The 69,818-nt window shown below is 39.1% G+C and overlaps 8 protein-coding genes, 1 non-coding gene and 1 pseudogene across 9 annotated transcripts; 7 read left to right on the top strand and 3 right to left on the bottom strand.

Annotated features, from left to right (window-relative positions):
• Window positions 1-13,035: 13,035 nt before the first annotated feature.
• On the bottom strand, window positions 13,036-14,184 carry LOC103971604 (3'-5' exonuclease). The gene has a single exon (XM_009385664.3). The coding sequence runs from the start codon at window positions 14,105-14,107 to the stop codon at window positions 13,484-13,486; it is 624 nt and encodes a 207-aa protein (XP_009383939.2). The 5' UTR covers window positions 14,108-14,184; the 3' UTR covers window positions 13,036-13,483.
• A 2,290-nt stretch (window positions 14,185-16,474) lies between these two features.
• On the top strand, window positions 16,475-19,859 carry LOC135597379 (GPN-loop GTPase QQT2-like). The gene is made up of 7 exons (XM_065090244.1): window positions 16,475-16,625; window positions 16,704-16,801; window positions 16,881-17,008; window positions 17,110-17,332; window positions 17,436-17,726; window positions 19,118-19,323; window positions 19,402-19,859. Exons 2-7 carry the CDS (start codon window positions 16,730-16,732, stop codon window positions 19,655-19,657), a joined length of 1,176 nt encoding a protein of 391 aa, XP_064946316.1. The 5' UTR covers window positions 16,475-16,625; window positions 16,704-16,729; the 3' UTR covers window positions 19,658-19,859.
• Window positions 19,860-22,323: 2,464 nt separating this feature from the next.
• LOC135596469 (putative protein TIC 214 N-terminal part) lies at window positions 22,324-23,277 on the bottom strand (annotated as a pseudogene).
• A 323-nt stretch (window positions 23,278-23,600) lies between these two features.
• TRNAN-AUU (transfer RNA asparagine (anticodon AUU)) lies at window positions 23,601-23,672 on the top strand. The gene has a single exon. It is a non-coding gene; the product is annotated as a tRNA-Asn (tRNA).
• An 825-nt stretch (window positions 23,673-24,497) lies between these two features.
• On the top strand, window positions 24,498-29,861 carry LOC135597378 (probable NADH dehydrogenase [ubiquinone] 1 alpha subcomplex subunit 5, mitochondrial). The gene is made up of 2 exons (XM_065090243.1): window positions 24,498-24,871; window positions 29,486-29,861. Exons 1-2 carry the CDS (start codon window positions 24,532-24,534, stop codon window positions 29,668-29,670), a joined length of 525 nt encoding a protein of 174 aa, XP_064946315.1. The 5' UTR covers window positions 24,498-24,531; the 3' UTR covers window positions 29,671-29,861.
• Window positions 29,862-31,110: 1,249 nt separating this feature from the next.
• On the top strand, window positions 31,111-33,571 carry LOC135597376 (probable glycerol-3-phosphate acyltransferase 3). Its single transcript, XM_065090241.1, has 2 exons — window positions 31,111-31,883; window positions 32,656-33,571. The coding sequence occupies exons 1-2, from the start codon at window positions 31,221-31,223 to the stop codon at window positions 33,517-33,519; spliced, it is 1,527 nt and encodes a 508-aa protein (XP_064946313.1). The 5' UTR covers window positions 31,111-31,220; the 3' UTR covers window positions 33,520-33,571.
• Window positions 33,572-40,949: 7,378 nt separating this feature from the next.
• On the bottom strand, window positions 40,950-42,164 carry LOC135597377 (transcription factor MYB78-like). The gene is made up of 3 exons (XM_065090242.1): window positions 41,909-42,164; window positions 41,669-41,798; window positions 40,950-41,596 (listed from the first exon to the last, which is right to left on the bottom strand). The coding sequence occupies exons 1-3, from the start codon at window positions 42,054-42,056 to the stop codon at window positions 41,086-41,088; spliced, it is 789 nt and encodes a 262-aa protein (XP_064946314.1). The 5' UTR covers window positions 42,057-42,164; the 3' UTR covers window positions 40,950-41,085.
• Window positions 42,165-48,855: 6,691 nt separating this feature from the next.
• LOC103971608 (galactinol synthase 1-like) lies at window positions 48,856-50,235 on the top strand. The gene is made up of 3 exons (XM_009385668.3): window positions 48,856-49,256; window positions 49,340-49,798; window positions 49,888-50,235. Exons 1-3 carry the CDS (start codon window positions 48,930-48,932, stop codon window positions 50,125-50,127), a joined length of 1,026 nt encoding a protein of 341 aa, XP_009383943.2. The 5' UTR covers window positions 48,856-48,929; the 3' UTR covers window positions 50,128-50,235.
• A 3,331-nt stretch (window positions 50,236-53,566) lies between these two features.
• LOC135597380 (GDSL esterase/lipase At1g09390-like) lies at window positions 53,567-55,099 on the top strand. The gene is made up of 5 exons (XM_065090245.1): window positions 53,567-53,856; window positions 53,933-54,121; window positions 54,193-54,353; window positions 54,419-54,689; window positions 54,777-55,099. The coding sequence occupies exons 1-5, from the start codon at window positions 53,604-53,606 to the stop codon at window positions 55,007-55,009; spliced, it is 1,107 nt and encodes a 368-aa protein (XP_064946317.1). The 5' UTR covers window positions 53,567-53,603; the 3' UTR covers window positions 55,010-55,099.
• A 293-nt stretch (window positions 55,100-55,392) lies between these two features.
• LOC103971611 (uncharacterized) lies at window positions 55,393-65,723 on the top strand. The gene is made up of 8 exons (XM_009385670.3): window positions 55,393-55,826; window positions 61,253-61,286; window positions 61,546-61,779; window positions 62,620-62,709; window positions 64,271-64,336; window positions 64,419-64,510; window positions 65,173-65,220; window positions 65,298-65,723. The coding sequence occupies exons 1-8, from the start codon at window positions 55,522-55,524 to the stop codon at window positions 65,413-65,415; spliced, it is 987 nt and encodes a 328-aa protein (XP_009383945.2). The 5' UTR covers window positions 55,393-55,521; the 3' UTR covers window positions 65,416-65,723.
• The last annotated feature ends 4,095 nt before the right edge of the window (window positions 65,724-69,818 follow it).

The following is a 69,818-nucleotide window of genomic DNA, read 5'->3' on the forward strand; positions in this document are numbered from 1 at the left end:
CTTAATCTGAATGACCTTGGCTAAAGATTTGTTTGAGCAAAAACACACAGAATATTCCTCTCATGATACCGAAAGCGAATGATCCTCTATCGACACTCAATAGCTCTCGTAAGGTTGGCTATCATTCTCAATAACCGGTTGTACTAGATTTGGAACTTCCAAACCTATTAGTCCGGTATTAAAAAGTGGAGTAATCATACAGGACATCCTTGGTATCTCAAGTCTAAGGATCAGATACATTATTGAGACTACAAAATCACAATAAGGCATCATCAACCATCTAGTATTCCGTGATCGGATCAATCAGTGAACTTATTCTCCAATGAGCATTTGCACTATATCCTTAATGTCCCCATACGAGCAACTATGAGACCATCTATCTCCATCATATGGATGGGTATACAATACACCGGCCTGTCCGGTTATCTAGATATCCCTCTCAGGAAACCTATGACCCAGATTATTTAGGATTTGTGTTTAATGGTGAATCAGTCTCATTATCGTGATCTCATCATTATATATATATATATATATATATATATATATATATATATATATATATATATATATATATATATATATATATATATATATATATATATAAAGGATGTAAGCATCACTGTATTAAGGATGTACGTGATTTCTTTCGCCGTGAGAATGATTCTCAGGTTGCGAAGCCAATTAGTGTAATTTGGATTAATGAGACGTTTGACATCTAATTTGGATTAGTGAGACGGTTGACATCAAATATGCCACGTAAGTGATTTAAATATGACATATTTCTGAAAATAAAGATGTAACAAAAATAAATAACATTCAGATTTTATAAATAAATAAATAAATAAATATAATGACTCCCACTATTTTCTCACGAATCACACAACTCCCTCCGATATGTGAATGGGGGAGACCCCCGACAAATCTCTAATGGGGATTGAGATCCAATTGATGTCTTAACGTAACCTCGAGTGACTCGATCAATTACACTAAGCCCGTAATGGTAGGCAACTCTTGCCAATCACAACTCCTTGTGATCATCCATGTTTGCATGCAAAGTGTTTCTAAGTGTGTTTGTCCTGCTTTGATATCATTTGTCACTGACTTAATTGGTTTTGTCGAAGTCATGTGACATATTTATGTGTCTGTTTACAAAGGGTTAACCTCCTCGAAACCTCTTATGATCCCTTAAGAACCTTAAAAGAATAGATAGGTTAGAAGAAATGTTCAGCTCGAGATCCTATAATCAATCATCCATGGCGCTGAGTTTCGGTCACCTTAGGATGGCCACAAACATTCCCTTATCCGCATACAAGCTCTTGTATGTGTTAGGATCGGAGCGGCACTAAGAGGGGGGGGTGAATTAGTGCAGCGGATTAAAACTTCGATTTTAACAAAATCTTTCGTACGTTAAGAATGAAACTTGAGAAATTTAACTTGAAGGCGTATTCTTAAAGTTGCGCAGCAAGAGTAATAAGGAACTAAAGCAGTAAGAAGATTTGTAGTAATGTAAATGACAATAATAAAAAGCAAACCAGAGATTACGCCGATTTTTAGAGTGGTTCGGTCAAATGACCTACTCCACTTGCGAGGCCCCTCTTCGATGAGGCTCCCACCTTCCACTAGCAAGTCTCTTGAAATGGAAGGGTAAACACCCCTCTTACAACCTTTTACAAGCAGCTCAACCTCTTACAAATTTTCAATAAGAAAGAAGGAGGAGAACTCTCTAGCAAATTGAAAACAAGACTTGCTAAGACTTTCTAAGACTTTTCTCTCAATCAAAATGCTTCTCAAAAGTTGTAACCTCAGCTGAGATTTGAGGGGTATTTATAGGCCTCAAGAGGATTCAAATTTTGGGCTCCAAAATTTGAATTCTCTTAGGGTTCCCGGTGCTGGCGGTTCCACCGCCCAGCCAGGCGGTGCCACCGCCCAGGGCTCGGGTGCTGGGCGGTGCCACCGCCCAGCCAGGAGGTGTCACCGCTTGGCTCTCGGGTGGTGGGCGGTGCCACCGCCCAGCTAGGCGGTGCCACCGCCTACAGTGTTTTCAGCCCGACTACAGTGTTTTCAGCCACTAGTTGGGCTTCAATCTTGGCTCTCTAGTTCGCTGGTTTAGCCTAAACCAACTCTGACTTTGGGCCCAGTTGGCCCCTAACCAGGATATAGGATTATCTCTTAATCCTAATCCTAATTACAAGTGGACTACATAACCAAAACACATCCTAAGCAAATTTTCAACCGCGAACGTCGAGTCTTGTTCTGGCGAGCTTTCCGACGAACTTTCTGCCGACGGGCTTCTAGCAAGCTCCCGAACTTGTGATGACTTTAATGAGTAGCCGAGCCTTCTCGGTGATCTCCGTGAACCTCCGACGATCTCTTCGGCGAACTTCCGAAAATTCCGACAGGTTCCCGATTTCTTCTCGGTTGGTTCTGGCAGCATCTCCGACGATTCTTCGGACTCTTAAACGTCCATCGAACTTGACTCCGGTATTCTCGCTTTGTGTTTTTTGGTTATCGTAGTTAATCCTGCACACACAAGCAAACACTCTACTCCGATCTAGACAATTATTATAACGCAAATTGACATTCTGTTGCCCGGCACGTCATTGGTTGGCGCTTCATCCGATTCTTCGGTGCATCGTCCTCTCTTGCAGCTTGTTGCCCAATCGGCGGTTGACCTCCGCAACCCCGATATCCTTGGCGCAATTTCGCTCTCCTTGGCCCGATGCCCGACGCCCGAAGCCTTCTGCCATCCAATATCCTGACGTGATCTCCTCCAACGCAACGTCAATTCCTCCTGCGTTAATTGTCTAATCCTGATCGAGTAGACCTGTATCACTCAAAATGTAGTCAAACATTTAAACACAATCAATTAGTTTCATCATCAAAATCCGAGATTCAACAATCTCCCCCTTTTTGATGATGACAACTAATTGATGACTAACGGAGTTAACCTTAACTCCCCGGAGTTTAACTAAACTCCCCCTATCAATATGCCATTGATAGAACACTTGGATTATCCCAAATCCAAGTAACATTCATCACATGTTATGAAAAACATTTAAACTATCATGCAAATATATAAAATATTTAATTCAATGCATGAAGTCATCAATATACTTCTCCCCCTATGTCATCAACAAAAAGGAGAAGTAGCTACTCTTATGTGTTTATTATATGGGTTCAAACCATTGCATGAAAAACATAATATTAAATTTTTATCATCATGCAATTTTGAAGATAGAAAATTTAGCAAGTAATGCATCATGCTTGGGACATTCAAGCTATCAAGTTTTAGATATACAAGTTTTACAGCATATAAGATAGCACTTTTGGTAATGTTCAAGATAGCAAGTTCTACATCATGCAAGCTAGCAATATTGAGATGTTCAAGAAAGCAACTCTTGCTTCTTGAAATATGCAAATTGTAAGCTAGCAAATTTTTGCTTCCTTTGCAATGTTTGAGCTAGCAATTTTGCTTCCGTTGCAAAGTGCAAGTTAGTATGTTTTGCATCTTGAGATAAACAAGATTGTATTTTTGGTATGCAAATTTATAGTATACAAGCTATCAACTTTTGCACATAAAAAGTTAGCAAAATTTTACATCTTTTGAGATGTGCAAGATGGACTATTTTGCCTCTTTTCAAATTGTGCAAGCTAGCAAATTTGCTATCTAGCAAGTTTTGCTCCCCCTTTGTCAGTGTCAAATAGAAGGGAATAACAATACAATCATGTAATTCATTTCTCTTTACTATAATATTCAAATCATGATAAGGGTAAATAATAAAGATGAAAAATGAATGTCAAAAGACATATAACATTTTTGACAAATTTCTTCTTTTGTAGATAGAAAACATGATAGGAAACAATCTTGATTCAAAAAGAAAACTCAAGTTATAAATTATCAAGATGTCAAGTAGCATGTCATGGTTTACAAAAACAAGTTTCTTGCTAGTTAATAGCAAAAAGAATCTCAATTCATGCATATAAAATCTTATGATTCACATAGAACATCTCCTCTTTTATAAAACGAGAGAATCATGATGAAGAATCTTGATTTACATAGAGTTTCAAAATATAATTATCAATATCATGAATACTAAAAGACCATGAAAATTTTGATAAATATCCTTTTAAATAGAAAACAAACTTGATTCATTCAATAGAAAATTGTGAGAAATCAAGATCATGATTTCAATAAAATCCATTAAATTCAAATCATTTTCATAATCTATGAGATTCATAAAAATAATACAAATAGATTCATCAAAATCAATAATATAGAAAAAAATAATTTTCAAGAAGAAAAATGTTCTTCTCTTTTAGTTGCTTCAATTCATGTAATTTATTTCATTCAAGCATGCCTCCCTTTTTTTTTATGTCAAATAAAAACATGTATCATGTTTAAAACCGAAAGTGCTAGATTTATTATGACAAGGATCAATAAGGCACTTTCATTATGGTAAAAAGAAAATCGATAATCTGTAAATTACAAGATTCATTATGCATAATTTTAAAAATCTTATGCATAGAACAAAATCATCAATCATGATATCAAGACATTTATCATTTAAAGCATTCATGATTCACATCATATGCAATACATCACATATATTATCATAATAAAAGGCATAAGTATTGCATGCATCATTCCAAATTATAAATATTTCAAATCATAATGGTATTAATTTGTCAAATTGCATCCTACCATGCATGATCATAACTTTTCATTTGTATGCATCAAAATAATCTCAAGAGTATTTCATGCATGATTTTATATCACCAAAAAAGGAATATCAAGAAGAAAATAATTGGTGATGCGATAAACATTTCATGAATTTAAGGAATTACATAAAAATTTTATCATGAAGGATTAGAACATGTGAATACTAGAAGACATGATTTCTTTTTGAAAAACCTACTCATTAATAATCAAAAGAAAATCTTAGGAGATCGATTAATGAAAAATCTTGATTCATAATAAATCTTCATTTGTAAATATCACGGAATCAAGATCATGATTTTAGATAAAACTCATTCAAATTCAAATCGTCTAAATCATCAAAATCTCAACATTTCTTTCAAGAGATTCAAAATGACATAAATAATTTTATTGGTCTCTTAGGTATAAATCAATAAGATAGAGAAAAAGAAAATTTTCAATAAAAAATCTTTCCTCCTTTTGTTTCAACTTATTGATTGATTCCATGCATGCATCTCCTTTTCTTTCAAATCCATGCATCATCGTTTTAAAACAAAAAAAATCAAAGATCATCAAGATAAAAAAGTGCAACACATAATTCAAAAAAAAATGATTTCAACTCATTACTTCAAGTCAAATCAATATCATGATTTTGATATAACTCATTTGTAATTCAAATCATCAAACCAAAATCATTTTCAAGGGATTCATATAAATCAACAAGATAGAGAAAAATAATTTTCAAGAACAATGCTTTTCTCTTTTTAGTTATTTAAATTCATGTCATTTATGCTAGATAAAAATGTGCATCAACATTTAGGATCGAAAAATGAATTTTGTCATAAAAACCATCAAGACCAAAAAATCATCATGTATAACTTTACAATCTCATGCATAAAATCATCAAATCATAGCATCAAAACTTTCAATAGTTTCATTACAACATCAAGTAAGGTTTTATTGAACATAATTTTGAATGATTCTTATAGATATTTAAAATTTCTTTAGTTTTACTTTATATGATTGACTTTATATTAGCATGCTTCAAATTTTTGTTCTTATGTCAAAACTATACATCATGTTTGAAAACCAAAGATAAGGTTCATAAAAAAAATCATAAAACCTTCCATTCAAAAGTCATGCATCGACATTGAAAATCAATATGGAAATCGTCAAAGTACAAATTCTTGCTTCTCAAGCACATGTATAAGATTAATCTTACTAGGTGTATAAGCATTATATTTATATCTAACATTTTATTGCATTAACATAACACAAGCAATTTTCAAGAAAATTAATCCTAAACTAAATTAAAAATAACTCAAGAAAGTATTATGTAATTTCGAAATGAATTAGTGGGATTTTGATTACCTCATTGTTGAAAGAGGGTGAGGCATAGTTTGCCACCTCGCCTTTCTTGATTTTCTCCTCGTCTTCGGAAGAGCTCAATTCATCCCAACTTTTGTTCTTCTTGCGTTCAAAGCAAGTAATTCCATTCTTTTTGCTTTTTAATTTTTGTTTCATTTGTAGTTTAAGTTCACCATCACTTGAGCTTATGCTCGAGTGGTATTCATGTGTTCTATGTCCCAAATCCTTCCTATCATTTGGAAGGTTGTTCTCGAGTTTCTTTTTTGCCACATTGTTCATTTCATAGGTCATTAGAGACCCAATAAGTTCTTCGAGAGGGAATGCTTTAAGGTCCTTGGCCTCTTGAATGGCCGTAACTTTTGGATCCCAACTTTTTGGAAGGGATCTTAAGATTTTAGTGACTAGTTCAAAATTAGAAAAACTTTTACCAAGAGCTTTGAGTCCATTGATGACATCCGTGAACCGGGTGTACATGTCTCCGATGGACTCACTTGGTTTCATCCGGAAAAGTTCATAAGAATGCACAAGGATGTTGATTTTGGACTCTTTCACTCGGCTAGTGCCTTCATGAGTGACCTCAAGAGTTCTCCAAATATCAAAAGCCGAATCACACATTGAAACACGATTAAATTCATTTTTGTCTAGTGCACAAAACAAGGCATTCATAGCCTTTGCATTTAAAGCAAAAACCTTCTTCTCCGATTCATTCCATTCGCTCATCGGAAGAGAAGATTTTTGAAATCCATTCTCGACAATAGACCAAAGCTCAAAGTCCATAGAAATGAGGAAGATTCTCATGCGAGTCTTCCAATATGTGTAATCCGACCCATTAAACAAAGGTGGTCGTGCAATAGAATGGCCCTCTTGCATGCCGGAATAAGCCATCTCTCTTGGGTATTAAACCAAATATGAGAGATAACCTTGCTCTGATACCACTTGTTAGGATCGGAGCGGCACTAAGAGGGGGGGGTGAATTAGTGCAGCGGATTAAAACTTCGATTTTAACAAAATCTTTCGTACGTTAAGAATGAAACTTGAGAAATTTAACTTGAAGGCGTATTCTTAAAGTTGCGCAGCAAGAGTAATAAGGAACTAAAGCAGTAAGAAGATTTGCAGTAATGTAAATGACAATAATAAAAAGCAAACCAGAGATTACGCCGATTTTTAGAGTGGTTCGGTCAAATGACCTACTCCACTTGCGAGGCCCCTCTTCGATGAGGCTCCCACCTTCCACTAGCAAGTCTCTTGAAATGGAAGGGTAAACACCCCTCTTACAACCTTTTACAAGCAGCTCAACCTCTTACAAATTTTCAATAAGAAAGAAGGAGGAGAACTCTCTAGCAAATTGAAAACAAGACTTGCTAAGACTTTCTAAGACTTTTCTCTCAATCAAAATGCTTCTCAAAAGTTGTAACCTCAGCTGAGATTTGAGGGGTATTTATAGGCCTCAAGAGGATTCAAATTTTGGGCTCCAAAATTTGAATTCTCTTAGGGTTCCCGGTGCTGGCGGTTCCACCGCCCAGCCAGGCGGTGCCACCGCCCAGGGCTCGGGTGCTGGGCGGTGCCACCGCCCAGCCAGGAGGTGTCACCGCTTGGCTCTCGGGTGGTGGGCGGTGCCACCGCCCAGCTAGGCGGTGCCACCGCCTACAGTGTTTTCAGCCCGACTACAGTGTTTTCAGCCCGACTACAGTGTTTTCAGCCACTAGTTGGGCTTCAATCTTGGCTCTCTAGTTCGCTGGTTTAGCCTAAACCAACTCTGACTTTGGGCCCAGTTGGCCCCTAACCAGGATATAGGATTATCTCTTAATCCTAATCCTAATTACAAGTGGACTACATAACCAAAACACATCCTAAGCAAATTTTCAACCGCGAACGTCGAGTCTTGTTCTGGCGAGCTTTCCGACGAACTTTCTGCCGACGGGCTTCTAGCAAGCTCCCGAACTTGTGATGACTTTAATGAGTAGCCGAGCCTTCTCGGTGATCTCCGTGAACCTCCGACGATCTCTTCGGCGAACTTCCGAAAATTCCGACAGGTTCCCGATTTCTTCTCGGTTGGTTCTGGCAGCATCTCCGACGATTCTTCGGACTCTTAAACGTCCATCGAACTTGACTCCGGTATTCTCGCTTTGTGTTTTTTGGTTATCGTAGTTAATCCTGCACACACAAGCAAACACTCTACTCCGATCTAGACAATTATTATAACGCAAATTGACATTCTGTTGCCCGGCACGTCATTGGTTGGCGCTTCATCCGATTCTTCGGTGCATCGTCCTCTCTTGCAGCTTGTTGCCCAATCGGCGGTTGACCTCCGCAACCCCGATATCCTTGGCGCAATTTCGCTCTCCTTGGCCCGATGCCCGACGCCCGAAGCCTTCTGCCATCCAATATCCTGACGTGATCTCCTCCGACGCAACGTCAATTCCTCCTGCGTTAATTGTCTAATCCTGATCGAGTAGACCTGTATCACTCAAAATGTAGTCAAACATTTAAACACAATCAATTAGTTTCATCATCAAAATCCGAGATTCAACAGTATGAGTACCGAATTTTTCGAGTTAGCAATTTCCCTCACTTATGTGAGCTTTACATAACTCTTTCGGTTGCTGAGCAACTCATTCCACCTTGCATGGTCTCATCCTTTACTAAGCGCATCGCTTGCCTTGAGCACCATCAAGTATGGTTGTCAACGTCAAGCCGTAGCTCGAACTCAGCTATCTCAACCTTTGTGCGCTACGCATTCTTTCAAGCTTGCTTGTTCTCGTGATGCTTCTTACGTGAAGGGTTGGTCATTCATCTGAATGTCAATCTCAGATGTCTGCTCCTCTGAGCGACTCCTTTTCCTAACATTTCCATGCTTGTTTTCCCCCAAACGGTCGCGCGTGCTGGCTGTCCTCAACGCAGCCCCGCTAGGTCCCCCACGTTTGCATGCCAAGTGTTTCTATGAGTGCTTGTCTCGCTCTGATACCATTTATCACGGACTTAGCTGGTTTTGGCTAAGTTGTGCTGCACCTTGCATGTCCGTCTGCAAAGGTCAGCCTCCCCGAAACCTCTCATGGTCCCTTAGGACCTACAAAAGAAAAAACGAGTTAGAGAAAGTGCCTCACTCGGGATCCACAAGCAAACATTTCAAAAAACACTTCATAGCCAATGCAAATTACAAACAGATTTTACAAGCTTTGAATGGTTGCATAACAAAGGGTCAAAATGGTCCACTACAGATCGAATATCTCTCACAAGTGTCCACATGACACAACCTTTATTTACAAACGGCTACCAAACCCAACTAAAATGGGACTGTTAAGCCTTCGATCGTCCCTCTACATGCTTTGCAAAGTATGAACAAACCAAAAGACACGAACATATATAAGCATTACATCAAACATCATGTTTAGAATTTTATCCGTGACAATACGTCGCGACCAGAAGTCCCCATAAGTGCTCACATGATATTATTGCGGAACAAGATAGCAAATTGATACTAGACACTATCCCAAAAGCTCATTTTAACCATATGCTAACTAGGTAACTCTGGGTGTTGTGTTGGTTAAGTACCATTCTACGAAACTAAATAAACCCTTAAAATGATTACCTAAATGATATATTTCTGGATAATTTTATTTCTACGTGATAATTACACACAACCTATAATTACAAGCTCGAAACGATTACAAAAGTCAACTAAAATGAAACTTCCAAGCCTACTACAAGTCTATCATAACGTCATACTAAATGTCTTGTTTATAGCTTTATCGATGACCATTTTGATAAAAGCCTAATAAAAGATTGATTTTGTTTTTGAGAGTATTATTTGCAATCCCTTTATTTTTTATCATTTACAATCTCAAATTAACAACTTTAAATATTTCTAAATTATCCTTTTACAAATAAATATATATCCTTAATTTATAATTTAATTCTAACAAATAAAATCTTTTCACTCCACGTTAAATGATAAAAAAGACACTAAAGATGAAAGAAGATGATACGAAATTTTTTTTCAACATATATTATAATAATATAATATTTTTAAGATTATGTACACTTTATAATAACCCAAAAACACCATCTTCTAAATCAATTATATTAACCTAAAAATATCATCTTTCAATATTATGTTTCTAAGTCTTTACAAATTACTCAATACGATACACGGGCAATGGGGAGAGCCGATCACAATAACGTACAAAGATAGAGCTAAGGTGAAAGAAAACAACAAAAAAAAAGGATAAAAAAAAGACAAAAGAGGTTGTAAATAATAAAATATTAGTTTATTAATTTTTTAAAGAATCATAATAAGTAAACAGTTTGTGAATAGTAAGTAGAGCTTTTAAATAGTAAGCTCTTTTTTATGGTAAACGCCCATCATTAATTCCAAAAGGTTAAACTACCAATACTAAACTTATACATTAACAAGAATGATTAGGCCTCACAATGAACCCAAACATATGGTGAAAACCAATCAATACTGTACAAATATTAATTCAACACCAAACAAAATATAATGAAAAACTTGTGCTGGGGGAAAGAGCTCAATTTATATCAACTCTAACATAATCATTGGTGGCAAAATTTTTGGAGGATGGACGAAGCTAATCCAAATATCAATGTCAAACGAACAGATGATTATTTTTCTATTTTATTATGACTAAACAAACGCCTCTATGTATGACCTATGGATCTACCAACAAAAAGAACCTTCAGGTCTGATAATGGTTTTACAATGGATGTTTAAAGAAAAAGACTATGGCTTGTCATGTGTCATTGTGGCCGCAAGATTTAATGTCAAACACAACCTGAGATCAAGAGAAGCCATGGAAACAAAAGGCAACTCAAAGAACACCTAGTTTCATCAATACGACACTAAGACACTCATCAATGCTACAATGCTGCCGAGAGTAAGATTTAATGTCAAACACAACCTGAGATCAAGAGAAGCCATGGAAAAAAAAGGCAACTCAAAGAACACCTAGTTTCATCAATACGACACTAAGACACTCATCAATGCTACAATGCTGCCGAGAGTAAGTAGTTCATAAGCTAATGACAGAAAACGCAGTAGCTTCTTCTTTCTTACAATTTCTAAGATCAGTTCACAATTCACAAGGACAAAAGACAGTGGCAGGTTACAAAAAGCTCGAAATCAGTTCTCATGAAAATTAAAAGGAGGTAATATATGCAACTTCACGTGGCTTTTTTCAGTAAGCATCCTCTTTGTATCAAGCTTCACCTTAGCATTGCTTTCTCAATGAAAGTCTTGTAGGTGCTACTCATCTTAACATCAATCAGGACAAAAAAGACAAAGCAGGCAATTTGAGAACATGGTACTTAGAAACTTATAAGATAAAATCCCTAAAAACTGATGATAATCACAAGAACAACGTTTTCTTCATTTTGCAGTATGTAGTAGACATTAAAAGCCTGTCAAGGAGGGAATTGCTTCATTCAGATGAGTAACGGACAGAAATATATATATAATTTGCAGTGACAAAATCATCAGAGTTATAATGCTGCCATGTAATCGACAGAGCTGACAGATATGCACTACCATGTTACAAATATTAAAGTAGATTAGTTAACTCTTCACATGCTCAGAACTGTTACTCCTAAACAGCAACTTCTTAAAACAAAAAAAAAATGCAATTAAGTAATTATCAAAAGAAACAGGGGTATGGAATGCATTATCACGTGGTTCTAGTCAGTTAGAGAGTCCTTTTGATTAAGACTCCTGCCTTTATACTGTAGAACCCTTTCGCAACCATCTGCGGGTCTCAAATCAATGTGAGAGTGAGTGGTCTGTGGTAAACCTGGTCCATCCAATAATTGCATCTTTGACAGGCAAAGGCTTACAAACAATGGCACGTCAAGAATTAACTGCTAAAATACCCCAGACATGACAGAATCATGATCATAAGGACAAATCTTATCTTCACTTTGTGGTATATTAGAGATAAGATGCCAGTCATGAGAACCACTTGAGTCAGACAGCTGACAAACAATCCAGAATGATCGCTTGCATTCGGATCTAAAAAAAGAGTAACATACATGACTCCTTGTACAATCTATGTCGAATCAAGCCAAAACAGCTTTGTTGCATCTCTTGTACAATGTTTGGCTACAAATTTTACTGAACTATTGCTGTTGGTTGACCTATCAAACAAAGTGACTTTGCACGATTGCAAGCAACCTATGCAAGTCTGGTTAGTTCGCCCAAAGAATGAATTAATCTGCAGCTATGTTGATAGATAATTGCCACTAGTTTATTGACTGATCCAAATGCTGATAACTGTAAGGCTTAAATCCCAGAAATCCCAAATGTAAGTAAGCGACATCTAAGGTTAATTGGATGACACCCCTACAATCAAAAGCTCCTATGGATCTTTTAAAAGTACAGAGATTATGGTTAATGCTAAGATCATCTAATCAAGACAATTTAGGAATTGTTCTTGCAAATGAGATCCTATTTTCACATCGCTTCCCAGTGGTTATAGGAAAGGTATCCTACTTAACTGTCAATGATTTGTTCGTCTGTCACTTATCCCAGACATCAAACAACAATAACCTACCTACGCCCATAAATATCCCATGTTAGATACAGCACAACATAACTTCCTGGTATATGTGAACTGCCATGGAAGAGTTATTTAAGACCAGTCAACCTACTCACAAGAAAAAGACTGTAGTACTTCAAATTATCTTTCTGTATCATCGAACAGGAAAGAGCCCAAACATAGTTTTAGCATCTAAATTCCTAAAGAATCAGGACTCCAGGAGGAGAATAGAATGGTTTTGTTACGAGCATGTTGCAATTAACTACCTAAACCCACTGTTCCAAATAAGGCATTTCTAAAGACAAAATAACATTTTATCAAGACAAATCTGCTTCTTAAAAGTTTCTAGAGAAGCTTCCATGACCTGTTCATAGCAATGAATTGCAATTAGTCTATGAGCACATCTGTTACCAACCAAGAAGATCCAGCAAACATTCAATAACTATATCATAAAAACAAATAAACAAACTGTACATACAGAGGATTCTTCCCAACCTATTGATGTTTAAAAGTTGAAATAAAACAGAAAGAAACCATAGACTAAAAGCTATAGAGGCATTAATTTAACTACAGACAACTATTCCTATAAATACTTTAAACCTTGCAAGCTGCAATCATTTACCTGATAACACTTATGTCTTAGTTGTTGTCTTCAGTAGACATATAGAGGTTTAGGCATAACATAAGCAAAAGAAAGATGCTAAAGCTAAAATATGATCATAGACCATTGCTTTAGAAAACCCCTTAAATACGATCCAAAGCCTTCGTAAGATGCACCTACAATCACACCTAATCTGAAACCCTAATATCGGCAGTTCAGTAGACCCCCAAAACGAAGCCAAGAAGAGATCCAATGTTACCATGGGGTCCATCAGAACTCCCCGGCAAAGAGGCGCCTCCCGATCTCGAACGAGAGGAAGGCGTCGGAGCAGGCGTACGAGATTTGCTCGTAGTTGAGGTACCTCCGGTCCCAGTGGCTCATCGTCACCCGTTTGGGCTTCCACACCTCCAAGCCCATCACCTCCGCCGCGAGCCGGGCGAGCCCCGCGTTCTTGAGCCCTCGTTGCCCCATCTTATCCGCGGCGAGGGTGCGGAGGTCGACGGCATTGGCGACCTGCAGGTTCTGCTCCTCGTCGAGGCGTTCGGCGTCGCCGTCGACGCCGACGCCGACGAAGGTGAAGCGGTGGTCGGCGAGGAAGTCAGCGAGGGAGTAGGGGACGTAGTCGGCGTGGAGGAGGAGGAACACGAGGCAGCGGCGGCCGACGCAGAGCTGGAGGACGGCGACGGGGTTCTGGGTGGGGGAGAAGGAGGGGCGCCACTCGGCGTCGAGGCCGACGACGAGGCGGTTTAGGCGGCGGCGGTGGATGCGGAGGATCTCGTCGATCCACTCCTCGACGTCGGACCCGGAAGCGGTGACGGTGGTGTAAATGTGATCGGAATCGTTGAAGGTGACGGTGAAGGTGTTGTCGTCATGCTGTTCGACGCTCAAAGACATCTCTGCCGCCCAAAACGACGAACTCCAAAGCCGAGACCCGAAAGGGGTTTGTTAGGGGAGGAAGAGGAAGAGCTTATGCGGTATTTATAGGGCGGTTTATCGATACCGTCCTTTTCGCATTTGTTCTCCGGTCGCGTGCGATAAGGGGAAGCGGAAGAGTATACGATATGGTCACCAGTGTTCCATGTATAACGATCATTACGTTACCATTCCGCGACATGAGTCACTCCCGTTTCTACCGTCTCGTTGTTGGATCAACGTTGTGTGTGGGTCCCACTATTTGCTTTCACAGACTGTCTTCATCGTCCAGTCTGGTAAGGAATGAGGTATGTCAGTTTCTTATTTTATTTGGGAATGTGGATGGCCCACATAATTATCATATTTTATGATGCTTAATTTGTGATCTTTTTTGTTCCCATCTTAACTCTTATACTTTTGTTAAAAAAATATTGAAGTGACATCATGGGAGGAGTTCAATTAATTAGTTTTACATTAAAAAAAAAAGTGTCTGATAATGATGATAATTATTATTATACTTAGATGAATAAACAAGTTAAGTTAACAAGTCATGCATTTAATAGGTCTCATGTTTGTTTATACACATATGATAAGTAGTTTACTATGATAGAAAGAAAAAAAAAGATGAAGAATATAGATAGCAAGTAAAAGGAGCAGTGTCCCAAAGCACTTTTTGGGAAAGGAAAAGGATCAAAAGACTCATCCAACCTTTTTCTATGTGACTACTGTAGCATTGCAACCTCACTAAGAAACTCCATTGCCTGACATTGCTTTTGCTTTTGCAAATTTCTTTATCAGAAACTATTGATAGAGAAATGTTTTAGAAATTTTTTTATTTGCTTCTGGTCAATAATTTAAGATGATATCAAAGAAAAAGAAACAATCAGTGTTGATTTGAAACAACCAAAATATTTCTTGACATAAATAAGGTTCTTTAAAGATCCACTTGTGTTCCTAAAGCTACTTTCTGATTCAGAGTGGCTGAAATAGGGACCTTCAATAAGGACAAAACATGTGCTAAAGGAGCTCCAAGGACTATGTGGAAATGCATATTGGCATGTCAGATGGGGCCCCTGACAAGAAACTTCACCTGCTAAACCATATATATATATATATATATATATATATATAGTATTTTTATCTTCAATAATTATTTTTATCTTCTATTATTTAGTGAAAAAAGTTCTTGCATCCAAGATTGATATCCTTGACAGAAACACCATCTTGCAGGAAGGAAATCTCTCTATTCTGTTGAAGAAAATCCTTTATTCTGTTGAGGAAAATCTTTCGTCGTATAAATAAGAGAGATATGTTAATGTATTTAAACTATTTCACTTCTTAAATAAAATTTCTTCAATAATTATTCTTATATTCTATTATTTTCATCACTATCTTTTATCTTTAGCGAAGGAGTCGTTCATCAATTTTAATTGATATTATAAGGTTGCAAATAACTTTTTATTTTTTTTCATTTTTTTCTAATAGTTTCTATGCAATAATATTAAAGTCAAAGATGAAAACAATTCTCAATTTTTTTATTTATAATATTATTTTTATAATTTTAGATTAATATATATTGTAAGTTATTTATTTTTAAAGAATTGAAATTAAATTTTAATTCTTGTCATTGTTGGACATTTCTTGACGTGATTCGATCCATATTATTCTGAATAGGTTTTAATTTTGTTGAACAGAACTATGAGAAAATATAAAGAAATAAAAATGAAAAAAAACAAAGCACGTTAATCTGAGATATAATAATATTTATGAAATAATAATTTTTTAAAATATATATATATATTTCTTTAGTTTAGGTTGATAATATAGATAAATATCGGAATGATAATTTTGTGTTTTATTAACTTAATTAATAAAATAATTTTTTTCATAATAAATTCTTTGATCATATTGAGTTATCTATATATTGGTCACATCAGATGTTTTTTTAAGATTATTCTTTGTAATTCAATTTTACTTTATTTTAGATATTTAAATATTTTTATTTTTTATTTCTAAATGAATGTAAATACAATCTCCTTCTCTCTTATCTTCTTAAGTTTTTTCTTTCTTTTATTCTTTTTAATTCATAGGATAATATTAAACAATGTCGACGATGATGATTAGGACGAGCAATAACGAGCGATGATGACAGCACTAAGGAGCACGAGATCTCGTGGGAACGGAAAAATATAAAAAAAAACAACACCGATAATATTGAGATTATAAATAAAATATTATTATTATTATTATTTTTGTATAGATTATCAATAGCGTTACTTCATTTAAATCACCCCTACTAATTTTGACCAAGGGTCAAATGGCAGTGACACAACCACGTATTTACAGTTTTACTCACCCCAAAGCCCTAAATCTATCCTCGAACCTCTTAGTTTGCGATTCGACTCCAGGTCTCCGTTTCCCTCAGCGGGCGACCGCCAGCGTCGTCGTCGTCGTCGTCGTTGTACGAAGCCCTTTACTTGGAAATAGCCTTAAAGCTCAAGTACTTTGATCACTGCTTACCGACTATTAGAACCGATTCATTTTATGTATTGAGTTGCTAAATGAAGGCGATTGACAGTCTCTTGGAGCACATCAGCGGTTGTCATGGACGTGGATTCCGACTCCAACTCGAGCTGGCAGATGCAGATGGATTCAGAAGACCCGACTGCAGATGAGGTTTGAAAAGATGGAGTCGCTTATGTTTTTCTGTTAAAGATCGGTTTTTGCTTCACTAGGAATTGTTCATCGAATTTAGTCGAATTCAAACGGCAAAGCGAAGGATGATCTTTCGGAGTCGATAGAGAACTTGAAGTTATCTGATTCATCGAGTGTTAGCTTCAAAAGCAAGCCTGTCGTCCTTATAGTCGTTGGAATGGCAGGCATGTCATTTTTCCTTTAGGAAGGAAGGACGGTTAGGTTTGATGATTCCCTCCCCCCCAAACAACAAATTGTCATTGCAAATTGGGCTCCCATTTTGCAGCGAGTGGAAAAACTTCATTTCTCCACAGATTGGTCTGCCACATGCAATCCTCGAGCATCCGTGGATATGTGCTGAACCTTGACCCGGCGGTGATGACCCTTCCTTTCGCTGCAAACATCGATATAAGAGACACTGTTCGCTACAAGGAAGTAATGAAGGATTACAACCTTGGCCCTAATGGTGGTATCTTGACGTCCCTGAATCTGTTTGCGACAAAGACTGACGAGGTTGAACTTTTTTCTGTTCTTTTATGTGATATATATATATATATATATATATACACACACACACACCTAGCAATGTAGTAGAAAGTGTCTTCGTGTTTTGTAGGTAATATCGGCCATCGAAAGATGGGCTGACCAGCTTGATTATGTTCTGGTGGACACCCCTGGTCAAATTGAAGTATTTACTTGGTCAGCTTCTGGAGCAATTATCACCGAGGCCTTTGCTTCCACATTTCCCACGATAATTGCTTATGTTGTGGACGCACCTCGCGCTGCAAATCCAGTAACTTTCATGAGCAATATGCTGTATGCTTGTAGCATACTTTACAAGACAAGGTTACCTTTAGTCCTAACATTTAACAAGGTTGATGTAGCCAGACATGAGTTTGCTCTGGAGGTACATTAATTTCAACTGTATTGCTTCTTCCTCGTCATGGATTGTTCTGTTTTATCATTTATAGCAAATGTGCTCGGTTGACATGAGCCATGAATTTTTTTGTTGGCATCCTCTGAAACATTAGAAAACAAATTTTGGAGTATGTGGTTTTGCTACTTGCCTGCTCTGCGCAAAATACAAACTTTCCTTTATGTCATAGAGTTAGTTGCTCTATATATCTCACACCTGCTCATTAAAAATTATATGTATGTTCTCAATGTTAATGATAAGTCTTCTTAGATTTCGATAGTCATGCCATTAAAGATTTCTGATGAATACTTTTATGGACTTGTTTTTTTTTTTTCTGTTTTGTCTCTTAGGAAAAGAATTTAAATTAAGCATATGTTTGACAATAAGTCGTTCACAAATTGCTTTGCAGCTGCTTTTCTTTTGCTGTTTGTTTTTATTAGAGAGTCATTTTGTGCGGTGGAACTACCATACTGACCTGGGTTCATTGGTAACACATAGAAGGCTGGAGAAAAATATACAGAAGATGGGAAAGAGTCAAATGAGTTCTAGTTATGAGATGTTATTGAGACATTCTTCTTTAATTCTTGTTTAGTTTCTGGTGACATGTTAACTGATTTCTGAAATGAGAGTATAATTAAATGCTAGATTATAAATGTTTACTGAGGCCATTTAGCAAAATAATGCTAGTTACTATAACCTGGAGGAATTCATTAAACAAATATGAGACTAACCCCAAATTTGGAGTATCCTGCTTTCGTGTGATTCATAGGGTTTCACAAGCAGTAGCCATAATTAAGAACTTCCACATAGATGGAGTTACTGTCACATATTGAATATGCAAAAAAGAGATGATGCCTACAAATTTCAAAGGATTAGACCATGACGGTGGTGGTCTGGAGTAAACCTCTAACTTAATGATGCCAGGAAATTGGGAACTATTGCATAATCATATCACACCTCTCTTCACCAATACTCCATTATGGACCAATAAGGTTAACATTTCTAGGGAAATCAATATCTCGAGCCATCAAATGGAATTGTTTTCTTTCCTTCTACATAAGCATAACAACTTCTATACTTTGGTCTGTCTAAAAAAAAAGAAACTTCTGTACTGTGTTCTGGATGTAAACCTGTAACTGGATGATGCCAGAGATTTGAAAATTATTGTGTAATCATATCACACCTTTCTACACTGAGATTCCATTATGAACCAATGAGGTTAAGATTTCTGTGGAAATCATTATTGAGTCATCAAGAGGAATTCAGTGTTTTTTCTTCTACATAAGCTTAGCAACTTCTAATACTGTGGTACTTGGTGTGTATTTTTGTGTTTTTTTTAATTCTTACACAACAAGTAATGATTTTTGTTGTCCTGTATTTAGTGGATGCAAGATTTTGAAGCATTTCAGGCAGCACTAGACACCTATTCATCATACACGTCAACTTTATCGAGGAGTCTCTCACTATCACTTGATGAATTCTATAAAAATACGTGTTCCGTGGGAGTTTCAGCAGTTTCTGGTGCTGGAATGGAAGCCTTTTTTGGTGCAGTAGAAGCAAGTGCAAAAGAGTATATGGAGAACTACAAGTAATAACAAACCCTGGATCAATTTTGCTTCTGAAACTGACTTTACTGGGACTTAATCCATTCTCTGTACTCTTGCAGAGCTGATCTTGACAAACGAAGAGCTGAGAAGGAGCGTCTAGAAGCATACTGCAGGAGCGAGAACATGGAGAGATTGCAGAGAGACATGGAATCATCTCAAGGACAGACAGCGGTGCTGAGCACTGGCTTAAAGGACAAGGAATATCCTGAAATGGATGAGAATAATGAGGAAGAGGAAGAAGATGCAATGGAGGATCTGAGGTTCTCAGAGGAGGAAACCGAGGAAGATGAAGAGGTTGCTCACTTTGGTTTCTGAGTAATATGTACTGTTTGCTAATGTCCACTTCTTAAAAAGCTTACTGTAAATAGGGGCTACTTTATTATGCCATCTCTAGCTAGCTTACTTCTCTCTGGATGTCGGAGCTCTTGTCCAATTTTATAGTACCATTTGTAACATGCAAAGTTGTAAACATGGTGTATACAATCTTTTATCTTGCATGCATGCTACGTATCCAAAATCTAATGTTTTCTTGGCAGGATCAGTGCTTGTGTGCAAACCACCATATCCTCCAAAATATATTTTGTTTCAGTGACTCCTCTGAATGATGGTTGACACAACTCCTAGTTTTGCTTGTGTTTGTGGTTGATCTTATCGTGGTGGTGAGTTTTTCTTGTTCTCATGTACATGCACTGCTCTGAGGAATTCTTGTTAATCTTTTGGAACTTCCAAAATTCCAAGATTCATTTCTGATACTTGTGTTGGTATGATTTGATAGACATGATATTTTTTATGACAAAGGCAAGAAAAGGCTAAGCTAAAGATTCTGCACTATTAGATTGATAAGACCCTAAAGTCTTATCATAAAAAAAAAAAGAAGAGAAAGAGGATGATCACTTCGAGAGGATCGGCCTCCTTGATCGTCCTCCTTGATCGTTTCGAGGGGATCGGCCCTCGAAGTGATCATCCCCTTTCTCTTCTTTTTTTTTACGATAAGACTTTAGGGTCTTATCATAGATGTAACAAAATGCATTGTGATCCCTGAAATGAATTATGTTGCTTCTCAACTTGGTAAATATGTTATACAAAACTTCATTAGAACTCACACAAACTTTATTGAAAAAAATATTAGTACTAGATTTATTTATTAATATCAAAATTATATATATATATATACTAATTTTGTATTTAAGACATTAAATTTATTATTTGTCAAATCCACTTATCAAATGTTGAATGTTTAAAATATTATTTGATAAAATTTTGAATATCTCATATAACAAAAATAGGGAGCAATCACTTACCATTTGCTCGGAGAAAAAAAAAGAAGTCGTTATCAACTTGATATAATTTTTTTTCGCTTTAAGATATTAATTAAATAATAAAAAATAAAATTATTATTTATAATTTTTTTGTTATTTACAATCTCATATTAAGCAAAATCGGAAGTTTTGGGTTTCCCCCTAAGAATTCTTAAAAAAAGATTAATTATTCGATATTTATATCTATCAAAAAATGAAAAAAAAAAAAGACTTTATCAATCGATGCGACGCCTCGATGTCATGACGAGAGTCTACCACGAACCAAAATACTTAAGCGGGAGTTAACATATTACACTCATCAAACTCTTATAAGCTAATCATATATATTGCCCACTTCCGATGTGGGACTAATGAGATGTTATACTCGGGCCCTCTTTTTAGCATTAATTTGATAAGAGACAATTTAGTCGGTCGGCCATTGATGCGACTTGTAGGCTCGTAAGGAATTGTCTGCTTTGGGCGATGGGCATACCCACACAATATTATCCTTTTGGAACATGTGTGTTCCAAAAAGCATCTTTAAAGGTAAGAAAGACCTAGCAGACTTATGAGCCATTTGTTCTCATACTCCTCAACCAATGTAGGACTAAATGACCTTATCAATAAGGAATGAACATTTGTTTAAAATATTTTCTAAATAACTGTTTTACGTCTTTGAGCACGCATGGATCCTTGGATTATACCTCGATTAAAATATGATTGTTGCAAATATCATATTAAAGCCACCTCTTCTATTTCTACTTGATCAATATTATAGACCAGTTTCGCTTTTTTGAACTAATTTCATAATCTTCCTTCTGTTCTTCTCTATTTTCTTATCCAATCCTTCTAATTCATCGGTCAATTTGTATGACCATGGAGGAACCTTTTTACTGATTTTTTTTTGTTTGATTATTTAGATTGATTGTTATTATGTCGAATACAAAATCTCAAGGATTTTAATTTACTCTATGAATTAATTCTTATTTCTTCTTCCAACAAAAATAAAGAAGATTCATCGATTGACGTTAAGAAATTAACAATATAATTAAATGATGATTTCTCATCAAGTGGATTCTTTTGATGTTCAAATTCTCAAAAATTTTTAGAAATAAGAAAGATTCCATGAATCTTATTTATCCAAAATGTTTATATGGAATCTACAGAAGTAATTAAATCGTTTGTAGAAGTAATTAAGTCATTTATGATTGTATGTGAACAGAATTTTTTTATTGTTCCACGATATAGTCCGTTCAAAAAAGGATCATATGCTGCTTCTTCTTCTTCTTCCGTAGTTTTTATTCGTCTTACCAATTCATTACTCAAGTCGTATTTTTTTTACTCATTAGTAGAAGAAACCCAATAATCATATAGGTCTTCATGGAAAAATTTTTATGAAGACATTTTGCGTTCTATCATTTTTGAAAAAGTTGATAAACTAGGCTGATATGTAAAAGATATTATTTGTTTTCCGTCACTTGAACACTTATAAAAAAAAATATCATGACATTTCATTTTGTACGTTATTTTCAAATCGATTATTTTTTATATATCACAATGGACGATTCTACTGCTTATAATCAAAAAGAAAAGTTACAATATATTTTTCAAAGTCAAAGTAGAAAAAAGTCTTCATTTTTCTCTTCTTCAAGTTTTCCCAATTCCCAATTATCTTAATAGGTATCAAAATAAGAATATTTTGGGATATCTTTTATCACATGCTTCTTTAAAGTGAAAGTGGAATTCATTCTTTATTTTTCTCTTTTCATTCACTCTCATCTCTTTCGTTACATCTATTTTGTTTCGATCCTTCTTTTCTTCCGAATAAACGGAAAGGTATTTTTCGATGTATCCCTCTTGTTCCTGTTTAGTCTACATCGCTTTCTTTCTCACTTTATATCATTTCTTCCTTTTTCTGAGGTTTCTTTCAGTTTTTTAGTGATAATAGGCGACAATATTCTACCTAAATAGTAGACATCGATGATAAATAAGAGAATAATAAAAATTCAAGCCATTGAATTTCTTAATTCTAACATAAGGTACCTATTAGATTTAGTAAGGTACCTATTAGATTTAGCAATGTACCTATTTAGGAACCTTGTTACAAATTAACCAACCAATAAATCCAACCCATTTCATAAAAAAAATGTAACCAATTAACCAACCAATAAAACTACTTGTTACAAATAATATCTTTTTGTAGCTTCGAAATATATAAATGTTGACTAATCGGACTAATGTTGAACTTGGTAAAATGAAATAGTTGAATAATTGAAAAATGAGATTATTCAGGAATACACATTGAATGCTGAGATTACACATTGAATTTATGGTAGTAGACCCATAATCAAAAATATTTTTGTGATTGTTCCCGAAGAAATGAAACAAAAAAAAAGGTAGAACTACAACAGTAATTGTATGAGGTCTACCTAATACTAGATGCAGAGGCGCATAATAGATCGATATGAACATCATGAGCAGTCCCGTAATGAAACCAGTTATTGCTGTTACTTCCTTTTCGGTTCCTTCTTCCATAACTCGAACTTGAAGAAGGAAGAGATAAGAGGGCCCTATGAAGAATGTGGTCAAAAATCCATAATAGAGTCTGACCAAAATGATAGAATTTATTATCTTCATACATAAAAGATTTAAAAATCATCACAAACCCCCTTTTTCTTTTCTATTATAATTTTTTGATTATTATATGATGACTTCTTAACTTTCCATATATATAGAATCAGATAGACTATAAATGACATCTCTTATGTCAATGACACCAAAGGGATATTAATTGAATATAATTGGGATATAGATGAAATATAATGAAATAGAGCCACTTTGAGGTTTCATGGAACGGAGCCACTACGAAGAAGTTCCGAGTTACGAAGGAAACTTCGGACTCATATTATTCATAGGTTGAAAACGGGGGTTGAACTTTATGATGTCAAATCTCCCATTGTTCCCTAGTAGCTCAGTGGTAGAGCGATCGACTATTAATTGATTGGTCGTAGGTTTGAATCCTACTTGGGGCTGTCTTTGTTTTTATTGCATTATATCTCATCATATCACATTCTATTCTACGATATTTGAGGATCGCCGTCATACATCAAAGATGCAATCATTGATTTTCTCGATAGGCCATAAATTACCGCGAGCAAACTTTAAATATTCTCATGTTAGCTCTCAATTTATAATTTAATTTTAATTATATATATATATATATATATATATTCTTCCTTTCTTCTTCTCCCCCTCTTAATTATCGGAGGTGACATAAAATATTAAAAAATAAAAAAAATACAAATTGAAGAGGAGATAAGAAATAATTTTTTGATATTTACTAAAATAATTTAAAATTTTAAAAATTATATATTATAATCAATTATATTAACTCAAAAGATATCAAGTTTCGGACCTTGGATGATGGAGCATTGATGGTAATATAATGCCTAAACGATAGTTGTGGGGAAGAAAAAAAAAAAGAAAAAGAGGAGAGTAAAAGCAAAATTATGGGATTATGAATAGTAAAATATTATTTTATTAATTTTAAGATATTATAAAATAGTAAAAAACCCTTTAAATAGTAAGCTCCTATATAAAAAAAATTAAAAATAGAAAAACCAATATAAAAGGAAAAGAGCTACAATGCTCCACCACGATACAAAAGTGGCCAGTAATTGGGCCGACAGGAGCAAAAGGCTGGCCCATGTTGGAGACCCGAATGTTTTGGATCCAGGTCCATGTTTTAGAGAAGTGAAATCTGAAGCCGTCTGATCGACATCGGTGCTCATCATACTTGTTTTACGCCGTCCATTCTCGAACTCTCTCTTCATATCACCTGCGCTTTCTCCCATCATTTCGATCGGAAGATCTCGATCGGGGCGGCGAAAGATGTTTCTGCGACGGGTGATGCTGAGGGGTGGGATGGGGGCGATGATGATGCAGGCGGCGAAGAAGGTGAAAGAGACGACGGGGATCGTGGGGCTCGACGTGGTGCCCAACGCCCGGGAGGTGCTCGTCTCCCTCTACACCCGCACCCTCAAGGAGATCCAGGCCGTGCCCCAGGATGAGGGCTACCGCAAGGCCGTCGAGAGCTTCACTCGCCACCGCCTCCAGGTCTGCCAGGAGGAGGAGGACTGGGAGGCCATCGAGAAGCGCCTTGGCTGCGGCCAGGTCGAGGAGCTCATCGAGGAGGCACAGGACGAGCTCAAGCTCATCGGAAAGATGATCGGTCGGTATCTCTATACTCCTTTCTTCCTTTTTCCATCCTTTTGCAGTCATGGTGATGCTTGCTTGGACCTCAATCGTTATTTTGCGAATCGTATTTGTCCGTGTATAGGGCTTTCGCTGTCTGAACCTTCGTGATCCTTGTAATTTACCTTATTCTGTATGCTAATTCCATCTTTGTTGAAATCTGTTCACAAGTTTATCAGTAAAATGTGGATCTTTAGGGTTTTATTACTGTAAATATGAGTTATTAGGGCTTTCTCTGTCTGTAACTGTGTGGTCCTTGTAGTTTACATTATTTTTGCATGCTAATTTCCTCTTTGTTGAAGTCTCTTAAAAAATTTAGTAGTAAAATGTGGATCTTTAGGGTTTTATTACTGTAAAAATGAGTTTTTTTTCCACTTCTTTTTTTCTTCTTCGAAGGGAGATCAGCATTCTATTGATCATATAGTTGGCCCTAGTTCTATCGGTGTTTGAGGTTCATTGTTGGATTTGATCAGGGTGAAACGTGCTTCTTGAGGCACCGCTTTCTCTATTTGGATCATGATTTTAGGTTGAGCAATTTGATTTACCTGCTTGGTATTGGGATCATCTTATCCTTTCTTCTTTGTATCTCTAAAATGAAAACCTTTATAAGTTTCAACATTAACATTGCACATGAGGTCTTTTATCTATAATTCTTTCAGAGTGGAGATCTGTCTGCCAATGCCTCAAAATGTTATCTAAGAGAGAAGGAGAGGGAGGGAAGGGAGGAGAGGCCAAGAGAAGGCTACAGAGGGAATGGAATGTGACCTTGGTGAGAGCAAGAAGAGAAATGGAGGCGGCTGAATGGTAGAAAATTTTTTTTTTATACAAAAGGTTAATGAGATTTGATCCCAAGGATCTTGCTATCAACAGTTAAGATATGTGGAAAAAAAAGCCTCGTTTCCAGTGCCAAACGATCTTCCCATCCCTTGAGTCATATGCTATGGATGCCACACCTTTTCAGAAAGATAGAAAAGAAAGAATACATGCTTAGAATTCCACTTAATGGGACAAACTAAGGTGAGAACCTACTTAATACCAACAGGTAGGTGATCACTTGGCAAAAACAGGTGGAGCATCCTGCACAGAGGCCTTGTTAGACAATAAGAAAGGGTTATTTTGAGATGCCAAATGCCATAGAAAGTTATCAAGTTCATGTCTGGATGGTAGTTACGATTTTCTCATCTTTTGCACTCCCTTAGTTTTTTGGGTATGTGGAACTTTATAATACCAATATACTTCATATCTATAGCATCCTATTCCCAGTCATTAGATTCTCTACTCACAAACCAGATCAAAAAGGAGTTGGCTCTATCAAATCATTCCATTTCTTTTGAGCCATCCTCATCCAGTATCAACCAAAAATTCGAAACACAATTTGCTATATTGCCAATTTTGATATGATTTGCTTGATCCATATGGGTATTCTTCAGGGTTGATCTGTATGCCAGTCAATTTCGTGGCCATATGACTGTAAAATTGTAGGAAAAAACTAGAAGCAATTGAATCGAACTGGTGTTGGTTGATTTTGATCAATTTTAGTCGACTTCATAACCTCAAAAAAGAAAGAGAAAAGGAGCGAGAAGTATAAGAAGATGAAAGCTGAAACAGGAAAGTAGGAGTTACTGTAACTGTAACAGATGAGGAAACAATGCTACTATTGACTTTTTATTGCAACAATTCCATTTACTGTATGCAATCATCATTGCAGTATCAAGATAGAGAAGTATCACAGGAATAGAAAAGGGGAATGTTTCAAAGGAGTTCTAATTTCTTAAGGAAGTAGGGACTTTCTTACATAGAATAGAGAGATGCCATAGTAGTCAAAATTAATTCCATATCTTTTTCTTTATTTGTCTACCTGCATAGTGATTAGGGGAGCATTGGGACCCTGATAATTTTATCATTATCTTCAAAACTATTGGTTGATAAACTTTGGATCTCCTACAATGTATGGAATAGTCATTTTCTATAATAATATCCTGTGCGATTATGATTTATTTCTAATAAATGTATAATAGTTATTTTTTGGTGAATAATTTTTATAAATTTCATTCTCTTTTGTTATACAATTTTATATCTTTTTTTATTTTTTGTTTTATGTATCTTTGCTAAAAGTATCTTTTAGCAAGAAATTCTATATTTCTCAAATATTTCTTATGCTTTTTCGTGTTTTGCTTATTTATGTTTTTATTATTTTTAATTTTTAAATTACATTTTGACCGATTTTAATCCTCTCAGTCTGATTCGACCTATCCCAATTCAACCTTTCTCACTGATTCTGGTCATGTCATCTTTTGCAGCTGCCAATCCTGGTACCAATTTTATAAACTATGTTTAGAAAGATCTCTCCAGTCTCCACCATTATTGAACAACTTGTTCCTTGGGTGAGATTTACATTTCTAGTTTAATTTCTATATTCTAGATTTAGCTGTTCTAAGATGAGTAGTATATATAAGAATATAGTTTTTGGTTTCAGCTGATTTGGTTATGGTCAATTTGTGAGAATCAACTAGAATAATCTAAACTCAATGGAAATTGGCTGACTATAACCATGTTTAGCTGATTTGGTAGTGTTCAAACAAGAAGTAGAAGGGGGGAGAAGCCAAAGAAAAAAAATAGGAAGGGAGAAACGATACAAGTGGTAGGAGAAGTGTGAAGCCAGTGGAGAAATGTAAAAGGGAAACCTGTGATTATAATTGTAAAATAGAGGAGATACTGGTACTGTTGCACTTGCCATCTACAGCTTACAATGTCTGTCATTCACTTCCATGTAGAGAATAGAAAGTGGAAAGAAGGATATAAAGCAACCTTTAATATCCTAAGGAAATATGGATGCCATTGTAAAAATTGGAGGATGCTACAAATATTCAGAATAAATCTAATGTATTATTATACAATATTCTTTTCTAAAATTTTATGTCATATCCTTTTCTTTTCTTTTTTGCTAATTTTCTAATGTAGTCCTAATCCCCAAACAATCTAATGACCTTTCTAACTTCTGAATTTGTTGTGCATAAGTTCATTGGCCATTATCTTGAAGTGCATCCTTTTAATGAGTAGATCAAAGATTCAGCTCTTAACTAAATGAGCATATTGAATACAGAGATTATATTTGAATTAGGTTCTTTTTTGTCAGGGTACTGAACTGCTATTATATGATCAAATTAGCTGTTGTAGATTGAATAGAATGCCAAGGAAGTTCATGATTTTAGTTGCAAAAATTTCTTATAAATTGATATTTGAGAAAAGTAATAGTTTATTCTTTGGTTAACTTATAGAATTCAGTGAAATGCTTGAGTGAGTTAGATTTTGATTTGGCGTAATCCAAAGAAGTTGCCCTGGAAACATAATTCAAACAAGTTGTTCCAGTTTGTTGCGAATTTCCTTCTTGGGTCCTATGGTGCATAGTCTAGATTGTCAAGGACAAATCATGGTACTGCATTAAGAAGAAAAAGGGAGTAGGTGGCTGAATTTGCCCACCATCCTTTTGTAGTCAGAAAGGGAGAAGTGAAGAGAAGGGGTGGAGACAGAGGAGTCCACAGTTTTGCTTTGTGCTATGCATTGCTGATTTTCACATGGTTGAGGGCTCTAAGGTTCCAAGTGATGTTTGTTGCTCATATACATGCTCAAGAAAGAGAAGGATTCGAGTCCTGGGAATTACAGGGTGCGAATCCTCTCCCATTATAGTTTTAAACAGATACTTAATGGAAGGAAAAAGAGAAGAGAAAATAGAAAAACAAACATCTTTAAAGTTATTTTTTGAAAATAGTTATATATGTAAATATATAAACACATGGGCCAGGTGGATCACAAGTGAAACTAGTAATCTGATCAAAACTAGCCCCCACATACTGTGTCTGTGGTAAAGTACCACACGACATCCATATATTTGTATTACATACTATGTCCAATCATGGCCTAGGTTAATGTGGCTAGAACAAAGATTCAGAATTGACACAATCTTCTCTAGTTGGTTGAATGTGAAGTATTGCATGCTAGAGTTGTAGGTGGTGTCATTTATAATTCTGATGCTGGCATGCTGCAATCACCCTAGAGTAACACAGAAAGTATGACCCCTTGGTGAAGCAGGCGGCATCAACAGAATTGACACAATCACCCCTTTCTCATTCATATTCCAGTGTCCACTGTCTCTTGGATGATGCCACCTTTCTGTGGTACACCAACATGGGTCCTCCAGAATACCTGATCCTTTGACAGTAGTTCTGCTAGGGGTTGGTGATGATGATAAAAGACTGTTAAGCCCACAAACCATATGTTCTTCACAGGATTCAGGGCCTTTGATGAGACACTTGGGTGTTCCTTTTTTTTTTCTCCCCACCTGAGTGGTAGTGAAGAATTAGATTATAGTAAGATAGCTTTTAGGAGGAATTTGATATTGTATCTAAAGTGGAGTTTTCCTCGTTAGCTTTGAACATCTACCATGAGGAGCTACTTGTTGAAATCTCTGGACATGGTTTTCAAGTCTAAACTAGTCATCTTTTTCATGGACGTTTCCTGGTATTTGTCTCATCTAAATTACTTCCTTTTTCCCCCATCAGTTCATTATATATATCCACATATGAAACTGCAGAGTGGGAGCCATGGGGAGTTCCCGAGGACTACGAATGTGAGCTCATCGAAGATGACACTTCGATTCCTAAACATGTCCCTCAACACCGGCCTTGCCAGCTTCCAGAGGAGTTCTTCAAGACGCTTGAGGCAGTCTCCACGGAATCGGTTCCCAAGAATGAACCTGCACCTCAAGTGAAGTCTTAATTGAACATGTGAGTGTGGCTCTGCCGCCTGGTTTCAGGATCTATCCTCTCTTGTTTGATATTCTATGCTTGAGAATAATAGTAGAAGTCAACAAATACTTGGAACTTTCTCCTGGATCCTTTTTCTCATGACATTGACATGATTTCATGTGTGATGAATCAACCCCTTCTTCCCTTGTCGTTTTTGCTGTATCACTGTCTCCTGCAGATGTCTTGTAGAGTTGATGATATATTTGTATCCGAAGGAGCCAATGGACTGCTACAGTTGGAAGTGGCACTAAGTATCGGTGAGTATACTGCTGCAACATTCTTTCACTAAATTAGCTCGGTGTTCTATGGCTATGGCATATTATTATCATCCGTAGGTTATGGGTCGGCCGTGGTGACCGATTCAAAGTTGGGGTAATATTATTATATTATTCCACTCAGCTAATTAATTTAATTGATATTTTCAAAAAAATAAATAAAATGAGGGCTGAAAATATTTGGTATTGCACAATGGAAGATGAAATAAGTAGTAGCAGTAGTCTCCAAAAATGCAGTGCCCCTTCTAATATGGGAGAGGAATACAGAGGAGCAAAATTAAATTTGTCTTAAAATCTAATTAAGCCCTTTTTTTCTTTTCTCGATCATTTTCTATAATTATTTATACAACTTGGTTTTTCGATTCCTTTCGACAATCTCCTGATTTGTCTAGTTATTAGTGTGATTATTTTTTCGTTCCATTTCGACAATCTTTCCTTTTTTTTTATTTCGATTCTTCATGTTCATGTGTGCAAGAGAATCGAGATCGAGTAGCAAGTTTAAGACTTAAATGATTTTATGGGCCTTTCGAATTTTATTTCGAACTCTCTATTTAATTTAATTTATTTTATTTTAAAAAATATGTTTTAGTTATAATCAGAGGATTATTATGATTATTATTATTATTATTTATTCCTGTTCTAATCGATCTCTTATACTCATCAGGAACGTGCGGTGATGTTTCCCGGAGTAAGCAGAAGGGACCCGTTTCTTGGTCTTGTTTGACTCGGGTTTGGGAGGGAAATGGAGATGTCACCAACCCGCCCACGGAATAACCCTTCGGGTTGTACCATCACATTCCAACTTTACACCTTTGACATGCCAACGTGATGATGCACCATCGCACCTCTGTTCCATGAAATCTACCTCCATTGCTGTGGCAGATGCTCACCGGCTTAGCGTGCATAGTTTATTTGCAGAAGACAAATAGTTTCCGTCTGTAAACGCATGCACTCATGCATTAATCCTTTCTGCTGCTTCCCTGTCACGTGGAACAGCTCCCTGTCGGTCTTGATCGACTAAGACACGATTCAATATTAGCTTAAGGTGAGCCATCAGTCTCACCTGTTTCTTTCATGCTCGATATCAGAATGGATCAACTCCGCCTCCCCAAGTCAATCCAATCCCACTGGCGATCTCCCTCTCTCTCTCTCTCTCTCTCTCTTCTCCTTGTTATCATGGTTTCCATGCCGCTATAAATAGGACGCTTTATCTCTAAAGAGAGGAGGAAGAAGAAGAAGGGTTTACATGGCTTCAAAGGCCTTCTCCAAGTCATTGCTCTCCTTCTACCGCTCTCTCCGAAGCAGGCTGGCCAACCCACTGTCCCTCCACAGAAGAGAGCTCCATCTAAAGCTACAGAAGAATCATCTCTCCTTGTGCCACCTCCATGACCAAACCCTAGTGCTAGACGTGGAGGGAGGCCTCCTGAGGTCCTCGTCCACTTTCCCTTACTTCATGCTTGTGGCCTTGGAAGCAGGGTGCATCTTGAGAGGCCTCATCCTCTTGCTTCTCTACCCTTTGCTGTGTTGCTTGAGCCAGGAGGTGGGTTTACAGATCATGGTGCTGGTGTGCTTCCTTGGGATCAGAAAGCAGGGGTTCAGGACAGGGATAGCGGTCCTCCCCAAACACTTGCTGGAGGATGTGGGGCTGGAAGGGTTTGAGGTGTTGAGGATGGCAGGGAAGAAGGTCTGTGTCAGTGGCATGCCCAGTGTCATGGTGGAAGGGTTCCTCAAGGAGTACTTGGAGGTGGATTTGGTGGTGGCAAGGGAGCTGAAGGTCTTCAATGGCTACTATACTGGGTTAATGGAGGAAGACAGCTACTTGGGTTTGGAGAATGCATTTGGTGAAGATGCCATTGGGTTTGGAAGCTACATCAAATCTCCTCAGCACCAACTTTTCTCTCATTGCAAGGTGAGTTACTCATCTGCATTTATGTAACATATAGAACTGATTTTGAGAAAAAAAAATGATGAATATTAAGAAATCATAGAGTGACAATAGAGGAGGAGGATAGAGAAACTCCATGCATCTTTTAGCTCTACTTTCTCCCATCATATACCTAAACCATTACATGAAGCATATCTTATATATGTATCTAAGCTTAAGATTTTGACTTCAACCATGATAGGAACTTGTATCCTTGATTAGCACTCTAAAATCAAACTTTTATTTAATCATAAAGCTTGATTTAATATTTCAACAACTTCAATTATTTCTCCCTTTAGAGGCCTTAACAAGTGTGGCATGAGGTGAGACAGACAAATGAGCTCGCTCCATTAGTGGGTGAAGCTTTAGAGTCTACAGGAAACTGTGAGCAGAAGTCACTCCATTAGTTCCTTGATGATTTCCTTCCATCGCTTTCTTACTAGTATTTCGTGATCCGCTGCATGAACTCTGATCAGAAATCGTATTAGTTTATCCAAAAGCATTTGCTTAGCTAATGGAGAAGCCAACGCCAAGTGTAGTCGATCAACCACTGAGGGCAATGCTTAGGCCAGACAAAAGTAGATAGGCGTGTCAGCTTTCTCCATTAGTGACCATCAATCCCGATCACCCAACTTGGCAAGCTTTCTTACTGTCTTTTGCTTCGCTTTCCCAACACCCGCACAGCTTTGACTTGCTTTGATGTCACTGTAAGAAAACGTGCAAGCAGAAGTAAGTCCATTGATCAAGGTTGATACAGGAAATTTACCTGGTGACTGAAGCTGAGAAGAAGAACTGGCAGAGGTTGCCGAGAGAAGAGTACCCAAAGGCAATGGTGTTCCACGACGGCAGAATGGCGTTCAAGCCCACACCAATGGCCACACTCGCCATGTTCGTCTGGTTCCCTTTCGGCGTCTCCCTCTCCATCCTTAGGACCATCGTCTTCCTCTCCTTGCCCTACACCATCTCCATCCCTATCGGATCTGCCACCGGAATGACGAACCGGGTCCTGAACCCTCACGCATCCGCCGACGACCGACAACACAAGCTCTACGTCTGCAACCACAGGACCCTCCTTGATCCGGTCTACATCTCCGTCATGCTCAACAAGCTCGTCGTCGCCGTCACCTACAGCGTCAGCCCGATAACCGAAGCCCTGTCTCCGATCAGGACGGTGAGACTCACGCGAAGCAAGGAGGAGGACAGGCGGAAGATGGAGAGGCTGCTGAGCCAGGGAGACCTGGTGGTGTGCCCCGAGGGCACCACGTGCAGGGAACCCTATCTGCTAAGGTTCAGCCCGCTGTTCGTGGAGCTGGCCGAGGAGGTGGTGCCGGTGGCGTTGGCCGCCAGGGTCGGCATGTTCTACGGCACGACGGCGAGCGGGTTCAAGTTCTTGGACTCCTTCTTCTTCCTCATGAACCCACGGCCGGAGTACCACCTCGAGTTCCTGCAGAAGATACCGACGGGGTGCCTGCGCAGGAGGAGCGGCAGCAGCTATGAGGTTGCCAACCTTGTGCAGCGTGAAATCGGAAGCGCTCTGGGGTTTCGGTGCACTGCACTCACGAGGAAGGACAAGTACGTGATTCTTGCTGGGAACGAAGGCACTGTGAAGGCCAAGACATAAACAGACAATATAAATAGAATTAAATTGGCAAATAAGCAACTATTTCTCTTAATATATTCTATAATTAATATCTTAACCGGTGGATTATAGCAATCATTGACTAAGAACGAAAGGTTTGAACCTCATCCAAAAAAAATTATTATGAAATCAATATCAATATTATGTAAGCATAAAATATGTAATATACCTAATGAAATACGGAAATAATTTTTTTATGTCAGGATTAAAATCAAATAATATTAGATCTAGTTTTATGATACATACCTTTGATGTCATCTAAAAATGATCTTTGTGAGATCTGCATGGGCATCGTGTTTGGAGAACTGGACTTTCATTCTCTTCTCTTCCTATCCTTCCACATGATCATTTAAATTTATGGTTCAGGAAAGATTGTGAGAGAAAAACTGTCCCTCAATCGTATCCTTTATGAGTTGCATAACATTTGTCTTTCAGTCCCTAGAGGTCTTATTTATTTATAGGCAAAAACAGATGAAGTCTAGAATAAATTATTATGAGAGTTCCTCCCAAGGACATCCCACAAGAAGTCATACTATAATATCAACTTCTTTTCTATTAATTCATCAGAATTCAATTAGTTTCATTATATATCTTATTAATTATAAAGGGTCACAAAATCAAATATATATTAATCTTTGTCACTTGTACTATATTTCTCCTACAAAGTCAATCATAGTTGTTTATAAAAGCTTAACTTGTATAATCGGTCAAATATAAGATATCTATATTGAGTGAAGTGTTCTATCAAATTACAAGCACCCTTATCATCATAATCTAATCATCATCAATCCAAAGTCCATCTTGATATACTATAATTGACATGCACCTTGAAATTCAAATTATTTGTCGGCTTTTAATTGCATAGAAAGTCTTATGTAATCAACAAAATGTTAAGCTTTCAAGTAAAATGACAAATTGTTTATCCTAAGACCCTTGCAATATATTGTTTTTGCAAGAATATGGTTAAACTAAACAATACCTTGAAACAGTATTAACCATAGTCCATGTGAATCATATTTAGAACCTCAATACCTCCTCTAATTTTCTCTTCTGAACCTTATTAACCATGGTCTATCTATTGTGAACCATATTTAGAAGCTTAATATCTCTAGTTTCGTCTCAAGTTGAACTTAGATCAAGATTTCAATAATTCTTTAAAAAGTAAAAGATATTTTTTATTGTATTAAATGAATGCTCACATATAGATTTCAACGACCTATCATTTATGCAACAAATATACTAGCCAACTTAGAACATTATTAACCATGTATAATTATGAAAAATTATTTTTTTCAAAACTCAATGGTTATTTGCTTTTAGAAGAATATTAATGTAGTCGGGGCATTCTAATCATCTAATATTCTTTAAAAAAAATAATTTTTTTCTACTAAACGAGATACGAAATTGTTTAACCAGTATTATGATATCCTAATAACTATGCACACTAACTAAATACACAAACTTAACAAGCACACAAAACAATCATATATAAATAAATTTATCACTATGCACACTACCCATTATGATATCTTAACAAAAATTATTTAATCGTAGCAAGAAGGTAGTTTTGCTTTTGCTATCCCTCCGTGGGAGCATTAAAAATCATAACATTTTGATATTTTCGGAAGATAAATCTTACCTTCTTTGATTATGTTATAATGTTCACATAAAAACTCTAATCATTTGTCCTTCATATTAATATTTTGACTATTTAAAGTCAACTATATGATTTTTTTTCATCATAAATTATACTTAAAAGTATTATTTAGATTAAAATTAGTCAATTTTTTTAATTATTAGAGTGAGTTATTTTATATTTTTCTTCTGTCTCTCATTACACTATTAAGATTAAGCGACTGTTTTTTTATTAATTCCTTACAAATTAGTTTCATATTTTTTTATTATTTTTTACAAATTGATTTCTTTATCGATCTTAGTTCTTGGGTGAGACTTTCTAGTAGTGCTCATGGGGTAGGCTATCGGAGATCATCACCCAAATTGAAAGAAAAGTGTAAAAGATACCTATCTTCCGGGCTTGAATTGAAACTTGATTTTTTTAAGAGATGTCATGCACTAAGATATCATGGGAAAAGAGTTTATTTGATAATTTTTTTAGCTAGACCCCACCTTTTAAAGTCATCTAATATGAACTTTCTAAGAAATGAGGTATCTCTTTAGGTTATTAGGCAATTAATTTAATATCAATATTTTTAAATTTTAAATTTAAATTAGAAGAAGACATAATCCATGGATCATTATAGGGTAAGTCTTTTATGTTTTCTTTTAATATCATATTTTTTAATTCTTATCTTAGAGGATTTCTTTTTTTGTATGTCGTGTCTCACTATATAATTCATCTATTTTAATTTATTATTCTAACTTGATTAAATCTTAGGAAAATCATTGAAACTTGGTAACACTATTATTTAGGACTAAGAGGAAGTTTGCTCATTTATATATTTTAATAAATTTTTCTAAGCCTCTCTCCTAAGGATTTTGGATTAAAATCACTCGTAGAACTTGTATTTTGGGTGTGAACTAGTGGGTCATCACCTTGAACACCATAAAAAAAAATCTAAAGAGAATATTATTCTATCCTCGGAGCAATATAAAGATACTAAGGTTTTATACACTCTTCTAAGGATGATGAACTATTATACAATCCTTCAATCAAGATCTAAGGATGCAACTAGGCTAGATTGGGTCATATCACTCTGACCCAACAGACTCTTAGATGATATATAATACAATGGTCTAGTCCTCATGATGCTTCTAAACAGTTAGATTCTAGATCAAAGGGTATAAATCCACTTGTTACTATTTTCCTCAATTCAATGACTACAATTATGAGCCAGGTTTTACTCTTGTTAGGTCATCTAATTCTTGGGATGACTATACTCAATATGTCAATGTGTCACCATCTATATTTAAATTATATAAATCTCAACTTTGATCAAAAGCCTAAAAAGTCTTTTAAAAGCTCCATTAAATTATTTCTTTTTACGAAACATATGCTTCTTTTATCGGTGGGCTTGTGGATATTAGATTTAAGACCAAGGATGAGTTAAGACATCTTTTGGAAGCTAGAGGTACACATCTAAAACACCACTCTTCCTCTTCAAAGAGAATGCATGATAATTATCATGGATCTTTAAATACTAAGAAGAAGAAACTTATGGATCACAACATACTCCTCTCAAGTTATTAATTTTTTGATAAGCCTTAGGAGACTATTCCTTATTAAGCAATAGTGTTTAAAGTATTTAAGTAGGATTTTTTTTTTATATAAAGAACAAAACAAAGATGCTCACTCTCCGGCCAATGATAATAGGACCAATGAGGTCATTATAACCTAGAAACTTAATGATCTTATTTCTTATGTACTCTCGATCGTCTTGGAGGCCTTTAAAGCAAAAACTCATGATTTTAAATATGATTTTATATTGATTGTAAATAGATTATATTAGATCACTTGCAATTATGGTGTTCAAACCAAATCGATTCATCAATGCTCTGGTTTTAAAGACTATAAATATTTCTAATTTAAGGTTACTTTTCTTCCATTTAATTGACTAATTTAGATCGAATTAATTTTAATTTAACTCATGTTAGCTTACTGTGTTTACTATTTTAAGCCCTTAAAAATCCTTTAAATTAAACTAGTTGACATATCACACAGTTCGCTCTCTACGGCTCCACCTCTCTTTCTCTCCCACGTTGGCATTGCCTTGCCTAAACTCTCACCCTACCGTACCCAAATTTGATGTCGGCAAGCACACTATTCTTTCGTTTGTCTCAACAACTCCTCCTCTACCATCGATTGTCCCTTCTTAGCTTCGCTCTTTCGTCTCACATATGAACTCTTTTTTTTTTTTTGTCACCCTTATTTGTTAACAATCCCCTCATTAATTTGTATAGATTATTGCATATTCTCATCGTCACTAGGAACTGAAATCGACTTCAACAAAACTAAAAGCAAAAGAGATTATGCAAACACTCAAAAATCAAATTTAGAGCAAGCAAAGTCTCTCGAGAAGTATGCCATTATTGTCTCTCTTATGTGTGTATCTATGATTTATTAATCTACTACTACCTAAGATTGAGTGCAGGATGAGGAAAGGATAAGGAATTCTATTTAAATATTCTTGGTCTATGAAAGGAGACAATAAAGCTGATTAGCTTTTGAAGAGAAAGAAAAGAAAGCATGTTTTTATTTTTAATTCTTTCGAGCTACTAAATAATTGATTAAAATACATTAGCTCACTCATGGACGTGTGATGCTGTTATTTTTTCAATAAGAAGTGATTTAAATGGGAGATCTAGTGCGTGATAATGATATTATGAATGATATATAAAGAGCCCTCTCATGACTTTCACTACTATATAATGTACTAAAAAAAGATACCCACCTGTTTTTTCTTTTTTACATTACTTGGCTTGTATAGATCGATGTACATATTTTTGTTAGTTAATTATGTTTTTTTATTTTCTATAGCAAAGGGTTCCTTTATTTGAGTTGTTTGTATTATTAAGTCCTTTCTAATATTAATATAAATAGATGAACTATGTATCATCATAATACGAAGGGCTAATATATCGACTAACTAATTCTTCTATATATACATCTTTCACTTTAGTCGAGCTTACTCTTACATCTATCTATCGAGACATCTTCTATGTCTACTACGCATTGCCTTCACGTTTAAATACGATTTTTTCAAGTTTGAATAGGTGTTAAAAACTAGTCTAAAGTTTGGTAAATTTTTATTATAAACCTTACTTTTAGTGTCAAGATTGCTACTATAATTTTTACAATGAACCAACCAAGTTTGTCGGGATAATCCAAAGTAAGAACAAAAAAAAAAAACTATTTCTTTTCCACTAAAAAAAACTATTTCTTTTCCACTAAAAAAAATAACCAAGTTTGGCTGAATTATCTTTTAGTTTGGTTGAAAATGAAGCATTTTGTAACTTTGTTAAAGTTTTATAATAGAGGTTTGTTATCCTCTCACATCCTACGTTGACACGTTGACACATTATTGACACATCATTGTTATGTTTGAGGATGAGAATCTTAAGAAGTTTCTTTCGAAGCATTGCCCACAAGTTTGCTTTACCATTGACTAATGCACATATTCCTTTGAGACTTATGATGGGCTATTGAATGAAAATTTATTTTGATGAGTAGTTGCACATACGATTGTATCACTTTTACATATTTAGGTTTGATTAAATTGGATGAATAGTAGTAATGATGGTAGTGTCCAATTTCAATATTATGGGTCTATTTTTATAAATCTTGTTATATTGGTCTAGTGGGATCAAAATTTTGATTTTGTTGGAAAAAATAGAAGATAAAAAGCTTTATTGAAGAAGCTTTAATGAAAAAAATTTAATACATTAACATGTCTCTCTCCTATTTATATACGGATTAGGAAGGAGCATTTCCCTCAACATAGGATTTTCCTTAACAGAGTAGAAAGATTTACTAATAGAAAAATCTTATTAGCTATCATATTTAATTCAATTGAACCAAATATATTTATTTAAAATATATATTAAATTATTTAAAATTATTAATTTATTATTAATTTATTATTAATTTATCAAATCAAAATAATCAGTTTTGAACCTATCTTATTTTAGCGAATCAAATCAAAAATCTCAACCCTTGATGGTTGGATTCAAACAAGTTTGAACACCCCCTTATTATTTACATCTTGCTTAAAGCTATTAAAATTGATAAATATAATTCTTTAAAAATAAAAAAGAAAAAAAAAGTTAATGAGAAGCAATCATTCAAAGTCTAAAAGGCCTTGAAATAAAATGAAAGGGAAGAAAACCCACACACAACGTTGGGAAATCGGTCGGTCACCCGTCGTCATGTCTACTTTCCCTTGGCGTGTGAACCACAGGCACCTCAAACTTCCATCGAGTTTGACCTCCGTAAGGTGTTCACAGCAACATGGCGACCTTGTGGTTCCCATGAGTTGCAGCAAAACTAAGTAATCCTTTCTTCCACTGCGCTCAGTGAGAGACCTAATCATGGGCGGAAAGAAGAAGAAGAAGAAGAAGTCATTATAGTAAGCTTACGTGAGAAAAGGTTCCAAGCGAAAGCAATGGGCACGCAGAAAAAGAGTAGATAATATTCCCCTAAACCTAATCCATTTCCTACCAACATTTTGATTGTTCTTAGTCATGGATGGATCCATTCATAATGCACAAGTGTGTTCCATCGTGCCGCTTAACATCACAGGAAAAGTATGTACACTGTGGTACAAAAGAATGTGCGTCAGATTGATGGTGAGATCGCATTTTAAGCCTCAAAGGGTGGCTGCATTGACCAGATGACGCCACGAGGATGAGAACGAATCGAAGGGGGTTGACCGGCACGTGTGTGACAGCGGGGGTGAGCCGTAGCCTTCTCCGCGGAAAGCGCGCTCCGGCGGTCCTCCTCCGACCTCGTAACGATAGTCGTAGGCGGAGACGGGGTACGGCCGCCCATGGGACCCAAACACTCCCGGCGGCCGCCGCACGTGCTTGCCACCGCGCCTTACTATTGGTTGTCTACACCACACGTCTTCGTCAGCCAATGGGCGAACCGGCCTTTGTCTTTGAGGTGCTTTCCTTAGATATGTACTCCTCGCGGAGGCTAAAGGCTACTGTGTCTTTCCATATCCAAATAACATATATTCACATATATATATATATATATATAAAGGATAAGTGATGATGATCTAACAAATTGTTTATTAGTTAATTTATTATGACCTTGAATTGTAACTTATTATAATATTACTAACAATAACCAATTTGGATTAAAAATACATGTAAATACCGAATACCTTCGATATATAATAAGAAAGTAAAAAAGAATTGATTACGATAATTTAAATATAAAATAATTAACATATACCTGTGAAAATAACTCTTTCTTTCATTTTAATTGTTGATGTGGATGACTAAATTAGCTAATAAATTGTAATTTAAATTTAATATTTTTTTACTTTTTTTTTTCCAAAGGAGTTGAGCTTATGAAACATGAAAATATTTTTTTTCTAGCTATTAACTTTTTTTCTTGAAAAAAACTCTGAAAATAATTCTAATTGCCACAATCCCCTAAAAAAGTAGTATGATATTATCACTAACTACTATGAATGAGAAGATAATAATGCAAGTTGCAATTATAAGAAAGAATGTTTTGAGCCGCACAAAGGGTGGCCACTGCTATCCTGAGAGAGCTAATGGGATGGAGATCTCCACTACTAAATGGTCTTCCACAGGTTGATCTGAAGAACGTGAATTCCAGCAAATATAAATTCAAATAAGAGGGATTTAAAACATTGATAATAAGTTCGTCAAAGATTAGGGATCAAAATCTCATCGGATAAATTTTCTAAAGAAATAAGAAATCGAATATGTTGTCATCAGTTACTTTTATTAAAAATAAATAAAAATTTTCGAAATCATTTCCAATTTTCTTTTTCAATTCACAAGTTGCAAATTTATGATTTTTATTTTTATTTTTTGCTATTTTTTTTACTTCGGCTAAAACTGTTGCTGCAGCCATATGTCTTCCACAGTCCACAAGCTGTCCCCCCATTGGATTTGGTCGAAGTCCAGCAACCCCAGGTGAGCGTCACCGCCCGGGCTCAGCGCCGAGGCCGACCAGGATGCAGCGAGTTCACCGGGTTGAATCACGTCACCGCCATTACCGTCACCTTGCCTCGTGCTGCAGTCGGCGCAGCTGTCGGGGACAGGCTGCGGCGAGAATTGCAACGACGACGAGCCGGCCGTGCTCGAGTTGTCCGGGCTCGGGTTCACCGGGGCGAGCTCCGGGGTCCAGTGCGCCGCCGGGGCGACGGCCGTGGGGTCGCCGGAAGCCACCCGGATTCGCTCGATCAGGCGGGGCATCCACAGGTACCGCATCACGTCCTTGAACTGCTTGCTGTTGACGTCGCACTTGAGCTGCTTCGCGTGCTTCTGCACTCTGGTCCTCCAGTAGTTCTTGATCTCGTTGTCGGTCCTCCCGGGCAAGAATTGCGCGATCTTAGACCACCTGCAACGCGCGACCCACGTCCATCATCCACGGCCGAAATGGGAAGAAGACTCCGGTCGAAGAGTGGCTTACCGGTTTCCCCAGCGAGAGTGGAGTTCCAGGATGAGGTGCTGCTCCTCCGGAGTGATGTTGCCGCGGCGGACGTCAGGTCGGAGATAGTTGAGCCACCGGAGCCGGCAGCTCTTCCCAGTTCTTCTGAGTCCTGTTCAGTCGTCATTGAAGGACGTGAAGAAGAAGAAGAAGAAGAAGAAGAAGAAGAAGAAGAAGAAGAAGAAGAATGGAACGAGTTGAGAGTGTTGTCGAGTTGGGAACCTGCGCAACGGGCAAGAGAATTCCATCGACCCTCGCCATGAGCAGCAATATAGTTCATCAGGAGAAGGTCCTCCTCCACGGTCCAAGGCCCTCTTCTCAAGTCCATCTCCTCCACACTCTGTGGCGTGATGCTTCCATGGAACTCCATCGACTCCTCTCCAAGCTCCTGGAACTGTCCTCTAAGTGCCACGACTGTAGGGAAAGCGAGATGAGTGGGTTTTAGACGAAGGCAGATAACTCGAGAGGTAGGCTGGGATGGATTGGTGTTATTAGGTGCCGCGGGTGGGGTTTATATAGAGACGTGATGGGATGCAGCTGCACTGAGGTTAGCTTATGCTCTTCAAAGCCCAAAGTGGTGGCTTTTGATTAAAGCCACTCTCTCTCTCTTCCACGTAGATTTGTGTGCGTCTTTTGCTTTCCAGGTGGCGACAAAGCAAGAAGTTTGGCATGAGAGCGACGATGGCAATTATTTGGCAGCACATTTTCTCATCATAATTCATTTCGATAAAGTAAATCCAAATAAATCTGTGATTATTCAACGAGAATTTAGTGCCATGAAATGGAGTAGCCGATTAGGTTGAGTTGTCGTTTCATTCGCAAACAGAAGGGAGTCAAATAGCTTACAATTTGTACATATACGGGAGAGGGGTTGACTTTGTTGAACGGATCGACGACGAGCAGTTCGACGACATTGCCAAACATTTAAATCGACGCACATCTCATCCAATCAATCAAAAGGTAAACCCAAGTCAAAAATGTCTCACGACATCAATACAAGAAACATGAGAACAAACAAAAGACTCCAGAGAGAGCTGGCTGTGCCTTGAGGTCAAACTATTGATAGCCACCATCACGAGTTCTTGCAGACATGGAAGTCAGTCGGCTGAGAGAGAGAATACAATAAGCTGCGGACGAGTCGATCTGAGGAAGACAGCGTGAGTTGTTTAAGGCTTCTGCTCGTGACTTTGATGGCCTCCACCTATGCTTTTAGCTTTAGTTTAACGAGCAAAGTGGGGGACACATGAGAATGGGGAAAGCGACGAAGGACCAAAGCATTAATTGAGTGTGCATTCAAATGAGAGATGCTTTCAACTCTTTTAACAAGTATAAGTCATACATACATATATATAAATAATTAGTTGGTTAATTTTGTGAGAGACCGAAAGTTTCATTAAACCGATCAAGTAATTGTAATTTCTTTCTTTCAAAAATCATTATATCTGAAGATCAATCAGGGAAACCATAAAATGTGTTTACAAAACCATGTAAAATTCTTCCTACTAAATATGCCATCCATGCATGAACAAGTCGATGAACAAAGACATGGTGATGCTTGGACCCCGTAATTAGGTGGAGAATAAACAAAAGCTATTGTAGGCGTATTCAGCTGTCCTATCATGAAAGCTGAAGTGTTCTTTGTAGCTTATCAAAGTTTAGCCATCTCTCTCTCTCTCTCTCTCTCTCTCTCTCTCTCTAGAAGATGCAATTGAAGCATGTGATTTATACAACTCAATGTGGGATAAAACAAAGAGGAACTAATTATGTAATTGCATCATGTTAGTTTATGGTTTCTTCTGTATCAGACAACAAAGTGGAGCACAAGAGACTGTGTGAAAGGTTTGATGCAAACAATGGACCCCAGAGAAGAAACTCGTGCTCTTGTGCTCACAAAATATGGAACAAACAGACAACACTAGTACTAAATAAAGAAATGAAGATGTAACAACACTGAACTAGTGAGGAAGATTAGATTGATAAAACTACTGCTACTTGCTTTGGTAATGATGATTAAAGATTGTCAAAAGTTCTTCAATTGCTTCAAGTTCAAAGAAGCAATGAAATCTTTGTTGAAGATGATGATAATGTCTAGTTTGCAAAGACTATGGGTCTTTATCTTGATTGGAGTACAATGGATGAGTCCTAAATAAAACTAGTTAGGAGTTTAAGGGTCAAGTATTTAAGGTCAGGGGTTTAAACTTAGAAATAGAAGTCAGATTAAGATAGAAGCAGTAGAGGAGGAGCTATAGGGTCTTCAGATTTCTTCATTGCTCCAATTCTAGATAGGAGTATGAGTGTGAGTCATTGACTAACTAGAATTTGAATTTAGTCACAGTTTTTGTCCTATAAATAGGCATGCAGTTTCCCCTTATGAGTGCACAAAGTTATCCATTGCCCAGTTTTATTATATTATTAGTGTTTGAGATTCTTTCTCCTCTCTTACTTTTCTATCCTATTTTCAACAAGCTTTGCTTTGAGATTATTAGTGTTTGAGATTCTTACTTCCTTATATTCATTGCCCAGTTTTATAATATCATTAGTGTTTGAGCTATTCTATCCTATTTTGAACCAGCTTTTGCTAACAGAAAACAATGAAATAATCACCATTGTAGCTCATCAACTGCAAAGTGGAAGGATGAGTTAATAGAGGATGGTTGTGGATGCATAAAACTTGATATTAATTTTCAATTGGCTAGTTGAAGTTTTGAAATCATATAGGAAGAATATATTCTCATGATACATGGCACAAAACTCTCTATTTGATCCTTCTCAAAGAATGCACATCTATCTGATTGGTTTAAAGTCCAAATCATGTCACTACTAAAATTATGAAAGAACTTGACAAACAAATAGATTGAGACACCATCCTGAAGTTCTTCACACTAGACAAGGATTAGTTGGATGTGGAAGATAAAAAAAAAATTAGCAGAAGACATTAAATCCAACATATGCATTAGATCAATTCCATGACAAGTCCAATCATTCTAGAAGAGCTAGCCAGCATCTTGTGCTCAGCTGCACTCTCCCAAGGGAGGCAGTGGCCAAAAAGCCATAAAAGGGTCCCCCAAAAGACCCACACCACCTTTTGCAAAGCATCCATAAAAGAAGAACATGTGTAAAGCATTTGCTATCCAACTCAGTATCTTCATGGCTGTTGGCAGTAAAAATTTAGTAGTTCTGTCAGAAGAATGTTGTTATGAAATTATATAAAAAATATATATCCAAGGGCTGAAATATTAAGATTGGCATACAATTTAATAGATTATGTTGATATCCAATATTATATATGTTTGTCCTGACTCAATAAGAGACAATCAATATATATATGAATAAGGAAAAGATATTGATGAAAATTAAAAGAAGAACTAAAGAATAAGATAATCCCATATTTTTGTATTTTAGTTGCATTGGTCTCCAATACTTTATAATTCATATTCTCTACATAATGTTTTATTCTAATCATAATCGAACCCAATCTTTTATACCAACATTTAATTTATTTAGACATCAATGCTCATTTACAGTGAGTTGGAGCTTCATCGGTATCAACCGCAGGTGATCTTTGTGCCAAGGCATAAAGACACTGCTCACATGATAATGTTGCTTAAGGATGTTGGATTCACACATTAGCGAATGTCAACAAGCCACATATAACAAATGCCTCCGAGTCAGTGAAGTGCTGCAAACAATTCAAATGGAAGACATGTCGTGATTTCATTGTCTCATCTGCTGTCTTTGCTTAGTAGTACAAGGAATACATTTCTTCAGTGGACTGTCTTCTCTTGAACCGCTAAGCAGTTTGGTGATTAGTGTGTGAAAAGAGTTAGAGGTGTTGGATGCATGCAAACCTTTCTTCTTCTTCCTTATCCTCATGTGAATGCAGAAGCAAAGAAAGATATCCTTCTCATACCCCACTAAGCACTTTTGATCCGGATTTCTCAGCTTGTCTTCGTCAGGAGTACTTCGAAGGTGGCATCATGATATCTGTGTGGTCCACCGCATGGCCTCCCTTTCGGCGAATAAGGCAACGCCACGTTGTCGGTAAGGTTGGACGGCTGCATGAGAATGACATCCACCTGAGTTCTCTAAGTCTGACGATTAGATGGAATGGCGAAGGCCGACACACTTCTGCACGCCAATCCTACACAGATTTCAATTCGACGAGTAAGGAGATGATCAAGTGGCAGATGCATGGAGGGTTAGTGGAGTGGATAGAGTTCAAAGGGGTCGCACGCATGGGTAGTAGGATTTGAGGTTAGGAAACTTGGAGGAATTGAGTTCTTGGATTGTCCAGGTGCAGTGATATTTCTACATATCAGGTAACAGGAGTACTGTATCTTGTCGATCAGGAGTTCTGCATCTTCTCGATCTAGAAATAATTTGACTGCCGTCCCTGTACTTTCTGCACGATGTTTGGCATTGGCATGGTGCCTACCATGCATTAGGTTTCTTTCATGCTCAACTTGCTAGTGTCAGACTTGAAGGCCACCCATATGCTCACTTGGATGGTAGTAGTGTTTATGGGTCAGCTGAATTGCTCAAGTGGTGACGACGCTCTCGAGTTAGTGAGGCATACTGTGGCTTAATCTTGGAGAGTGGGGTGAAGATATGAACCACCTTTCTCTGCAAATTGGATCAGCAGTGATGAGCTTGCAATGGAGAAAGGTGTCATGTGTGAGTCCTATCTCTTCGACTCTCTCTCATTCTACTGTCATTTCGTCACACAGCTTTGGACCATGAAAGCTGTCATGCAACTTGTGAGTCAGATATATCAAAAGCTCGAGTTGTCATTTGTGAGTGCTCAAGTTGATAACTTGGTGCTTTGGAGACGATGACATACTGCATACTGTCGTTTAATCATGAATACCCAAAAACAAAGAGAACTATATGTTGCATCGACTTTGTAATATTCGAGAGGTGATCATCAACATCTGCACATCAGAAGGCTTTTTTTCTTCGGTGGAATTGCAGCCAAACTTGTCATACCTGCATGAGTTGAAGGGGAGAATATTCTTCGATTATCGTAAATAAAAACTTTTTTAGCATTATTTTGGATCAAAAAAATTTATTTTCAATTATCGTATACGACGATAATCAATTTTGATATGAATCATTGTGTTCATCACATGTTCTTATTTTACACTTGAAATGAAAAGAAATGTCTTCTACACCCGAAAAACCCTAAAAAGATTTTTTTTTTTTAAAAAAACACCATAAACGTAGTGGATTCATTCATCCTCAAAGCCAAACAACTACATTAAAAAGCTTTGTGATTGTATCATCATATGATAGAAGTTTCAAACCCTTAGCTGAATCAAATTTAGAAGTTCATGAGTACCCTCAGAATTAAGAAGCAAGAATTTATAATAATATTATGTTTGTCGGAACCATAAGGAATTAACCTCAAAATTTACAGATACTATGGCATAGTCTAACATGATATTTGACCAAATATTAGCTGTAATTGATCATTATGACCATTCTAAATGTCTTAATATATAATTTAATATTAGTATTGTTAAATTTTTTTTTTATAATTTATGATTTTATATCTTGGGGATCTCATATGTTCATTGGGCTGATTAATGTTGTGACCATTGGAATTATAATGGGCCCATTGTGGAGAAGATGAAACCAAACTACTCTTTCAATTTCCAAACACCTTATTTGTGTGTGTGTGTTCATTTTCTATTTTTACTATTTGAGTTGTTAAACCAAATTCCATCAAGTTTTCCATATTTGAGAGTGTTACTCCATCTTATCTTGGAGCTGATTCTCTCTACTACAACCCACATAAGTGGCAAGATATAGCCTTAAAGATAGCTTGTTGTGCTTCTAGTTTTCTTTTCGATTCTTTTTTATTTAAATATCATATGTTTGTTGATTTCTTACTCTTTTGGTGTAGTTTGTGTTTTTATTTTCTACATTATTATTCAAATTGATACAACAAATTCACTCAAGATTTTCATATTTGTAAATACAGGATAGCATTATTGGAGTATATCTTCGAGTCGACTCTCAACTATAATCGACCATGAGATGTTGAATATAACCTTAAGATAACATGTTACACTTTCAGGTTTATTTTTATAAAATATCCATATTTTTATTATTTTTAATATAAAATTTTATTTAATAATTTTTATATTATATTTGAAGCTCAATACCTATTTTCTAATTGTGAATCTTAAAATTTAAACATGATTCGTGAAAGATTCATATTAAGTTAATTAAAAATATAATTTAAGATAGGTTTATATGTTATTTTTGGTATATATATATATATATATATATAACCATTTGACATATAGGTCGATTCCTAGAATTTTGTCGTCAGTGCCTTAGCAAAGAAACCACTAGAAGGCTCGAGTAGTCGGACTATGTCGAACATATCTATAGAACTTGTCATTATCACGTTTGCATATCACATTAATATTACATCCATATGCTGCCAAAAAAAGGTATACTCAGTTTCATATATTTCCCACCAAAACTTACTCCGTAAACTAATCGAATTAGATAATTATGATATCAAGCATATTTAGTTCATAATCATTTGTTACCCCATTCCTTCGGCCTTCATCGAGTAAAGCCGCCACTAATTTATGTCCTTCCCATTAGAGCCGTCATTTCCGCGATCACCGTCTGATTTCGATCGAGCAGCTCACGTGGCTCTGCTCCCCGCAGAAGGTACTCGATCAACACGTGGCTTCGCGTGGGCCTCTGATTGCTCCCGATCTGGGCGATCAGTCTCTTGGTCACAAGCCTTCGCCGTGCTTGACGCCACCTGGCACGCCTGCGAGACCGCATACGTTTAGAAGCGACTCGAATCGCCTGTCATGGCATGTGCACCGGAGCCAAAACTCTGAACCGTTCATCATGAGAACTTCCATCTCAAAGAGCAACGCTACGGCTCTGATTCGGGAAGGCGAGTCGCTGGAAAACTCGGGCCGAGGAATCGGCGAGATCTGGTGCCTTCTCTTGCTTCCATTAATAACCCACTTCGCGAACGTTCCAAGCGGCTGTATCCTCCCCGTTCGATCTCCGTGATGGGACACGTGTAGTGAACTAACCCTCGATCCTTTGAAGTGATCATGGATTCCTGAATTGTAATTTCAGTATCTCCTCGCCCTCCCGGCGCCTATTTAATCGTCCGCAACCTCTTCCCCTCAACTCATCGCTGCTCGCATAGTGTCGTTTTTGGTCGCAGGCCTCGTTTTGTTCTCGTTGTTCGATCTCATCCATGGCACCGCAGATGGTGGCTGGGCCGGCAGCTGGGAAGGGGATCCAAGCCGGGAGGACACCATCGAGGGCTTATGTTACGTTCTTGGCGGGGGACGGCGACTACGTGAAGGGGGCGGTGGGACTGTCGAAGGGGCTGAGGAAGGTGGGATCGGCCTACCCGCTGGTAGTGGCTGTCCTCCCCGACGTGCCGCAGAGCCACCGCCGCCTGCTCGCCTCCCAGGGCTGCATCATCCGCGAGATCGAGCCCGTGTACCCCCCGGAGAGTCAGACCCAGTTCGCTATGGCCTACTACGTCATTAACTACTCCAAGCTCCGCATCTGGGAGGTAATCCATCGTCATCTCTCTCGCGCACTGTCGTTTAGGGGCTATTCTTGTCGCGATTGGCTTTAACGAGGGGCGGCTTGCAGTTTGTGGAGTACCAGAAGATGGTGTACCTGGACGCGGACATACAGGTGTACGAGAACATCGACCACTTGTTCGACCTGCCGGACGGGCACTTCTACGCGGTGATGGACTGCTTCTGCGAGAAGACGTGGAGCCACACGCCGCAGTACAAGATCGGCTATTGCCAGCAGTGCCCCGGCAGGGTGGCGTGGCCAGCCGACGAGCTCGGCCCGCCGCCCTCCCTCTACTTCAACGCCGGCATGTTCGTCCACGAGCCCAGCCTGGCCACCTGCGAGTCCCTCCTCTCTACCCTCAAGGTCACTCCTCCCACCCCCTTCGCCGAGCAAGACTTCCTGAACATGTTCTTTAAGGACATCTACAAGCCGATCCCGTTGATCTACAACCTGGTACTGGCCATGTTGTGGAGGCACCCGGAGAATGTCGAGCTCGAGAAGGTGAAGGTGGTGCACTACTGCGCAGCGGTACGTATGCGCTCGCGCGCTTGCTTGCTTCATAGGAATGCTAAGTTGGATGATGGTTTGGCTACCGAGCAACCGTGTGCTGAGTGCAGGGTTCGAAGCCATGGAGATACACGGGTAAGGAGGTGAACATGGACCGGGAGGACATCAAGATTCTGGTGAAGCGGTGGTGGGATGTATACAACGACACCAGCTTGGACTACAAGGGCGCAGCGGCGACGGAGGGCGTGGTTGTCCCTGCGGCGGCGGAGGAGGAGCGGAAGCAGCCGCTGCTGGCGGCGCTGTCGGAGGCTGGGGCGATAAAGTACGTGACCGCGCCGTCGGCTGCCTGACGAGGGTTATCGTGTCGTGTCTCTTTTTGGTTTACGGGAAGATGCCACGTGGTGACTTTGTTTAACTTCCAATTAATGGAATATGATGTCTGCTTTGGTTTGATTTCATGCTAATAAGAGTCGATTACAGCAACCCAAAGAGCAACTCGTTCGTCTTAAACTGAGTGAGATTATGTTAACCACGAACGAGATGGATATGCAGTCGTCATGCTATATTAAGTTCCCATTACAGCAACCAAAAGGTTTAGTTGTTTCGAGTAAGTGTTAGAAGATACCAGAAGATACTAACCACACGCTAATAAGAAGAGGATACATTAACCCTCCATCAAAGACTCCTTCTGCATTAGGTTGTGCAGGTGGATGACACTGTGAGAAAGCGTGACGTTGATGAGAGTTGATGGTCGTCTTCCACCTTAAAGCTGCAGCGTCGACGCACGTCTGGCAACCACCGACAGTGGGATATATCATACTTTCCGTAAGGTGCGGGGATCTCACATCGGATGGTGTTGGGCAGCTGAATGATGCAGAAGGAGCAGCAGTGGACAGGGAAAGAAGCAATTGGGGGGTCCTAAACATCACCCTCCGAACTCTGCAAGTTCGAAGTGCGTCCAAAGCAAAGCATCTACAGGATCAGCTGGCGAAGTCTCAGGGAAAAGCTTCGCTGCGCCATCATCATCAAAACCATTGCATTGATCTTCGTCTCTCTCTCTCTCTCTCTCAGTGATGATGGATTCGATGATTCATGTCCGACTGCTGTGGGCACATCGAGGAGACATCATGATCTACAAGATACAAAAAAATCTCTTAAATCATTTTCTATGAAGTATCCATATCACAGATCCTTTCTTTCCTTCATACAAAAGATTAGGTCGGGGTTCGATCACATAAAACCCTTCTGTGAAGCTAGTATATCTTCATCCATTTTAGGCATATAGCTCATAAAAGGTTTAGAGATCGTGTTGTAAGTTTGAAATGGAGACATACTTCAAAAAAGTTACTCATATAGTATTATTATTCTTGTAATCTCTAAGGGAATATTTTCTTTAAATGTTCTATTTAAGTGATATATCTATCAAAGTTTTTATCATCTTCAATAACCGATGTGATATATCCAATAGACGTTAATTGAAAATAATGTTAATATCATTTTCCTCTCAAAATATAAATTAATCTATTTAATATATATTAACATTATTATATTTTATATTTTCCCTATTTTATAATTATTTATTATTTTAATAAATTAAGTTATTTCTCGGTCCATCCTAATCCTATAGTCCACATTGACTTTATATATCTCAATACTGGTCTCCAAGCAAATATCTTCAATACCCACAATCTTAGACGTATCACTATTTCCCATTTTGACATTACCAAATTCACCAGCAGTGTAAGATCTAAAGAAATCACCATGAGAAGTGACATGAAATGAAGCACCAGAGTCAATTACCCAATTACTGTACTGAGCTACAAGACTAACACAACCTTCATCACAGACAATAGTGATATTACCTTCAGCAGCAACTGTATTGGTCTCTTTTTTATTTTTCTTAATTTCATTCTGTTCTCGCTTCCAAAACCTACACTCTTTCTTCATGTGACCTGGCCTGTTACAGTGAAAACATTTGATATCTCTTCTAAACTTGGATCTTCCTCTATATCCATGTGGGTTTCTGCTATGATTTCTTTCATGTCTTTCTTGTTTTTCAGTAACAAATGCACCAGAAGAAGATTCACCCTGTTCTTTCCTTCTGGCATCTTCATTTAGCAGACTGTTTTTAACCATATCAATAGTTAAAGTTCCCTCTGGCGTGGAGTTGCAAATAGTCACCACATACGTTTCCCAACTTTCTGGTAAAGAGCTGAGAAGTAACAATCCCTGCATCTCATCATCTATATTCATTTTCATAGCAACCAACTTGTTTGCAAGACTCTGAAATAGGCTTATGTGCTCAACAATATTACCACCATCTTTATACTTCAAATTTACAAGCCTTCTGAGGAGAGAAATTCTATTTCCCACTATCTTTTTTGCAAAGAGGTTTTCTAACCTTTGCCAAACAACATCAGCTTTAGTTTCATCTGAAATATGCTCATGTAAGTTTATATGCATCCATCTTCTAATATAGGCAATGGCTTTTTTATGTTGAACTTCTCATTCTTCATCGTCCACAGTAGAAGGTTTATCTTTAACCTGGATAGGCTTATATAAATCTTTGCAATAGAGCAAATCTTCCATCAGACGCCTCCAAGTGGAATAATTTGATGAGTTCAATTTAATCATACCATCTGACTGCTCCATTTCAATCACACAAGAAAAACTAGCACCAAACAACCTATTGCTCTGATACCACTTGTTGGGAAAAACCTATTAAAGCGGAATATTCTTTTCCCTCTTTGTGTATCAAAATGGGTTCCTCATCAAAATACCAACTTGATATCCAAATGTAAATATCAACCAGCACAGCATAAACAATAGAGCAAAAAACCAATCACACAATGAGACCAAATCTTTTTAACGTAGAAAACCCAATGTGGGAAAAACCACGGGACTGTAGTCCACCTCAAACTTCCACTATCAATAATAATGATAACATGTTTATAATATGTCTTCTCTAGAATAACTAAAGGATCAGTATAATATCAAGAATATAGATCTTGGCTCTAGAATAACATATCTTCATCGTATAGGATGGATCTCCTCCAAACGAAAATTCTAGATCTCACAAAGTAAATATCGTAGGAAAGTACCTTAGAGAGGGTAAACTGCAGATCAACACCGTTAGGATCGTAGAGTTTACTGTAAGGATTCTTCACGTAAAATTTGGATCGAAACTTACGACGTTTGATCATAGATCGTCAAGCAGAAATCACACAAACCTAACCTTTCTCTCTTTATTTCTCTCTCCTCTTTCCTCTGCACGCCGCCGCAAACTGAACGCTGCAATCTATTTCCTCACATTTTGCCCTTTCTCTCTTAATTACTGATTTGGGTTTATGGCCCAAATTTGTCCAAGCCGAGCTGGACCCAACAATTCCCAACACTTAATCCAACACCAATCGTCAAAACTAGGGTGATATAATGTCATCATTACCACAATTACAGATGTGGATGGCCTTTATCTTGCCTCATCGCACATTTCATGGGATGTAATTAATGCTACTGATGGATCGAAATAAATGGACCAGAAAAATGTAAGAAAACGTTGGTTAAAATATATTTGTACTCCCCAATCCAAATCTGTCGTTCAACTGCTTTTGAGGTCAGTTGGAAGCGTTCTCTTGCCATAACTCTGACGTTGTTGACCATGCCGTGATGAGTAGGTCAACGCCATTTTTGCTGGGATCCCAAGCTGCTCTTCTTGGTCATACAATACTCGCAAAAATAAGCATCCTCACATGCAACTCTGTCATCTGCATGTGAAGAAGGTTGGGAAGCATAAGACAGCAGTGACAGGATATGAAGGTGAAGCAGTATGAGGAGAGAAGAGGAAAGGGAAAGCATGGGTGGAAATCCCCTGCGTCTTCCTGCTCTTCTGATACTTCTTCTATGTTCACCAGCTGTTGCACACTCCAAATGCGTCCTCTTCAACTTCGGCGACTCCAACTCCGACACCGGAGGGCTCATGGCCGGCCTCGGCCTCTATCTCGGCCCCCCCTCCGGTCGCCAGTTCTTCCACCGCCCCACTGGCCGCTTCTGCGACGGCCGACTCTACATTGACTTCCTCTGTGCGTCTCCCACATCTCTTCTTCTCACTCGTGTCGATTTCCTGCACCTCTGTGATCATAACACCGAATCCTACAGGCGAAAGGTTGAAGATGAGCTATTTGAGCCCCTACTTGGAGTCACTACCAGGATCAAACTTCACCCACGGGGTCAACTTTGCTGTAGCTGGTGCGGCCACCGAGTCAACTGCGATCCCTTTCCCTCTCTCCACCCAAGTGCTCCAGTTCCTCCACTTCAAGAATCGCACTCGCGAACTCCGGCCCCAAGGTAATGCACATCTTCTCTTCATCTTCACCAGTTGATCGATTCGGTACGTGCTGACGGATTGGGTGGATCAGGCTCTGGATCACTGCTCAGCGAAAAGGAGTTCCAGAACGCAGTCTACTCCATCGACATAGGGCAGAATGATGTGTCCACTCCCTTCAGTGCAAACCTGAGCTACGCAGAGGTCGTCGTCAAGATCCCATCAATCCTCTCCAGGATCGGAGCTGCCATTGAGGCAAGTCAATCTCTTGTTCACACTCAAGTAGAACCCTCAGTTCATCATCATTTGCATCACTGCAGCTGTTGCACGAGAATGGAGGTAGGAAGTTTTGGATCTACAACACGGGCCCCTTGGGCTGTTTGCCGCAGAAGCTTGCGCTGCTGAGGAAGGACGACAGCGAGCTCGATTCACTGGGATGTCTTGCTGATCTCAACGATGCAGCCAAAGCTTTCAATGCTGGACTGAGTGAGCTATGCGACCGACTGAGATCCGACTTCAAGAATGCCACCATCGTTTACGCTGATGTCTACGCCATCAAACAAGATTTGATAGCAAACCATACCAAATACGGTGAGTTCCGCTGCTCCAATCTCTGAAGCTATCTTGCTGCGTATGAAGAATCACTGATGGTAGTAGTGTATGTCTATCTTCTTCCAGGCTTTGAGAATCCACTGATGGCATGTTGTGGGTACGGTGGACCTCCGTACAACTACAAGTTTAGGATGACTTGTGGTGAGCCGACGGTCACTGCTTGTGCTGAGGGGTCTCGCTACATTAGCTGGGATGGTGTTCATAACACCGAAGCTGCCAATTCCATCATCGCATCCAAAATCCTCTCTGCCAAGTACTCCACACCTCAGATTAAGCTAAAAGATCTCTGCAAAGGCTGACATCTGAAGCTGTAGTTCAGTCGTTTACAGTAAAAGTTGTATGCATTATTCCTAGTATCAATTTAAACAACAGGATCAACCTTACCTTCATGGTTCTGTTGCTCTGTTTCTAACAGCCTAATTGAAATATTTGAGATGGTATCGAATTAATTTAATATGATTGAAAAGTACATAAGATATTGAGGATGTTTGAGGACAATCTCGTCATTTCATGCCACATAACACACGAGCCGTCTCATCCAGAAGTAGAAACGGGCGAGGCCGCTCTCCGTTACGTATCCGTTCATTTCTCTCCAATGACCGTCCATTATGATGGAGATCAACTGCGACTTGGAATCGGACGGTTAGATGATAACTGGATGGGTCTCTAAATGGAGAGATTTCTACCTGTCCTGTACTCTTCCCTCCTCTTCGACACGGCTCTCCCTCTCTCTCTCTCTCTCTGTCTCTCCGTCGTCTCGTTGTCTGTTCGTTAGGGCTTGTGATCGCCACCGGTCGCGAGGGTTGGAGCCATGGAATTCTTGCGGTTTGGGGCTGAGGTGGCGGCAGGAGAGGAAGCCGCGACGGGGTACTGGATGCGATGGCAGACGCTCGTCTGCGCTCTGATCGTCGTCGCCCCGGCGGTCGCCGCGGTGGTTGTCGCGGCGCGGGCGCCGGCGCGACCGCTCAGGGCCGTCGATCTCTGGGCGCCGTGCTGGGCCGGGATGCACCCGGCCTGGCTTCTCGCGTACCGCGGCTTCGTGTTCTTGGCCATGGCGTGGCTACTCTTCCAGATGATTCTGTTTCGCGGATTCTCCGCGTTCTACTTCTATACTCAGTGAGCCCCCTTATTACCATAGCCGTCTTAACATGAAAACATGCTTTGTTCTCATTGCTAATTTTATTGATTAGTTAGTTCTATTCATTGTGAGACGGGGGAGAAATTTTTTCTTTCTGATTCTGGAGATCAAGAGAAGCCGATTTTCTTTCTCATGCTTGAGATGAAGTGAAACCGATTAGGGATTTTGGGTTAGCCCGTGGATTATTAAATCCTCGATATGGCAGCAGTAATTTACCACCGTACTGGAAACTGGACTGGTTGTGATCTTATCTGGTCTATTCTCTGATTGGGCATGAATACCGTTGGCTGCTGAGTCGGCTCCAGTCGGCCGAAGGCGCAGGTTCATCCTTGTGTCTCCTCTGTGCCGATGTGGGAGTACTGATGTGGCGAACCAGCACGGGAAGTCTACAAGGGATGTGGTTTGCTGGGGCTGATCTGACCTTGGAGCGGTGAGGCCGGGTAGAGGAACTGGGATCTGCTCGGCAGCAAGGTCCTGTCTTCGCTGTTGGGTCATCTTCAAGCTGCGAGGTTGTCGGGGGGCAGAGGAGGCGAAAGACAGCAGTATGAGCTGTGTAAAGATGAGAGAGTAAAGGGTTGAGAGATTGTTGCCCCCCCAATCTTGGCCTGGGGTGTGGCTCTTATGCTTGGGTATCGTGCCCTCTCCGATTGTGATCTTATCTGGTCTACTCTCTGATTGAGCATGAATACTGTTGGCTGGTGAGTCGGCTTCAGTTGACACGGTTGGTTCACTACCAAAGGTGCAGGTTCATCCTTGTGTCTCCTCCGTGCCGATATGGGAGTGTTGATGTGGTGAACCAACGTTGGAAGTCTACAAGGGAGGCGGTTTGCTGGGGCTGATCTGACCTTAGACCAGTGATTCTGCACAACAGGCCGGTGTCCGGGGGGGGGGGCTTCCCGGCTCGACCTCTTCGATGCTTTAGTTAGTGTAAGGCGGAGGAGGCAAAGACAGCAGTATGAGCTGTGTAAAGATGAGAGAGTAAAGGGTTAAGAGATTGTTGCCCCCCCCAATCTTGGCCTGGGGTGTGGCTCTTATGCTTGGGTGCCGTGCCTTCTCCGATTGTGATCTTATCTGGTCTACTCTCTGATTGAGCATAAATACCGTTGGATGGTGAATCGGATCCAGTTGGCACAGGTTCATCCTTGTGTCTCTTCCGTGCCGATGTGGGAGTGTTGATGTGGTGAACCAGCGCTGGCGCTGGAAGTCTACAAGGGAGGCGGTTTGCTGGGGCTGATATGACCTTGGAGCAGTGAGGCCTGGTAGAGGAACTGGGATTTGCTCGGCAGCGAGGTCCTCTCTTGGCCGTTGGGTCATCTTCAAGCTGCGAGGTTGTCTCCTGGGCACTAGTGATCCTGCACAACAGGTCGATGTCGGGGGGCTTCCCGTCTCGACCCCCTCGATGTTTAAGCAAGTGTAAGGTGGAGGAGGCGTAAGATAGTAGTTTGAGTTGTGTAAAGATGAGTGAGTACAGGGTTGAGAGATTGTTGCCCCCCCAATCTTGGCCTGGGGTGTGGCTCTTATGCCTGGGTGCTGTGCTCTCTCCGATTGTGATCTTATCTGGTCTACTCTCTGATTGGGCATGAATACCGTTGGTTGGTGAGTCGGCTCCAGTCGGCACGATTGGTTCACTGCCAAAGGTGCAGGTTCATCCTTGTATTTCCTCCGTGCCGATGTAGGAGTGTTGATGTGGTGAACCAGCGCTGGAAGTCTACAAGGGAAGCGGTTTGCTGGGGCTGATCTGACCTTGGAGCGGTGAGGCCTGGTAGAGGAACTGGGATCTGCTCGGCAACGAGGTCCTCTCTTGGCTGTTGGGTCATCTTCCCGGCTCGAACCCTTCGATGCTTAAGTCAGTGTAAGGCGGAGGAGGCGAAAGACAGCAGTATGAGCTGTGTAAAGATGAGAGAGTACAGGGTTGAGAGATTGTTGCCCCCTCAATCTTGGCCTGGGGTGTGGCTCTTATGCTTGGGTGTCATGCCCTCTCCGATTGTGATCTTATCTGGTCTACTCTCTGATTGGGTATGAATATCGTTGGTTGGTGAGTCGGCTCCAGTCGGCACGATTGGTTCACTGCCAAAGGTGCAGGTTCATCCTTGTATCTCCTCCGTGCCGATGTAGGAGTGTTGATGTGGTGAACCAGCGCTGGAAGTCTACAAGGGAAGCGGTTTGCTGGGGCTGATCTGACCTTGGAGCGGTGAGGCCTGGTAGAGGAACTGGGATCTGCTCGGCAACGAGGTCCTCTCTTGGCTGTTGGGTCATCTTCCCGGCTCGAACCCTTCGATGCTTAAGTCAGTGTAAGGCGGAGGAGGCGAAAGACAGCAGTATGAGCTGTGTAAAGATGAGAGAGTAAAGGGTTGAGAGATTGTTGCCCCCTCAATCTTGGTCTGGGGTGTGGCTCTTATGCTTGGGTGTCATGCCCTCTCCGATTGTAATCTTATCTGGTCTACTCTCTGATTGAGCATGAATACCGTTGGATGGTGAGTCGGATCCAGTTGGCACGGTTGGTTCACTGCCAAAGGTGCAGGTTCATCCTTGTGTCTCCTCCGTGCTGATGTGGGAGTGTTGATGTGGTGAACCAGCGCTGGAAGTCTACAAGGGAGGCGGTTTGCTAGGGCTGATCTGACGTTGGAGCAGTGAGGCCTGGTAGAGGAACTGGGATTTGCTCGGCAGCGAGGTCCTCTCTTGGTCGTTGGGTCATCTTTAAGCTACGAGGTTGTCTCCTGGGCACCAGTGATCCTGCACAATAGGTCGGTGTCGGGGGACTTCCTGGCTCAACCCCTTTGATGTTTAAGCAAGTGTAAGGTGGTGGAGGCGAAAGATAGCAGTATGAGCTGTGTAAAGATGAGAGAGTAAAGGGTTGAGAGATTATTGCCCCCCCAATCTTGGCCTGGGGTGTGGCTCTTATGCTTGGGTGTCATGCCCTCTCCGATTGTGATCTTATCTGGTCTACTCTCTGATTGAGCATGAATACCGTTGGATGGTGAGTCGGATCCAGTTGGCACGGTTGGTTCACTGCCAAAGGTGCAGGTTCATCCTTGTGTCTCCTCCGTGCCGATGTGGGAGTGTTGATGTGGTGAACCAGCGCTGGAAGTCTACAAGGGAAGCGGTTTGCTAGGGCTGATCTGACCTTGGAGCGGTGAGGCCTGGTAGAGGAACTGAGATCTACTCGGCAGCGAGATCCTCTCTTGGCTGTTGGGTCATCTTCAAGTTGCGAGGTTGTCTCCTGGGCACACCAGTGATCCTGCACAATAGGTCGGTGTCGGGGGGCTTCCCGGCTCGACCCCTTCGATTCTTAAGTCAGTGTAAGGCGGAGGAGGCGAAAGACAGCAATACGAGCTGTGTAAAGATGAGAGAGTAAAGGGTTAAGAGATTGTTGCCCCCCCCCCCAAATCTTGACTTAGGGTGTGGCTTTTATGCTTGGGTGTTGTGCCCTCTCCACCTGTGTTAGCTGAGGTGGTAGAGGTATTAATGAGGGCGTGCCTTGTGCGGCGGAGGAGTTAATGTGGGTGGCTTGCTGCCAGTCATCAATGCAGAGTACTGTCGACCATAGATGCGTGGCTCGAGATGTCAACTAGGAGGTGAAGAGGCTGGGACCTACTATCATTGATGGTCGCTGGTTCTCATGCTTTTGTTGTCATTTAGTTCACGTGGTGGAGGGAGCTGGAGGGTGCCAAATCTAGAGATATGAATGAGGGCGTGCCTTGTGCGGCGGAGGAGTTAATGTGGGTGGCTTGCTGCCAGTCATCAATGCAGAGTGCTTGTCAGCCACAGATGCATGGCTCGAGATGTCAGCCGGGAGGTGAAGAGGCTGGGACCTACTATCATTGATGGTTGCTGGTTCCCATGCTTTTATTGTCATTTAGTCCACGTGGTGGAGGGTGTCAAATCTGTCCCTATCATTCTCTACCGTTGTGATCGACAAGAAAATAATTTCCGTATAACACTCCTGTTTAGTCACACATAGAAAGTGGGAGCAGATTTAAATTGGTTTTAATTGCTTGGTGAGTGTATTACCCTTAACCTATCTTAGGGCTTAAGCATTTTGGCTCATCATGAGGAATGATAGTAGGGCTTAGTAGATTTAAATTAGTTTTAGGTTCAATAAGCTAATCATGAGGAATGGTAGGAGGGTATTTGGCATCGTAAGAGGCTCAAGAAGGAAAATATTATCCATGGATGGGATCAGATCAAAGGTACACCTTGACATGCAATCATCACTGGATTAGCCCTCACGTGCATCATGCTAGGGCTTGGCTTGTTGGATATACTATTATTGACTTAGGCCTAAGCATTTTGTGCCAATGGTCTTAGCTTTAGCAAATTAATTGGTCTATTATCTTGTTAGATCGGTAAGTGACACTTTCATAAATTAAAGTTTTAAAACTGGACCAGGAAAATCAAAACTATCATTTTAAATTTAGGTCAAGTTTTATTGTTAATAACTTGATAAGTGTTATGTAGAATCAAGATAGTCTTCAGAAGTTGGATACTTCATAACTATTTGATTTTTCCATACAATCACAACTTTAGAACAGTGATTCAGATAAATTTAAACAAAGATATGCCCACTGCTCAGTTAATAATATAGTCGAAGGATGGAGAGAACAAACAGTTGAGCAGCTTATGAGAACGAAAGAATGAACTGCTTGAATCAAGGCTGTCTGGTTTTCAAGAATACTTTTTGCCAAATAGTTTTCACGTGTTGGTACGTTTCTTGAGCCCAACATTTCAGTGATGCTGATAAGCTGTTGCCTATTGTTTCTTTTTTTGTTTTTGTTTCCATTAAGTTTAACATGACTGCTATCACTGACACATGGAGTAGAAGTGGATGATTAACTTTTGTATGGTTGAGGGCAAGGTGATAGTCAATGCCTGCAGTTAGGTGTGTATTATGAAGTATCTTCAATAGAGAAAAGTGAATTGTAGCTGCTCATTGAAGAGGGAAGGAAAATGTTTTTGTAAAGGAGTGATGGGTGAAATGGGGAAGTAACAGCATACGAGAGTTTTTTGCAGATCTGACTCTTTGATGTGATGAGAGATCACCTCGGATATGGAATAAAGTAATTGTTGAATGCTAGAGGGTTATCACAGTCCATGTCCTGTTTGGTTCTTAGTTTTGTGGCCATAAGAAAATTTTCGCATTGCTTCTTTGTGATGCATTGTTTTCGAATTAAATGCTCTTTTCTGTGTTAGACAATGTTAACGAATGTCATGTTGCCCTCTATAAACATGGAGGAACTGTGTTCTTTGTTAAGTACCTCCACATCAGCTAGTCCTTATACTTTGACATCACTGACGTTTCGCTAAATTTATTACCTATGTCTCTTTATTTTCAATTGAAAAACACAGTTTATTCGTGTTAAAAATATAACTATTCAGTTGATGTTCCTGGATGAATGATCTGCAGGTGGACGTTTGCATTAGTCATTGTCTATTTTGCGGTATGTTCCTCCACTGTTTCCCATTATTAAATTAGTTCAAAATCAGTACTGTATTTAACTATTTATTATGACTACTATCTTCTTCCCTTAGTTGGAGTTTTTGCTTTTTATTTTACATGCTAGATTGTGTATCTAGCTTGTCTCTGTTAATTCTTTTCTATATGCCCCCTAAACACAAGAAAAACAACCTACCATAGAAAGAAAATTCGTCCTAATTACATGATTTTACGCTTTTGTCTGATGTTTTTGTCTTCTGCAGATCGCAACCATTATATCCGCCCATGGCTGCTGGCTTTACTCAAAGAGAAGTATTATGCCAGAACAGGAGGTCAACAGATTCCTAAATGGTGGTTTTGAGCAGAATAGTCCTATGACTCTACCTTTGAGGACCAACAAAAATATGAATGTAATAAGATTGCAAAGCTATCATGAACAGGAAGCTGATGAAAAAAAAGCTGGATTTTGGGGTCATGCTATGCAACTTGTCTATCAGGTCAGCATCTAAATGCATGTTTATATGTTATCACTATAAAAAAGAAAAAGCATGGTATTCACTGTGACAGGTAGTCTCAGTGTGAATTCCAAGTTACTCATAATAATCACGACTTTCCAGATTTTTCATAATGGGCTTCTAGTTTAGCTGAAGTCTTCCTTCTGCTTCTATTACATGTCTCTGAAGGAGGAGAACCAACTATGGCTACATCGATAATTCAAGCATTGTATACGTCATTAGTCCAATCCTTTATAGGAACTATCCATAATAACAAACTTGCAAAATGGATCTGTTTATCATAAAGAGATGTGTTGCTCTTGACCCTGCTTCACTTTAATTGTTATTTGAACAAAAACATCACAATAAATTTTTGGTAAAAGTTATGTCTTGGTCCGAGTGGGGATAGCATTTCTCTTTTGCATGTCTATGGAGTTTTGAAAAATCCAAACATCTCAGAGATAGATATAGAGGTAGGAATTTGTCGAACGAACCTCACTCCTTCGTTTATGTCAAGAGTCAATTGATGAAAAGGGGCTGGGGAAAGTTTGAACCCAATTTTGTCTTTCGCATTTATGTGCTGAATGTTATTATAATATAAACAAAAAGACATTTTACTTCTTTTATTTTCTTTACATGCCTAACACCTTTTAATTTATATGCTTTAACCAGTATATGCTTGTTAAGTTAGTTATTACCTGAATCACTTAGATTTTTATTCCTTGCCAAGCTGTTATCAATTGAAGGTTCAAATATATTTTTAAAATTGTTCTTTTTCCCCACCTACATTGTGCTATTTTCAGTAAAAATATATAAAATTTACTATTATCATTTGATTAACAGACCAGTGCAGGTGCTGTAGTGTTGACAGACATTGTATTTTGGGTTCTTCTAGTACCATATTTGTCTTCTATAAATTTCAGGCTAAATGCTGTGAGTATCCTGAACTTGAGCAAGAAGTTTATGTGACAAGAGTCTTTCTTTATGCTTGTTCTATCTAGTTATGAATCCAAGAATCGTTTGGTAATATTTTTCCATTTAGATATTAGAATGTATATGGTCTTTATCGCATCATTTTTTAGTTTCCTTGAGGTCTTTCTCTCTCTAAGAAGATGAGAAGCCCTAATTTGAAGGGTAGTTTTTAACAAGTTCATTTCTCAACCAGAGATCAAGCGCACAAGTTCCCTTTTGCATTCTTGCTTGCATACTGATGTCCTTTCAAATTTGGAAATTCAATTGTTTCGCATTGGGTTCTTTTAATCTGTTGTTGTCTTATAAACTTTGCAAATGGGTTTCTTCTAAGTCTGTGCTATGTTCTTGCCAGGCTAAAAACTTAACTGTGTTTACAGTTTACAGTTGCATATCTAAGTTTACACAAATATATCACTCTTAGTTTATCATATTCATGGATCTCCCCTTTGTTTCTGAGTTTTCATGACCCTTCATATCATTTATTGGATTCGGGGCTTCTCCTTTTCTCCTCTCATCGACTAGCATTGTGTCAAATGTAAAATAGGTCCAGCAAGTGACACTAACAAGGATGCTTGTACTTGATGCATGTAGAAGTGCGGAACTATGGTTGTTTACATGTCTGATGCTTCTACAAATGTTTCTTTCTAGATTTCTCTGACCACTAAATAAGAGTTCAGTTACTTGTGATTCTCTTTTTAGTATATTGAACCTGATATATCTTGATTTACTTGATATGGTTCCCTGATGTATTATCACAAGCATATTCAGAACCACTAGAAATATTTACTTCCACTCCTTACTTTTCAGAGCCGAGATCTTTTCCTTAGAAGGAATAGGTTAATTTTCTTTCTGTGTTTTCATGTCTGATGCTTCAACAAATGTTTCCCTTTGTGAAGTACTTTTTTAGCATGAAATTAGTGGTGAATGCTCATAGGGGTGTATAGTTAAACACATTGTTTATGATATAATACCATCCGGCATGTGAGCAGACACATCTTTATATGTGTCTCCTGAAATTTATCATTGATGAGTGCTTGTATTTGAAATGTGTATTTGTGGCTGTGGCTTCAGTGTTTTAAAACTGTCTTGCTATTATTTTGCTTCTGAAATTTAAGAATCTCTTCGGTATATTAATGTACTTTTTCTTGTAACTCTTAAATATTTGACCGAACAAATTATTGCTCCATTTAGTATTGATATTTGATAGTTATAATTGCAATATCCTTTTCTGTTTCGTATATCTTAACTAGATCTTTGTATCAGTTAACAGTGCATTGATACTGCATGATGCAAGGGTTGCAACATTCGGCATGCATATATACTATCATGCTCTAGTTATTTGGAAAACTATCTTTGATGATGCTGTTGGTTCATTTCCTGAAACTATTGCTATGTCTTAAATAAGATAAGTCAAATAATATTACTTGCAATGAAATTATTGTTACTATTCTATACAAAGCTTTTTAGCTAATTTTATTCTATTTATGTTTAAACCATATTAACCTCTATCTGAGGATGGCAGATAATGGGCTGCATGCATTCTCTTAATGCTGTGTTTCTTCTACTCGACACTTTTCTCAATAACCTGGTATGTGTCTCATGTGCATAAGTCAAACACGTGCAGCATACTCTGTTTTCACATAGGAACCTAACTTAAATCCTTTTTGCAGCCATTTCCGCTGTTTCGAATGGCATATTTTGCGTTTTGGAGCTGTATTTATGTGACATTCCAATGGATCCTTCATGCTCGTGGTTTTACTTGGTGAGGATATCCTAGTCTTTCAAGTATTGACATTGTTATGTGTTGTTCCTAAACAGACATTCAGTTGCCCTTGTGCTCAACTTTCTATTAAGTAATTGTTTAACAATGGGATTATTGAGAGAGCCATTTTATTTATATAAAGCAAGGTAGGTATATATTATCTTGGTCTACTGGTTTCGACACATTATCGAACTAGTAAAGTACGGTATATAGTACTTAACCAATTTGGGACCAAGTTATATAGTACCGTATCAAACCTTGGTCAGACTGATTACTATATATAGCAGTTTGGTCAGTAATTAAAACCTAGTGTTTACCAATTTGACCTAGTATCGATATTGAAATGTTTGGCATGTATACAGTTTGCTTATATTATTTATTATCTTAGTCGATTATACTGGGTGGTACAGGTCAAGATACCATCTATAGTATACCAGTCTTGTACTGATCAAATAGATTACCAAACTTAGCAACAAAAAGATAATTAAATCCATACTTGGTATGAAGTAACACTAACAAGAGGCCTCAAATGGAACATTCAGGAATGTGATTATTAGTCTATATTCAAAGAACAAGTTTCATGGGAGCACATCAAACTGTGACTATTATATGATGTGATTAATTGACTTGTGACCTCACTTGAGTGATTGATGTGTGTGCAGGTGGCCTTACCCTTTTTTGGATCTTGCTACTCATTGGGCACCTCTTTGGTAACATCAGTTCTTTAATTAATTCTCTCTTTATTTGTAAGAATTAATTGTGATGCTTATGGCCGTCCACCCTGCAGGTACTTCCTCATGGCATTGGCACATATTCCGTGTTACGGATTGTATTGGTTGATCGTTAGAGCGAAGAACTCATTTTGCCCAAAATTTTTACCAAATGCTTTTATAAGGATATATTAGGTATGTTTCTAAAATGCTAAGCTCCCATGGTTACACAAGTTAGTAATCATTGCAGTACACATGCAAGTCGCCGTCATGCACAATTATGCATAATGAAGCCAATAATGTGACGACAACCTTTGCAACTCATAAACTTGTAAAATGTTCATTGGCTCTTTGTTGTTGTCATGTGAGACTTGTATGGTTAATTTTCTAATCAACTCTTTGGAGGTGGTGAATTGTACTTATGCACTGGTAATGTGATTTATTGCCAAATCATGTACCCTCTCGATACTATGAACAATTAATACATGTGCCCTTCTCACAAACTTTGGTGACCCGAGTGGTACCTCATTCCACCCACAGCAGTTCTTACATGGCATTTAATCCGCTGTTGAGATAAATTTTCATTACAATGTGTTTGGCATGACAGAACAGTTTTTGAACAGTGTTCTTCAGAAATTTCTTATGATGGGACTGTTGTAGGTGTTTTATATTTTTAATTCAGGGCAATTAATTTTAGAAGAAACTGACATAATGGGTTTGTACCTTTGAGCACTTCTCTTCCATGAATTTATTAGGGTAAGACAGCAAAAGGACAAAAGTAATGCTCATGTCCTTTTTAAGGATTATTACATGGCTCATAAGAGAATCTATCTAAATTTGATTTTTTTTAATAAATAATCTAAAAATAAAAAAACCAAATAAATCTCTATTTAAATTGACAATTTTAATGGTGATTTATACATAAATGACATGTGTTATTTTCAATTGCAGAATTAACATGTGTTATTAAATTTATTAAATGACATGGAACTATATTAGATTGCATTGTTCAACTGTGTTACATTTAATTGCAAATAATAGCTAAGATGAAAATGGATTATATTACATTTGATTCTACGATCAAGTGTAATATAGTCTATTCACGAGTGTAGCACCATAATAGATTAATCCAACTCATCTCAGATTTTACCTAGGAAAAATGTAATAATATAAATGGTTACTTCATTGTTATGATTAAAAAAAGATTCTGATATAAAGAAATTGCCCGACTGATTTTAGTAAACTCTTTAGTTATTTTAAAACTTCCAAAGTCCAATTTAAGGAAAGACGATTGGGTTTGATTCATCTAAAGGTGTTAAGATTGATTCTGCAAACACCAGTCTGATTGGAATTTTTCTAGATAAATTACCCATTTATTTATCATTTCGTTCCAATCAGCTAACGTCTTCCTCCTATTCTCTCGCCTTCACAGTGAAAGTTGATAGGGGTAAAAATGGCGATGTGACACGCCATGACAGCAACCCCCTGAGTGACACATTGCCCGAGGCTCGTCATACCCTGCGGCAGCTCGGCCTCCCACGCAACCCCAGTGGCAATGTCAGATGCCACCGAAGGTACAGTCCTGCCCTGCAGACAACCACGTCAGGTAACATCAAACTTCATCTATAAATACCCCCAAACTCTAAAGAGAAAAGGGGGGAGGACGAACTCACACACCACACTTGTATGGAGGCATCTCTTCCTTCAAAACCCTCTCCACATCGCTAACTTGGCCGTCGGAGGGGTCGGGCCGAGCGCCTCGGCCCGACCTTTATGCAGGTGCCAGAGGGGGTCGACTCTTCCAGGCGCTACGGCGGAGCTTCATGCCAACCCGACCCGACCTGCCGTCGACCCGACCTCCCGACCCGAACCACCGTGCTCAGCCTTCGGGAGACCCCGAGGGACGCCGCCCGAGATCCCTGACTTCTGGACCCCGAACCGAGCCGGACGGCCCCGAGGCCACGGCTTAAACAGATGCCCCCGCCGCATCAGATTGGCGCTCCAGTTCATTTCTCGACTTGCGGCTCGGCGATCCAGTCATGTTACGAGTCGCTCCAGTTCGGTCTCCGACTTGCGGCTCGTTAGTCCGATCATATCCCAAGTCGCGCCAGTTCATTTCCCGACTTGCGGCTCGGCGATCCAGTCATGTTACGAGTCGCTCCAGTTCGGTCTCCGACTTGCGGCTCGTCAGTCCGATCATATCCCAAGTCGCGCCAGTTCATTTCCCGACTTGCGGCTTGGCGATCCAGTCATGTTACGAGTCGCTCCAGTTCGGTCTCCGACTTGCGGCTCGTCGGTCCGATCATATCCCAAGTCGCGCCAGTTCATTTCCCGACTTGCGGCTCGGCGATCCAGTCATGTTACGAGTCGCTCCAGTTCGGTCTCCGACTTGCGGCTCGTCAGTCCGATCATATCCCAAGTCGCGCCAGTTCATTTCCCGACTTGCGGCTCGGCGATCCAGTCATGTTACGAGTCGCTCCAGTTCGGTCTCCGACTTGCGGCTCGTCAGTCCGATCATATCCCAAGTCGCCCCAGTTCGGTCTCCGACTTGCGGCTCGTCAGTCCGATCATATCCCAAGTCGCGCCAGTTCATTTCCCGACTTGCGGCTCGGCGATCCAGTCATGTTACGAGTCACTCCAGTTCGGTCTCTGACTTGCGGCTCGTCAGTCCGATCATATCCCAAGTCGCCCTAGTTCGGTCTCCGACTTGCGGCTCGTCAGTCCGATCATATCCCAAGTCGCGCCAGTTCATTTCCCGACTTGCGGCTCGGCGATCCAGTCATGTTACGAGTCGCTCCAGTTCGGTCTCCGACTTGCGACTCGGTTGTTCAAGCATTAAACGAGGACGCCCTTCATCCACGAAACCCTGAAAAACGACCCAGCACACCTCCACATAGGGGGGGGGAAGTGATAGGGGAGTCACTGCATGGTCAACGGGGATGCGGACAGTGACGCCAGCCATCCCATGGTTGGTCAACCGAAGTGACCTCCCTCAGGCAGTAATGGCGACGCGACGCGCCACGACACCACCCGCGCATGGCCCACACTCTGCCCGAGCGAGCGGGCATTAACGCTGACCCAACGTCGCCAACGTCACCCACGCTCAGCCAGCGGCTCCGTCGCCCATACCCTGCACGTTCGCCCAAATGCAGGAGGCGACGACCGAGGCCGCCCATACCCTGCGACAGGATGGTCCGCCACGCGACCCTATTGGCGATGTCAAATCCAGTCAGAGGCACGACCCTGCTCTGACAGGTAGGAACATAAGGTAGTATCAGACCCAAACTATAAAGAGTCCAGAGCCCTAAAGGTTGGGGGGGGACAACACCAGCTCTTAATACAGAAATCCCCTTCACATCCACTAATTGGACCATCGGAGGGGTCGGGCCGAAGATACGGTCCGACCTTTGTGCAGGTACTCGGTGATCACTCCACCCCGACGCTGCGGTTAGCTATCTCTCCAGACAACGCCCCGATTGGACTATCGCGAGCGCTTCTCCAAAAGACGTCAAGAAGCTCTACCTGTGATCCCCGACATCCGGACGTCTGAATCGAGCTGTACCGCCCCGAGGTTACGGCTTAAACAGGTGCAGACCGCATCAAAAGTAATCGTGATTCTTCACCCTCCCCCATCTCCTCCACATAGACCCGACAAGCTCGACAGCTGGTGTTTGACCAACTTCCCCATAAGATTCTCTCACCAAACGCGAAGGACCCCTCCGAAAGCAGGTATGCCTGTGCCATCATTAGCAGGAGTGGTGATGATGGTAGCCACGCACTCAGACTCTATTACCACGTTGCATTAATTCTTCCGACACGGCAACCTGTACCCTTTTGTCATCCCCCTCCCACCCCATTACTCCCTACCCACCGTATCTGCAGAAGCCGCTGTCGATGATGGCTGGCACAAAGCAATGACCGGTTGATGTTCTCCGCAGCACTTGATTGGGTCAAGTCGTTGTCAACCATCAGCACCGTTTGACGCTCACCTTTCCGCCTGAGAAGCCACGGAGTGGGGATGTTGCTGTGCCCACTCCCACGGCATTACAACTTTCTGCCCTCTAGGCAGTGGTGCCTCGCACGAGAGAGATCTGTGGAGTGGCGGAAGTAGGACCAATGGTTTAGATTTTTTTTTTAATATCTTGATTTTTAGATTTAAAAAATTTATATTAATTTTTTTATAATTATAAAAAAACAAAAATTTAATTTTATTTATCTTACCGTCGTTAATTTTACCGACAGAAGTACGAAAACAATCGTAAAAAGATAATTTCGACGGTCTAATTCGTGGTGACGAACGATGACGTCACTAAGGGTCGTGCGTGCGTGACTATTATGAATGAGAAGAGATAGCGACAGTGAAAAGTGAGAACCGCTTTGCATCTCTATCGACATCAATGTCATTACTTGTGATGAAAGGATTGCTCGACATTTACATCGACGCCGATACAAATGTAGAGCAACGAAAAGGCTGCTCGACAACTACGTCGATGTCAACGTAGATGTAGATGCTAAGTGGTCCTTTTGTCGCTTTACATTTATGTCGACGCCAACGGAGTTATCGAGTGATGCTGCTCTGTATCTATATCAATGTCGAT

This window comes from Musa acuminata, chromosome BXJ1-11 (genome assembly GCF_036884655.1).
Source record: "Musa acuminata AAA Group cultivar baxijiao chromosome BXJ1-11, Cavendish_Baxijiao_AAA, whole genome shotgun sequence".
Classification (NCBI taxonomy): Eukaryota; Viridiplantae; Streptophyta; class Magnoliopsida; order Zingiberales; family Musaceae; genus Musa; species Musa acuminata.

Excerpts from the sequence above, each read along its gene's own strand:
- LOC103971604 (XM_009385664.3), bottom strand. The coding sequence starts at position 14,107 with ATGTCTTTGAGCGTCGAACAGCATGACGACAACACCTTCACCGTCACC.
- LOC135597379 (XM_065090244.1), top strand. The coding sequence starts at position 16,730 with ATGGACGTGGATTCCGACTCCAACTCGAGCTGGCAGATGCAGATGGAT. Across the intron at positions 17,333-17,435 it reads TTGCGACAAAGACTGACGAG|GTAATATCGGCCATCGAAAG; the intron begins GTTGAACTTTTT and ends CGTGTTTTGTAG. Across the intron at positions 19,324-19,401 it reads GAGTATATGGAGAACTACAA|AGCTGATCTTGACAAACGAA; the intron begins GTAATAACAAAC and ends GTACTCTTGCAG.
- LOC135597378 (XM_065090243.1), top strand. The coding sequence starts at position 24,532 with ATGTTTCTGCGACGGGTGATGCTGAGGGGTGGGATGGGGGCGATGATG. Across the intron at positions 24,872-29,485 it reads GCTCATCGGAAAGATGATCG|AGTGGGAGCCATGGGGAGTT; the intron begins GTCGGTATCTCT and ends ATGAAACTGCAG.
- LOC135597376 (XM_065090241.1), top strand. The coding sequence starts at position 31,221 with ATGGCTTCAAAGGCCTTCTCCAAGTCATTGCTCTCCTTCTACCGCTCT. Across the intron at positions 31,884-32,655 it reads AACTTTTCTCTCATTGCAAG|GAAATTTACCTGGTGACTGA; the intron begins GTGAGTTACTCA and ends AGGTTGATACAG.
- LOC135597377 (XM_065090242.1), bottom strand. The coding sequence starts at position 42,056 with ATGGAGTTCCATGGAAGCATCACGCCACAGAGTGTGGAGGAGATGGAC. Across the intron at positions 41,799-41,908 it reads TTCTCTTGCCCGTTGCGCAG|GACTCAGAAGAACTGGGAAG; the intron begins GTTCCCAACTCG and ends ACGACTGAACAG. Across the intron at positions 41,597-41,668 it reads CACTCTCGCTGGGGAAACCG|GTGGTCTAAGATCGCGCAAT; the intron begins GTAAGCCACTCT and ends CGCGCGTTGCAG.
- LOC103971608 (XM_009385668.3), top strand. The coding sequence starts at position 48,930 with ATGGCACCGCAGATGGTGGCTGGGCCGGCAGCTGGGAAGGGGATCCAA. Across the intron at positions 49,257-49,339 it reads CCAAGCTCCGCATCTGGGAG|TTTGTGGAGTACCAGAAGAT; the intron begins GTAATCCATCGT and ends GGCGGCTTGCAG. Across the intron at positions 49,799-49,887 it reads TGGTGCACTACTGCGCAGCG|GGTTCGAAGCCATGGAGATA; the intron begins GTACGTATGCGC and ends TGCTGAGTGCAG.
- LOC135597380 (XM_065090245.1), top strand. The coding sequence starts at position 53,604 with ATGAGGAGAGAAGAGGAAAGGGAAAGCATGGGTGGAAATCCCCTGCGT. Across the intron at positions 54,122-54,192 it reads TCGCGAACTCCGGCCCCAAG|GCTCTGGATCACTGCTCAGC; the intron begins GTAATGCACATC and ends TGGGTGGATCAG. Across the intron at positions 54,690-54,776 it reads AGCAAACCATACCAAATACG|GCTTTGAGAATCCACTGATG; the intron begins GTGAGTTCCGCT and ends ATCTTCTTCCAG.
- LOC103971611 (XM_009385670.3), top strand. The coding sequence starts at position 55,522 with ATGGAATTCTTGCGGTTTGGGGCTGAGGTGGCGGCAGGAGAGGAAGCC. Across the intron at positions 61,287-61,545 it reads TAGTCATTGTCTATTTTGCG|ATCGCAACCATTATATCCGC; the intron begins GTATGTTCCTCC and ends TGTCTTCTGCAG. Across the intron at positions 62,710-64,270 it reads TAAATTTCAGGCTAAATGCT|ATAATGGGCTGCATGCATTC; the intron begins GTGAGTATCCTG and ends TGAGGATGGCAG.